This window comes from Haliotis rufescens, unplaced genomic scaffold (assembly GCF_023055435.1).
Source record: "Haliotis rufescens isolate VD_foot unplaced genomic scaffold, xgHalRufe1.0.p SCAF_21, whole genome shotgun sequence".
NCBI lineage: Eukaryota > Metazoa > Mollusca > Gastropoda > Lepetellida > Haliotidae > Haliotis > Haliotis rufescens.
In genome coordinates this window covers 7,184,893-7,256,981 of record NW_025963902.1, presented here as the reverse complement: position 1 = coordinate 7,256,981, position 72,089 = coordinate 7,184,893, and the positions used below count along the sequence as shown (strand labels likewise).

At 41.2% G+C, this 72,089-nt stretch overlaps 5 protein-coding genes across 9 annotated transcripts; all 5 read right to left on the bottom strand.

Annotated features, from left to right (window-relative positions):
• Positions 1-4,389: 4,389 nt before the first annotated feature.
• LOC124111509 (zinc finger protein 501-like) lies at positions 4,390-8,068 on the bottom strand. The gene is made up of 2 exons (XM_048401192.1): positions 8,012-8,068; positions 4,390-6,631 (listed from the first exon to the last, which is right to left on the bottom strand). The coding sequence occupies exon 2, from the start codon at positions 6,601-6,603 to the stop codon at positions 5,197-5,199; it is 1,407 nt and encodes a 468-aa protein (XP_048257149.1). The 5' UTR covers positions 6,604-6,631; positions 8,012-8,068; the 3' UTR covers positions 4,390-5,196.
• A 7,090-nt stretch (positions 8,069-15,158) lies between these two features.
• Positions 15,159-18,305, bottom strand: LOC124111510 (zinc finger protein 883-like). 2 transcript variants are annotated; one of them, XM_046471244.2, is made up of 2 exons: positions 18,200-18,305; positions 15,159-16,984 (listed from the first exon to the last, which is right to left on the bottom strand). In XM_046471244.2, exons 1-2 carry the CDS (start codon positions 18,280-18,282, stop codon positions 15,328-15,330), a joined length of 1,740 nt encoding a protein of 579 aa, XP_046327200.2. In that variant the 5' UTR covers positions 18,283-18,305; the 3' UTR covers positions 15,159-15,327. The 2 variants fall into 2 exon arrangements, with proteins under 2 accessions (XP_046327200.2, XP_048257147.1); XM_048401190.1 differs by having other exon boundaries at positions 18,241-18,302.
• Positions 18,306-26,020: 7,715 nt separating this feature from the next.
• On the bottom strand, positions 26,021-41,283 carry LOC124111511 (zinc finger protein 658B-like). 3 transcript variants are annotated; one of them, XM_048401188.1, is made up of 2 exons: positions 41,115-41,283; positions 26,021-28,490 (listed from the first exon to the last, which is right to left on the bottom strand). In XM_048401188.1, exons 1-2 carry the CDS (start codon positions 41,185-41,187, stop codon positions 26,680-26,682), a joined length of 1,884 nt encoding a protein of 627 aa, XP_048257145.1. In that variant the 5' UTR covers positions 41,188-41,283; the 3' UTR covers positions 26,021-26,679. The 3 variants fall into 3 exon arrangements, with proteins under 3 accessions (XP_048257145.1, XP_048257144.1, XP_048257146.1); XM_048401187.1 differs by lacking the exon at positions 41,115-41,283 and adding an exon at positions 35,217-35,274 and having other exon boundaries at positions 26,021-28,786; XM_048401189.1 differs by lacking the exon at positions 26,021-28,490 and adding an exon at positions 37,331-39,965 and having other exon boundaries at positions 41,115-41,280.
• An 8,097-nt stretch (positions 41,284-49,380) lies between these two features.
• Positions 49,381-63,734, bottom strand: LOC124111520 (gastrula zinc finger protein XlCGF57.1-like). 2 transcript variants are annotated; one of them, XM_048401191.1, is made up of 3 exons: positions 63,460-63,733; positions 50,843-51,138; positions 49,381-50,674 (listed from the first exon to the last, which is right to left on the bottom strand). In XM_048401191.1, exons 2-3 carry the CDS (start codon positions 51,108-51,110, stop codon positions 49,620-49,622), a joined length of 1,323 nt encoding a protein of 440 aa, XP_048257148.1. In that variant the 5' UTR covers positions 51,111-51,138; positions 63,460-63,733; the 3' UTR covers positions 49,381-49,619. The 2 variants fall into 2 exon arrangements, with proteins under 2 accessions (XP_048257148.1, XP_046327212.2); XM_046471256.2 differs by having other exon boundaries at positions 49,381-51,138; positions 63,460-63,734.
• Positions 63,735-66,604: 2,870 nt separating this feature from the next.
• LOC125382915 (zinc finger protein ZFP2-like) lies at positions 66,605-67,782 on the bottom strand. The gene has a single exon (XM_048401194.1). The coding sequence runs from the start codon at positions 67,723-67,725 to the stop codon at positions 66,844-66,846; it is 882 nt and encodes a 293-aa protein (XP_048257151.1). The 5' UTR covers positions 67,726-67,782; the 3' UTR covers positions 66,605-66,843.
• Positions 67,783-72,089: the final 4,307 nt, after the last annotated feature.

Below are 72,089 nucleotides of genomic sequence, written 5' to 3'. Positions count from 1 at the left end.
TGGGAAGGATCTAAGGGAGTGTTGTGTTGTTTTAAGTTTTTATAGTTTTAAGAGGGTTTTTAAAAATTTTAATTGTTTTGTGTGTGTTTTTAGATGCGTCCGAGTACGACTGTTTTGATTAGAGTGCCTAGTGCTTTATAGGTTTGTAGGTCGTTTAGGGGTTTAGTATTGTTGCTCGTGTCATTGATTGTTACAGTTTAGAGTGGATTTGAGTGTTGGTCTGTTGTTGGTAATGCGTGCAGTGTAGTGTTACAGTTTAGAGTGGATTTGAGTGTTGGTCTGTTGTTGGTTATGCGTGCAGTGTAGTGTTACAGTTTAGAGTGGATTTGAGTGTTGGTCTGTTGTCGGTAATGCGTGCAGTGTAGTGTTATGTGTTCAGGAGTTTCTATCTGGTTGCAGTGTGGACATTTACCAGTTTGATGGGTTTTTTTTAAAATGTTGTGTAAGTAGGAGTTAACATGTAGTTTAGTGTGGCCAGTTTGTAATTTGATAATAGCCCTGTCGATTTCTTTTTATTTGTGATAGATTGTTTTTAGTGGCTTTTGTGACAATTGTTTTAGTTTACCGTTTAACTTTTGATTTGCCACTTTGGGATTTTTTTAAACTCGGTTTTTGATATTGGTAGTTTGATGCGTACTTCTTCTAATTGTAGTGCTGATTTGGCTGCTTTGTCGGCGTGTTCGTTACCAAACACTCCGACGCGGGCAGGGATCCAAACTATTCCCATGTGTTTACCTAGTGTACGGAGTTTGATGGAGCTTTTAATTATCTGTTGTATTAGTTTTGGTCGTTTTTTAAAAATATTTTTGTTTTTGATTGCCTGAGGCTCACTTAATGAGTCTGTTAGGATCAGTATTTTTGTGTTGTCCTGTCTGGGCGCTGGGCGGGGCCCTAGCAATTAATTCGACCGTAAATAGATTGGCTATATGGGAGTCTGTAGGATTTGGTTTCTTTTGTGGGTTGGTGGGTATGGATGCCGAATCCTGCGTTTTGAGCCCGGGTCACAGGACCTGTCTGTGTAAATGTAGCACCAATTTGGCAATTTTTCGTGTGTGGTGTGGTGGTTTTCGCGGTGTTTGGATCCGTTTCCTGATTTAGTTTGGTGGAGAGAGATACATCGATATTGGGGTTTTGTAGTTTGGGTATGAACATCTTGTTTGGTGCTGTGTTAGTTTAAGATGATTTAAGTTGTGTATGTTTAGGTTGTTTAGTATGTGTTGAGTGGTCGGGGATAATTGAGGATTTTACGCGAGAGAGAGAATTGGGGATTTTACATGCGCTTTCCGACTTTACGGGCTCACCAGGCCATTTCGTGGCTTTGCCGAGAGGGATGTGTCCGAAAAGGAAGTGCAATGTGGGTTGCTTTAGGGTTGCCTTTTTAATTTTGGGAAATTTGGAATTTTGAAAATTACCGTGAATGAGTACGGTTTTTACGCCGCTTTTATGTCAATATACAAAAATAGAAATCAAATCAATACAAAAACAGAAATTCTGTGAAAACCAAACTCGCAATAGATATGTGTACCCTACTCACACACTAAAGTCCAAAAGAGGGACAGGTCAGCCAAAATTGCTAGGGCAGAAGGGGGCCTCTTGAACACTTAATGCAACTACAACAACCATCGCCTCAACCAGATACCACATACCGTATAAGACCTCTTCCACCACAGTATGAGTTAGTATTGTTTTACGCCGGTTTTAGCAAAATCCCAGCAATATCACGGCGGAGGGTTGGGTGTTTTTTCTCTGTTGTTGGTGGTGTGTGCAGTGTTATAATGCGTGTTCAGGTGTTTCTATTACAGTGGGAACATTTACCTGTTTAATGTTTTCCGCTTTTTTGTAAGTGAGAGTTAAGTTTAGTGTGTCCTGTCTGTAATTTGAATATTGTCCTGTCAATTTTCTTTTGATTTATGAAGGATTTTTAGTTTTTTTGAGTGGCTTTTGAGCACCTGTTTTAGTTTAGAGTTTGATTTCTGACATAGGTTTTGCCACTTTTGGAAGATTTTCAACTTCGTGATACTTTTTATCTCGTTTTTAAATATTGGTAGATTAATGGTTATTTTTTCTACTTTTAGTGATGCTTTGGCTGTTTTGTCGGCGTGTTCGTTACCGAACACTCCGACGTGATCAGGGATCCATTCGAATTCTATTTCTCAACCTTGATTGCGGAGTGTGTTGGAGTTTTTGAGTATCTGCTGAATTAATTAAGGTCGATTCAAAAAAATATTTTTTTAATAGCTTGGGTGAGTGAGTGAGTTGGGTTAAACCCCGCTTTTAACAGTATTCCAGTTACATCACGGCGTCTCAGCTTAATGTGGGAGGACAGCCCGAAGTGATGCAGGTCTCAGACGTTTACCACATCGGTGAAACCCACGAGCACGGGTATGGTGCTGACAAACCTGGAAAAATAATTGGGGCGAACCGGGATTCGAACCCACAATTATAGGTTTCTGACGTGTCCAAGGGACGCAATTCTGCACAGCGAATCGCGGCGCCTTAGACGACTGGGCCACCCGTGCCCCCCTTTAATAGCTTGGAGTCCACTTTGTGAATCAGTTAGGATTAGTTTGGTTTTTGTTTTTTTGTTTTTTCATTTTGGGGTTATTTTAGCACTGTAGCCATCCCCTTGAAGTTACGTGGAATCCATACGAGTATTATATACACAACACCCGTCTTCCCACAACTTATGAAACGATCGCGTGTATTCAGTACCAGGTGGCAATACCCATTCAGCGTGCAGTCCGTGCTAATTAAGCCACGCCTCCTCGTCAGGGCTTTTAAGATTCGTGTTGGTTGTTACAAGTAACCACCTCAAAATACGTAGTTTCAATTTACCACTTTGCGCTAAGTTTACGTTTTCACACTTTTTCTCGGCCACCGAATTGTACATCATATGTTCTGTAAAGCTGTAAGAAAAATCTGTTACTACTTTTCATGATACTTGCACTTTTAGATTTGGTGACAAACTAGCTTTTGTAATGTCAAACACAAATATTATTAGAATCAGTGCCCAAACATGCATGAACATAATCAAGGAACGGAATTTATATTTGTGGGACAATTAATTGTTTCATTTTTATTTTTTGCCTGTATTTGTGGGACAATTAATTGTTTCATGTTTATATTTTGCCTGTACACATGCATTATATATTTATTAAACATCAGAGTTTTTATATCTGTATGACAAATAATTGTTTGAATGATTTTGAGGGATGACCCAATATGTATATGTTCAATATATACTTTATTTTTGAGGCGAGACTATGATAAACAAACAGTCTGTCAACGTTCACTTTATTACAGGTAAAATTGCCAAGTCTTCACAGTGGTCTGTGTTCTGCACATTCCTTCAACGTAATGTACACCCATGGGTATTGAAGTTCCCAAGAACCTTCACTTCAGCATGTTCAGAGCTTGACTATAACTAGGACCGCCTCCGTGGTCTAATGGTTGAGCGTCCGCCCGGAGAGCGGAAGGTCCGGGGTTCGATCCCCGACCGCGTCATACCAAAAGACGTTAAAAGATGGTACTTGTTGTTACCCTGCCTGGCGCTTGGCATAAAGGGGCTAAAACAAGGACTGGTCGGCTCGGAGTCAGTATACTGTGTCTGAGTGGGATATTCATGTTAAACTGCGGCATGGTATCTCAGTGAGCTAGCACTATAAATCGGCGTCAGTCCGGACTAGTACAAGCAGCCACACACAAAAACACGTGCATGCACGTCGCTATATAAGTGCAATAATCTTGGACGCGACGTTAAACCCCATTTAACCTCACCTTGAATATAACCATTTATCACAAAAGACTGGCAAATGTAAAGCCTGTTTTGAAGACTTGATGACGGATTAGCATACATTCTGAATTTGTATATTTATGCAGTGAATCGTATCTGGACTCTCCGATATATATACAGTTAACTACGGTTATAACGAACTCAAAGGGGCCACTAATTTTAGTTCGTTGTAGCCGTGGTTCGTTATACGCATATATACAGCATAACTACAGCAAATAGTCGAGACAAAAAAGTAAGTTCGTTATATCCGTCAGTTCGTTATAAGCGTGTTCGTTATAACAGTAGTTTACTGTAGTTTTACAGAGCAGAGTGTCTGAGTGTCAAAAGCCCATGCACGAATGAGAGAGTTGTATTTAACGCTGGTTTTAACTGTATTCAGTCATATCACGGCGTGTCAGCTTTATGTGGGAGGAAAGTGATGCGGGTCCAGATGCATAGGTATGGTGCTGACAAACCTAGAAACATAATCAGGGCGAACCGGGATTCGAACCCACAATCATAGGTTTCTGGCGGGCTCAAGGGACGCAACTCTGTACAGCGAATCGCGGCGCCTTAGACGACTGGGACACCCGTGCATGAATGAAATGACAAACCGATAAAATGTTGATTGATTTATTATGTATCAGTTCCAATATATATATGAGAAAGTTCTACCATACCCATTACCCAAAAACATATTTCAGTCCACTCAGTTCAAAAAATTCATTTCACTGTAAATGTAACCTCATATTCAACAAACGAATAAGGCTCGATTCCACTGTGAGCCCTCATGTGTGTCTGCAGGCGACATGACTTTGTGAATGTTTTCCCACATTCAACACACGGATAAGGCTCGATTCCACTGTGAATCCTCATGTGTGTCTGCAGGCGACATGACTTTGTGAATGTTTTCCCACATTCAACACACGGATAAGGCTCGATTCCACTGTGAATCCTCATGTATGTCTGCAGGCGACATGACTTTGTGAATGTTTTCCCACATTCAACACACGGATAAGGCTCGATTCCACTGTGAATCTTCATGTGTGTCTGCGGGCGACATGACTTTGTGAATGTTTTCCCACATTCAACACACGGATAAGGCTCGATTCCACTGTGAATCCTCATGTGTGTCTGCAGGCGACATGACTTTGTGAATGTTTTCCCACATTCAACACACGGATAAGGCTCGATTCCACTGTGAATCCTCATGTATGTCTGCAGGCGACATGACTTTGTGAATGTTTTCCCACATTCAACACACGGATAAGGCTCGATTCCACTGTGAATCCTCATGTATGTCTGCAGGCGACATGACTTTGTGAATGTTTTCCCACATTCAACACACGGATAAGGCTCGATTCAACTGTGAATCCTCATGTATGTCTGTAAGGTGAGATTATTGTATGAATATTTTTCAATATTCAACACACTGATAAGGTTTGACTCCACTGTGAACCGCTCATGTGTTTCTGCATTTCATATGATTGTGTAATTCCACTGTGGATGCTCATGTGTGACTGCAGATAACTTGATCGCGCAAACCTTTTCCCACATTCATCGCACTGATAAGGCTTAATTCCGCAATGAATCCTCATGTGTTTCTGTAGATTACCTGATTCTGTGAATGCTTTCTCACACACAATGCACGGATAAGGCTTGACTCCACTGTGAATCCTCATGTGTCTCTGCAGGTGAGATGATTGTGTGAATGTTTTCCCACATTCAACACAGTGAAACGGCTTGATTCCACTGTGAATCCTCATGTGTGACTTCAGATGACCTGATCGTGCAAATGTTTTCCCACAATCATCACACTGATAAGGCTTGATTCCACTATGAATTCCCATGTGTGTCTGCAGATTACGTGATTGTGTAAATGTTTTCTCACACACAGTGCACTGATAGGCCTTGATTTCACCATGACTCTTCATGTGTCGTTGTAGATTACCCGATATTGTAAATGCTTTGCCACATTGAACACACTTGTAAGGTTTGATTCCAGTGTGAGTCCTCATGTGTGTCTGCAGATTACCTGACAGTGTAAATGTTTTCCCACATTCAACACACTGATAAGGCTTGATTCCACTATGAATCTTCATGTGATTCTGTACATGACCTAATTCTGTAAATGTTTTCTCACACACAATGCACTGATAAGGCTTGATTCCACTGTGAATCCTCGTGTGTATCTGCAGGTTATATGATTGTGTAAATGTTTTCTCACACACAATGCACTGATAAGGCTTGATCCCACTGTGAATCCTCATGTGTGACTTGAGGCTACTTGCTTTTGTAAACGTTTTCCCACACTCGTCACACTGAGAAGACTTGACTTCACAGTGACCCAGCAAGTGTCTGTTCGTGTCACCTGATATATTAAATGTTTTCCCGCATGCACCAAACTGTTTGCCGCTCTTGTCAGTTACAAATTCTTTCCTGAAATCACCTGTTTCCAGCGTATCAGTATCGCATTGTTTCTTGAGATCACCTGTTTCCAGCGAATCAGTAACACATTGTTTCCTGAGCTCACCTGTTTCCAGCGTATCAGTATCGCATTGTTTCTTGAGATCACCTGTTTCCAGCGAATCAGTAACACATTGTTTCTCTAGATCACCTGTTTCCAGCGAATCAGTAACACATTGTTTCTTGAGATCATCTGTTTCCTGCGTATCAGTAACACATTGTTTCTTGAGATCATCTGTTTCCTGCGTATCAGTATCGCATTCTTTCTTGAGATCATCTGCTTCCATCAATTCTCTATCACAGTCTGTGATTGCACATGTTTCAGAATCAGAACAACATTTCCGTGGCTGGCTTTGTAATTCCATTATCAACTTGTTGATATTATGGTGTTCACTGTAAACATAAAAGAGTTGCTGCTACATTACTAATGTTGAAACATTTCATAAAGATGTTATCACAAGAAAAACACCAATATGATATGTATCATGAAACAAATACCCGATATTGTAAATATCTTTCCCATGATTGTTGTAATGTGACTGTTTTCTTTTAAGGGTAATTGCTATCGCATCATCCTGTGAAAAAAGAATACACATGGATCTGTTGCAAAGTTATGTCGTATGATATATGCCATTGTACAAAATTAATTTAAAATAATTCATATATTCTTCTTTATCAACATCCCCGACATTTCTTCAAAGACGTACATCATTAAAAAAGGCATAATTGAAATTAATCAATTATGTCTTTCAAATGATACAGTGTATTAATGATTAATTTCGTAATTCAATAATAAAGCAAATGCATAATCAATTACTTTTTATTTAAGGACAATCCAGAGGCAACAGTATATTAGAGCCAAAGATGGATCCTGTTATGCCCCTGTTATTGCGGATCAAATATAGGTATTTTGTTACTGGGTGCTTGATATTTTCATTGAACCCAGCATATAACAATGGATGAAAATGAGGCATAATCTGAGAAATTTGAGTTATAAAATTTGCTAACTGTAGATGCTAGCGATATTTTATTAATGCGGTTTATTTATTCTATAATGTATACGATTTCATGATAATAGTGAGCTGATAACAAAGATTAACGCACGTGACGCTGTAGAAAATGGGTTTAGTCTGTCTTACAGACCCTGATACATTTATATCAACTACAGCCCATGCAAGTCTATAATGTTTGGCAAGTCTAGATTACTGCAGTATCTGAAAATGAAGAGAATCACTGGGCTCCCTTTTTATTAGATTTTTATTAACATAACTGAACAACTGTTTTTTCTGTATGATATGTTCATTTCAGAGACTATATGTTAGTCTAAAAATGGGTTGTGTGTCACTGTTTACTGTTCGCCTGTGTGATGACGACCTTCGTGTTTACGACTTTAAAACATGCTTTCCTTCACTAAAGGAAACAATGGGTGTAAGACGTCGTATGCAGGGCAACAATGCCACGAAATGTTTTCAACCCCCCTTTCTAGCGTCTTTCTATAGTAAATACATAAACAGTTCATGAAGTGTCCGCCATGTTTCTTTGTATCGCGAGGGCCGCCATTGTAGAATCATTGCCTGGGTCAGTACAGCATAAGCGCAGCTCACCCCCACAACAAGACTCGTAGCAAGGAGGGAAAATGGGGAATTGGGTCAGTGCGCTAGAGCGGATAAACAACTACGATCTCTAACAAACGAGACACAACTCCATAAGCAGTCGTTATGAAATGATTTACCTTCGAAGCCATTCGCGATGTAATCTGTTGCAGTCACTTACATTCGATTTCTGCCTTTGTGTGCGACCTCCTGACTCAGCGCGCTACATATGTTACGGCGACCGCTGGGGGCGCTTGTGTTACTATTTTAAGAATAGGCCCTAACGCGCTATCTATCATAGATCTCCTAAAGCCAAGAGATGCAATAGCGAAGGCCAAACTAACTCTATTTCTGAGAGATGGATAGCTACTCGAACGTATATAAACAATGAAATTATATCAATATACGAAAATAGATATCATATCAATACAAAAAACAGAAATTCTGTGAATACCAAACTCGCAACAGATATGTGTACCCCTACTCACACACAGGAGTCCCAAAGAGGGACAGGTCGGCCGAAATTGCTGAGGCAGAAGGAGGCCTCTAAACACTTAATGCAATAACTACAACAACAACAACAACAACAACAACAACAACAACAACAACCTTCGCCTCAAGCAGAGGCCACATACCGTATAAGACCTCTTCCACCACAGTATGAGTGAGTATGGTTTTACGCCGCTTTTAGCAATATCCCAGCAATATCACGGCGGAGGACACCAGAAATAGGCTTCACACATTGTACACATGAAGGGAATCGAACCCGGGTCTTTGGCGTGACGAGCGAACACTTTCATCAGTAGATTGCCTCACCGACCACCTCAACAGAGACAGGGGACCAGTCTGTTTTTCTATAACTTGGTTCATGGAACACCTATTTCTATGACTTCTTTTGCGCAGGTTTTGTGTTTTTATGAGAAATTCTGAAAAATGAACATAGCAATTAATTTGTTAATGGTATTAATGTTCCTATTCATTTTTTTGCTACATTCAATATTGTACTCATGTCTGCTGTCTTAATGAAAATGTGTAAAGAGCTTATTTCTTTTTCATCAAGGTGCACAAGTTGATAAACATACAGTAAACTACGGTTATAACGAACACGCTTATAACGAACTGACGGATATAACGAACTAACCTTTTAGTCCCGACTATTTGCTGTAGCTCGCATTACGTTGACACACTGTGATATAACTAACCTAGTGTTCAAAGTAGCTTAAAACAACCCTCACTCACTCTGAGATCCAAGATAATGTCCGAAAAGGTAATGTAGGAATTATAGAGTTTTTTTCGTTATTATGAATGTTAGGCCCTTTTTAATTAGTTATTTTACGGAAGTCGTTGGTGAAATAAAAGTAAACAAAAAAAGCACTTTCATTTTTTTCGCTCTTGTGAAATATAGTGGGTCGGTATTGAAAGACTTTATCGTCAGTTTGATCAGTCAATGAGATTTCTGTAGCAGCTAGAATAGGTAATACTATACATACGGACGACAGTCACTAATCATTCTGTTGTTGTATAATAAACTGATTGTTTATTCACTCAGGTAAGAAACGTGACTATATCTTGTACTTTGTTAATTCTTAACTACAGTAAACTACGGTTATAACGAACACGCTTATAACGAAGCAACTTTTTAGTCCCGACTATTTGCCGTAGTTATGCTGTATATATGCTTATAACGAATTACGGTTATAACGAACTAGAATTAGTAGTCCCTTTGAGTTCGTTATAACCGTAGTTTACTCTATATGTTATTACCCTTGGCAATACCTGCAAGTCTGTTTGGTAACTCTAACAGTCATACCTGTGTATCCCATTGTTCTACTTCTGTGTATAGATAATGCCAATTCTGTACCTGTGTATCCCATTGTACTACTTCTGTGTATAGATAATGCCAATTCTGTACCTGTGTATCCAATTGTTCTACTTCTGTGTATAGATAATGCCAATTCTGTACCTGTGTATCCAATTGTTCTACTTCTGTGTATAGATAATGCCAATTCCGTACCTGTGTATCCCATTGTACTACTTCTGTGTATAGATAATGCCAATTCTGTACCTGTGTATCCCATTGTACTACTTCTGTGTATAGATAATGCCAATTCTGTACCTGTGTATCCCATTGTTCTACTTCTGTGTATAGATAATGCCAATTCTGTACCTGTGTATCCCATTGTACTACTTCTGTGTATAGATAATGCCAATTCTGTACCTGTGTATCCCATTGTACTACTTCTGTGTATAGATAATGCCAATTCTGTACCTGTGTATCCCATTGTTCTACTTCTGTGTATAGATAATGCCAATTCTGTACCTGTGTATCCCATTGTTCTACTTCTGTGTATAGATAATGCCAATTCTGTACCTGTGTATCCCATTGTACTACTTCTGTGTATAGATAATGCCAATTCTGTAACTGTGTATCCCATTGTACTACTTCTGTGTATAGATAATGCCAATTCTGTACCTGTGTATCCCATTGTACTACTTCTGTGTATAGATAACGCCAATTCTGTACCTGTGTATCCCATTGTTCTACTTCTGTGTATAGATAATGCCAATTCTGTACCTGTGTATCCCATTGTACTACTTCTGTGTATAGATAATGCCAATTCTGTACCTGTGTATCCCATTGTACTACTTCTGTGTATAGATAATGCCAATTCTGTACCTGTGTATCCCATTGTTCTACTTCTGTGTATAGATAATGCCATAGACTAACATCTAGTCTCTGAAATGAACACATCTTACATAAAAAAAACAGTTGTTCAGTTCTCTTAATAACAATATAACAAAATGAGCCCAGTGACTCTCTCCTACTACTGCAGTGATCTAGACTTGCCAAACATTATAGACTTGCATGGGCTGTATTTGATATATATTTGTATCAGGGTCTGTAAGACAGACTAATAATACCAATTCTGTTAACTGTATTAAATCGTTTACCGTTTGGAATATGTATTGTGACTGAACTGAATGTATCTTGTGTGAATGTCCACTCGGGTAGTGTATTAGTTAGAGTGTGTCGGGTATACCAGATTCAATCATATGAAAACTGTTTTATCACGTCGTGTACCTTGGAATATGTATCGCAACTGATGTAGTGTGTAGCTTGTAATGATTATACATCATGTTCATCTAATGTTCTTCCCATACATGTTCTTCTACAACTGAAAATCAACATGCTCTAATAATTGCCGATAATAATTGTTTGTAAATATTTCTATTGTTGACTGATTATGTATATGATTCTGTGGCTGTCTAATAAACTGACTGTTTATTCACTCATGCCTTGCGTTGTTGTGTGGGTTGGTCGCTTACATTGGTACCTCTGCTAAGACAGTGATGACTCATTTGCTTTTTAATAGAAGCATAACACACGCTAACAATGAGTTTTGGTGCCCAACTCAAAGACGTTACCGTGAGGACGAACAAACCGGAAATACCACGTCAACAAATCCGCACTTTGGGATGACGGAGGTTGAGTTATCTGGGATAAGTTAAGAATATACAGGCAGTTAAAAACTACTCGCTCTGTAGATCTCTCTGTGGATCTTTGTCATTAGAGTGAGTATGGTTTTACGCCGCCTTTAGCAATATTCCAGCAATATCACGGCGGGGGACACCAGAAATGGGCTTCACACATTGTACCCATGTTGGCGTGACGAGCGAACGCTTTAACCACTAGGCTACCCGACCGGTGTCGTGACGGGTTAGCGAAAATCCAATTTTCCCTAGTATCAAAAACCCAAGTTGGGGTATTTGTCCTACGAAGGCGAGATATGAGTAATTGCTGTAAAAACACCGGATAACCGTAGTTTAGATTAGCGCCGGTGCTGTTCAAACAGAGGAGAGGAGAGGAGAGGAGAGGAGAGGAGAGGAGAGGAGAGGAGAGGAGAGGAGAAGAGATTTACTAGAGAGTCGTTTCGTAAAAAAATAATACAGTTGGATGTTTAAACACAGGAGAAGAGATGATCAGTTTCTTAATTGAACAAACAGTTAGTTTCTTAGGTGATATGGGTTATGATACCGATGGGTTTAGAGGAGAGTCGTTTCTTAAGAATACATACAGACGGAAACAACACCGACGTAGTTCCAGACGACCTGCTTAAAGAAATTCCTTCCTTTGCACCCCTGAAGACCATTCTGTACCGACAACGCCACAAGACCCTTCCTAAACTTCCTGCCACCCGACCTGAGATTCATCTTGAAGGACAGTGGACATTGACCGAAGCAGGAGAACACTTCCTTCATCGCATCGACAACGACATTCTCATCTTCACCACAAGCAAGAATATTGAGCACCTGTGTGCAGCAGATGAAGTGTTTGGTGACGGCACCTTCTCCTCGGCTCCATGACTGTTTGCGCAGATCTACACACTGCATGCTGAATTCCAAGGCCACATGTTCCCGCTTGTGTACTGTCTGCTCCAGAACAAGTCCGAAGATACGTACACCAGGACAGTTGAACATTTACGTCTAATTGCTCAACAGCAGAATTGTTACTTCAATCCAAGAACTTTCCAGTTAGACTTTGAAATCGCTGCCCACAATGCTGTACGGAGTACCTTTCCCAACACTTTGATCAGGGGCTGTTATTTTCACTTCACCCATTGCATTTGGCGTCGAGTACAGAAGGAATGTCTGGCTACGGACTACAAGAACGATGATGAAGTGCGACGACTGGTGAGAAGAGCCGCAGCCTTGCCTCTGCTTCCCTTGGACAAGGTCGACGACGTCTGGCTCCTAGCCATCGCTGACAGTCCCGCGGGTCCCAAGGTCGCAGACTTCATGGACTACGTCACGACAACGTGGGTGGAAGGACGCCATTCGGACCTGAGATCTGGAACCATTTTGGTAACCAAGGGCATCGCACTAACAATAACGTCGAGGGGTGGAATCACAAACTCAACAAACTTGCCAGGAAGAGCCATCCGAACATTTTTGAAGTTGTTACGCTATTTCAAAGAGAACAATCCAACGTAGAAGTCGCCATTCAACGATTTGGAGCCCACTGGTGAGCACCACCCAGAAAGAGAAGATACCGGCTGATTGACAACCGTCTTCAGGCTCTGAAAGACAATCTCGTCAACAACGTCATCGGCGACGTTGAGTACACAGATCACGTTGGTGACCTGATCCACTTGGAGTGAATGACAAAGTTATTATAGAATGTATTGATGTATTTACCATTATATTTTAAGATATGAGTTATTGTTGTTTTTGTAGAAATTTGATGTACATCTATGAAATATTAAAGTATTAGAGTTATTAAATTTGTTAAATGTAAAGTACTTTTGTGCAACTATACTATACTTCAGCATCTAATAAATTACTACTGTAATTACGGTATACGCATTACTGTGTTTTTCTTGTAATTTGAGAGTCCCGGTAAAGCAATATCCCGTGTTTACTGTAGCGTGACCAGTCTTACTGTAGCTTCACGAAAGCGAAGAGATTTTAGAGTTGATTATGGCTAGGTTTCGCTCTTCCGACCCGACCGCCCCTTTAAATTGGTAGATTAATGTTTATTTCTTCTACTTTTAGTGATGCTTTGGCTGTTTTGTCGGTGTGTTCGTTACCAAACACTCAGACGTGGTCAGGGATCTATACGAACTCTATTTCTTAACCTTGATTGCTGAGTGTGTTGGAGCTTACGTAGTTTCAATTTACCACTATGCGCTAAGTTTACGTTTTCACACTTTTTCTCGGCCACCGAATTGTACATCATATGGCTACATAAAGCTGTAAGAAAAATCTGTTACTACTTAAAGTAACTTTTCATGATACTTGCACTTTTAGATTAGGTGACAAACTAGCTTTTGTATTGTCAAACACAAATATTATTAGAATCAGTGCCCAAACCTGCATAAACATAATCAAGGAACGGAATTTATATTTGTGGGACAATTAATTGTTTCATGTTTATATTTTGCCTGTACACATGTATATATATTTATTTCTTTAACATCAGCGTTTTTATATCTGTATGACATATAATTGTTTGAATGATTTTGAGAGATGACCCAATATGTATATGTTCAGTATATACTTTATTTTTGAGGCGAGACTATAATAGACAAACAGTCTGTCAACGTTCACTTAATAACAGGTATAATTGCCAAGTCTTTACAGTGGTCTGTGTTCTGCACATTCCTTCAACGTTATATACACAAACCCATGGTTATTGAAGTTCACCAGAACTTTCACTTCAGCATGTTCAGAGCTTGACTATAACTAGGACCGCCTCCGTGGTCTAACGGTTGAGCGTCCGCCCGGAGAGTGGAAGGTCCGGGGTTCGATCCCCGACCGCGTCATACCAAAATACGTTAAAAGATGGTACTTGTTGTTACCCTGTCTGGCGCTAGGCATTAAGGGTCTAAAACAAGGACTGGTCGGCTCGGAGTCAGTATACTGTGTCTGAGTGGGGTATTCATGTTAAACTGCGGCATGGTATCTCAGTGAGCTAGCACTAAAAATCGGCATCAGTCCGGACTAGTACAAGCAGCCACACACAAACACACGTGCATGCACGTCGCTATATAAGTGCAATAATCTTGGACGCGACGTTAAACCCCATTTAACCTCAACTTGAATATAACCATTTATCACAAAAGACTGGCAAATGTAAAGCCTGTTTTGAAGACTTGATGACGGATTAGCATACATTCTGAATTTGTATATATATGCAGTGAATCGTATATGGACTCTCCGATATATATAGTTCTACAGAGCAAAATGTCTGGGTGTCAAAAGCCCATGCATGAATGAGATAGTTGTATTTAACGCTGGTTTTAACTGTATTCAGTCATATCACGGCGTGTCAGCTTAATGTGATGCAGATGTTTACCTCTTGGGTGAAACCAACGAGCACGGGTATGGTGCTGACAAACTCAGAAACATAATCAGGGCGAACTGGGATTCGAACCCACTAACATAGGTTCCTGGTTTGCTCAAGGGACGCAACTCTGTACAGCGAATCGCGGCGCCTTAGACGACTGGGCCACCCGTGCATGAATGAAATGACAAACCGATAAAATGTTGATTGATTTATTATGTATCAGTTCCAATATATATATGAGAAAGTTCTACCACACTCATTACCCTAAAACATATTTCAATCCCATAGTTCAAACAATTCATTTCACTGTAAATGTTACCCCATATTCAACAAACGGATAAGGCTCGATTCAACTGTGAATCCTCATGTATGTCTGTAGGTGAGATTATTGTATGCATATTTTTCAATATTCAACACACTAATAAGGTTTGACTCCACTGTGAACCGCTCATGTGTTTTTGCATTTCATATGATTGTGTAATTCCACTGTGGATGCTCATGTGTGACTGCAGATAACTTGATCGCGCAAACCTTTTCCCACATTCATCGCACTGATAAGGCTTGATTCCACAATGAATCCTCATGTGTTTCTGCAGGTGAGATGATAGTGTGAATGTTTTCCCACATTCAACACAGTGAAAAGGCTTGATTCAACTGTGAATCCTCATGTGTGACTGCAGATAACCTGATTCTGTGAATGCTTTCTCACACACAATGCACGGATAAGGCTTGATTCCACTGTGATACCTCATGTGTATCTGCAGGTGAGATGATTGTGTGAATGTTTTCCCACATTCAACACAGTGAAAAAGCTTGATTCCACTGTGAATCCTCATGTGTGACTGCAGACAACCTGATCGCGCAAACCTTTTTCCACATTCATCGCACTGATAAGGCTTGATTCCGCAATGAATCCTCATGTGTTTCTGCAGGTGAGATGATCGCGCAAACCTTTTCCCACATTCATCGCACTGATAAGGCTTGATTCCGCAATGAATCCTCATGTGTCCCTGTAGACTACCTGATTCTGTGAATGCTTTCTCACACACAATGCACTGATAAGGCTTGATTCCACTGTGAATCCTCATGTGTGACTTCAGATGACCTGATCGTGCAAATGTTTTCCCACAATCATCACACTGATAAGGCTTGATTCCACTATGAATTCCCATGTGTGTCTGCAGCTTACGTGATTGTGTAAATGTTTTCTCACACACAGTGCACTGATGGGCCTTGATTTCACCATGACTCTTCATGTGTCGTTGTAGATTACCCGATATTGTAAATGCTTTGCCACATTGAACACACTTGTAAGGTTTGATTCCAGTGTGAGTCATCATGTGTGTCTGCAGATTACCTGAACGTGAAAATGTTTTCCCACATTCAACACACTGATAAGGCTTGATTCCACTATGAATCTTCATGTGATTCTGTACATGGCCTAATTCTGTAAATGTTTTCTCACACACGATGCACTGATAAGGCTTGATTCCAGTGTGAATCCTCGTGTGTATCTGCAGGTTATATGATTGTGTAAATGTTTTCTCACACACGATGCACTGATAAGGCTTGATCCCACTGTGAATCCTCATGTGTATTTGCAGTTTATATGATTGTGTAAATGTTTTCTCACACACGATGCACTGATAAGGCTTGATCCCACTGTGAATCTTCATGTGTGACTTGAGGCTACTTGCTTTTGTAAACGTTTTCCCACACTCATCACACTGAGAAGACTTGACTTCACAGTGACCGAGCAAGTGTCTGTTCATGTCACTTGATTTATTAAATGTTTTCCCGCATGCACCAAACTGTTTGTGGTTCTTGACAGTTACAAATTCTTTCCTGAAATCACCTGTTTCCAGCGTATCAGTAACGCATTTTTTCTTGAGATCATCTGTTTCCATCGTATCAGTAACACATTTTTTCTTGAGATCATCTGTTTCCTGCGCATCAGTAACACATTGTTTCTTGAGATCATCTGTTTCCAGCGTATCAGTAACACATTGTTTCTTGAGATCATCTGTTTCCTGCGTATCAGTAACACATTGTTTCTTGAGGTCATCTGTTTCCTGCGTATCAGTAACACATTGTTTCTTGAGATCATCTGTTTCCAGCGAATCAGTAACACATTTTTTCTTGAGATCATCTGTTTCCTGCGTATCAGTAACACATTGTTTCTTGAGATCATCTGTTTCCATCAATTCTCTATCACAGTCTGTGATTGCACATGTTTCAGAATCAGAACAACATTTCTGTGGTTGGCTTTGTAATTCCATTATCAACTTGTTGATGTTATGGTGTTCGCTGTAAACATAAAACAGTTGCTGCTACATTACTAATGTTGAAACATTTCATAAAGATGTTTCCACAAGAAAAACACCAATATGATATGTATCATGAAACAAATACCCGATATTGTAAATGTCTTTCCCACATTCAACACACTGATAATAATACAGTGATTGATTCATATCCAGATTTGTTATAATCTTTCTACTACCTCACACTGATGTAAGTGTCTTCAGTTGATTTATTTTCTGCAAAATGATTCTTTTCTTTTTAGGGTAATTGCTATCGCATCATCCTGTGAAAAAAGAATACACATGGATCTGTTGCAAAGTTGAATCGTATGATATATGCCATTGTACAAAATTAATTTAAAATAATTCATATATTCTTCTTTATCAACATCCCCGACATTTCTTCAAAGGCGTACATCATTAAAAAGGCATAATTGAAATTAATCAATTATGTCTTCCAAATGATGCAATGTATTAATGATTAATTTCATAAATCAATAATAAAACAAATACAAATTCAATGACTTTTTAATTGCGGACAACCCAGGGGCAACAGTATACTAGAGCCAAAGACGGATCCTGCTATACCCCTGTTATTACGGATCAAATATAGGTATTTTGCTACTGGGTGCCTGATATTTTCACTGAACCCAGCAGATAGCAACTGATGAAAATGAGGCATAATCTGAGAAATTTGAGTTATCAAATTTGCTACTGTAGATGCTAGCGATATTTTATTAATGTGGTCTATTTATTCTATAATGTATACGATTTCATGACGACAACAAAGATTAACGCACGTGTCGCTGTAGAAAATGGGTTGTGTGTCACTGTTTACTTTTCGCCTGTGTTATGACGACTTTCGTGTTTACGACTTTAAAACATGTTTTCCTTCACTAAAGGAAACAATGGGTGTAAGACGTCGTATGCATGGCAACAATACTCATGTGAATGTCACGAAATGTTTTCAACCCCCCTTTCTAGCGTCTTTCTATAGTAAATACATAAACAGTTCATGAAGTGTCCGCCATGTTTCTTTGTATCGCGAGGGCCGCCATTGTAGAATCATTGCCTGGGTCAGCGCAGCTCACCCCCACAACAAGGCTGGTAGCAAGGAGGGAAAATGGGGAATTGGGTCAGTGCGCTAGAACGGATAAACAACTACGATCTCTAACAAACGAGACACAACTCCATAAGCAGTCGTTATGAAATGATTTACCTTAGAAGCCATTTGCGATGTAATCTGTTGCAGTCACTTACATTCGATTTCTGTACGACCTCCTGGCTTTGCGCGCTACACATGTTATGGCGACCGCTGGGGGCGCTTGTGTTACTATTTTAAGAATAGACCCTAACCCGCTATCTGTCATAGATCTCCTAAAGCCAATAGATGCAATAGCGAAGGCCAAACTAACTCTATTTCTGAAAGATGAACAGCTACTCGAACGTATATAAACAAAGCAGCCAAAAATAAAAAATGAAATTATATCAATATACGAAAATAGAAAATTTTAATCATATCAATACAAAAAACAGAAATTCTGTGAATACCAAACTCGCAATAGATATGTGTACCCTACTCACACACATAAGTCCCAAAGAGGGACAGGTCAGCCAAAATTGCTAGGGCAGAAGGAGGCCTCTTGAACACTTAATGCAACTACAACAACCTTCGCCTCAACCAGAGGCCACATACCGCATAAGACCTCTTCCACCACAGTATGAGTGAGTATGGCTGTACGCCGCTTTTAGCAATATCCCAGCAATATCACGGCGGAGAACACCAGAAATGGGCTTCACACATTGTACACATGAAGGGAATCGAACCCAGGTCTTGGGCGTGACGAGCGAACACTTTCATCAGTAGGTTGCCTCACCGACCACCTCTGGAGAGACAGGGGACCAGTCTGTTTTTCTATAACTTGGTTCATGGACCACCTATTTCTATGACTTCTTTTGCGCGGGTTTTGTGTTTTTATGAGAAATTCTGAAAAATGAACATAGAAATTAATTTGTTAATGGTATTAATGTCCCTTCAGTTTTTTGTTACATTCAATATTGTACTCATGTCTGCTGTTTTTATGAAAATGTGTAAAGAGCTTATTTCTTTTTCATTAAGGTGCATAAGTTGATAAACATACATGTAAATATATCATTCATATCTTCCTTCACCCTAATGATTCTTTCGTTTCGACGTTACCATGTGTGCTGATCACTGAACATCAACAGGGATACTTTAATGACATGCTGGGCTTGTTTAATACACGTCAATCCAGTTCGTTTCTGGGGGGCACGGGTGGCCCAGTCGTCTGAGACGCCGCGATTCGATGTGCAGAGTTGCGTCCCTTGGACACGCCAGAAACTTATGATTGTGGGTTCGAATCCCAGTTCGCCTCGATAATGTTTCTAGGTTTGTCAGCACCATACCCGTGCTCGTGGGTTTCACCAAAGTGGTAAACATCTGAGACCTGCATTACTTCGGGCTTTCCTCCCACATTAAGCTGACACGCCGTGATATAACTGGAATACTGTTAAAAGCGGCGTAAAACCTAACTCACTCACTCACTCAGTTTGTTTCTGTGATTCCAGCAGTCGTTCAGGTCGCATTACGTTGACACACTGTGATATAACTAACCTACTGTTCAAAGTAGCTTAAAAAAACCCTCACTCACTCTGAGATCGAAGATAATGTCCGAAAAGGTAATGTAGGAATTATAGAGGTTTTTTCGTTATTATGAATGTTAGGCCCTTTTTAATTAGTTATTTTACGGAAGTCGTTGGTGAAATAAAAGTAAACATAAAAAAGCTCTTTCATTTTTTTTGCTCTTGTGAAATATAGTGGGTCGGTATTGAAAGACTTTATCGTCAGTTTGATCAGTCAATGAGATGATCTGTAGCAGCTAGAATAGGTATACATACGGACGACAGTCACTAATCATTCTGTGGCTGTATAATAAACTGATTGTTTATTCACTCAGGTAAGAAACGTGACTATCTTCTACTTTGTTAATTCTTAACTACAGTAAACTACGGTTATAACGAACACGCTTATAACGAACTGACGGTATATCCTAACTTTTTAGTCCCGACTATTTGCCGTAGTTATGATGTATATATGCTTATAACGAATTACGGTTATAACGAACTAAAATTAGTAGTCCATTTGAGTTCGTTATAACCGTACTTTACTGTATATGCTATTACCCTTGGCAATACCTGCAAGTCTGTTTGGTAACTCTAACAGTCATACCTGTGTATCCCATTGTTCTACTTCTGTGTATAGATAATGCCAATTCTGTACCTGTGTATCCCATTGTACTACTTCTGTGTATAGATACTGCCAATTCTGTACCTGTGTATCCCATTGTACTACTTCTGTGTATAGATACTGCCAATTCTGTACCTGTGTATCCCATTGTACTACTTCTGTGTATAGATACTGCCAATTCTGTACCTGTGTATCCCATTGTACTACTTCTGTGTATAGATAATGCCAATTCTGTACCTGTGTATCCCATTGTTCTACTTCTGTGTATAGATAATGCCAATTCTGTACCTGTGTATCCCATTGTTCTACTTCTGTGTATAGATAATGCCAATTCTGTACCTGTGTATCCCATTGTACTACTTCTGTGTATAGATAATGCCAATTCTGTACCTGTGTATCCCATTGTACTACTTCTATGTATAGATAATGCCAATTCTGTACCTGTGTATCCCATTGTACTACTTCTGTGTATAGATAATGCCAATTCTGTACCTGTGTATCCCATTGTACTACTTCTGTGTATAGATAATGCCAATTCTGTACCTGTGTATCCCATTGTACTACTTCTGTGTATAGATAATGCCAATTCTGCTAACTTTTTTAAATCGTTTACCATTTGGAATTATTTTTATGTATTGTGGCTGAACTGAATGTATCTTGTGTGAATGTCCACTCGGGTAGTGTATTAGTTAGAGTGTGTCGGGTATACCAGATTCAATCACATGAAAACTGTTGTATTACGTTGTGTACCTTGGAATATGTATCGTAATCTAGTGTGTAGCTTGTGTACTGATTATACATCATGTTCATCTAATGTTCTTCTACAACTGAAAGTCAACATGCTCCAACAATTGCCGATAATAAATACATGTATATGAATCTGAGGCTGTCAAATAAACTGACTGTTTATTCACTCAGGTCTTGGTTTTGTTGTGTGGTTTGGACGTGTACAGTGGTACCTCTGCTAAGCCAGACTCATTTGCTTTTTAATAGAAGCATAATATACGCTAACAATGAGTTTTGGTACCCAACGCAAAGACATTTCCGTGAGGACGAACAAACCGGAAATACCACGTCAACAAATCCGTACTTTGGGATGACGGAGGTTGAGTTATCTTGGATAAGTTAAGAATATACAGGCAGTTAAAAACTACTCGCTCTGTAGATCTTTCTGTAGAGTGGGAGTGGGGGCTGGAGGCTGGGGGAAAGCATGAGCACGGATAGATGATGGCTGATGCAGATATAGTGAGATTGATGTGGAGGTATGGTGAGAGGGGGGTGGAGGTATGTTAGGATGAGTACCGATACACGAGGGCGGATGTAGTCATATAGTGTGATGACTGTAGAGGAATGGTGGGGGTGGGGTTGGGGGTGGTGGGGGTGGTGGGGGTTGGGGGTGAGGTAAGTAAGAGCACGGATAGATGATGGCTGATGCAGATATAGTGAGATGGATGTGGAGGTGTGGCGAGACGGGTGTGTATACGAATACGTGTGCAGATGTAGTTATTGTGCGACGAATGCATGGGTATGTTGGAGTGGCGGGAGTGGCATAGGTCCTTGTGTAGTTGCTTAAATATTTATAGTTCAACTAATATCACGAGGGTCAGAAATACAATATCCTTTTGATTATCTAGGATAGTGCATTTCTGACACTCGTGACATTAATTAATGTAGAAATATTAAGCAACGACACAAGGGCTTGTGAGGTGTGGTGGGAAGAGGGAGTATGTAAGTAAGTATGCGCATGGATCCATGTGTTGGGTGAGGTGGGAGGAGGGGGTTTGTATGTAAGCATGCGCATGGATCCATGTGTGGGGTGTGGTGGGAGGAGGGAGTATGTATGTAAGCATGCGCATGGATCCATGTGTGGGGTGTGGTGGGAAGAGGGAGTATGTATGTAAGCATGCGCATGGATCCATGTGTGGGGTGTGGTGGGAGGAGTATGTATGTAAGCATGTGCATGGATCCATGTGTGGGGTGTGGTGGGAAGAGGGAGTATGTATGTAAGCATGCGCATGGATCCATGTGTGGGGTGTGGCGGGAGGAGTATGTATGTAAGCATGTGCATGGATCCATGTGTGGGGTGTGGTGGAAAGAGGGAGTATGTATGTAAGCATGCGCATGGATCCATGTGTGGGGTGTGGTGGGAGGAGGGAGTATGTATGTAAGCATGCGCATGGATCCATGTGTGGGGTGTGGTGGGAAGAGGGAGTATGTATGTAAGCATGCGCATGGATCCATGTGTGGGGTGTGGTGGGATGAGGGAGTATGTATGTAAGCATGCGCATGGATCCATGTGTGGGGTGTGGTGGGATGAGGGAGTATGTATGTAAGCATGCGCATGGATCAATGTGTGGGGTGTGGTGGGAAGAGGGAGTATGTATGTAAGCAAGCGCATGGATCAATGTGTGGGGTGTGGTGGGAAGAGGGAGTATGTATGTAAGCATGCGCATGGATCCATGTGTGGGGTGTGGTGGGAGGAGTATGTATGTAAGCATGCGCATGGATCCATGTGTGGGGTGTGGTGGGAAGAGGGAGTATGTATGTAAGCATGCGCATGGTTCCATGTGTGGGGTGTGGCGGGAGGAGTATGTATGTAAGCATGCGCATGGATCCATGTGTTGGGTGTGGTGTGAGGAGGGAGTATGTATGTAAGCATGCGCATGGATCCATGTGTTGGGTGTGGTGTGAGGAGGGAGTATGTATGTAAGCATGCGCATGGATCCACGTGGGATGGTTGTAGGGATATGGTTGGGAATGAATACTGTGTTTGCGTGCGTGTGTGCGTGCGTGCGTGCGTGCGTGCGTGAGGATACAAGGGCTGGCGAAGATATGGTGAGATGATTGTGTAAGTAAGTTTGGCGGTTGAGGACGCATGTTTGCAGGTATGTGTATGGATACACGGGAAGACATGCAGACTTGGGGTTGGGGAGTGATGCTAAAATTTGATGTGTTTTTTTTTCCTTTCAATTTATGTTTTACGCATTTCAGAGACGTTAGTGTCTCATAGGTCATACTGGCCGGGCATTGTGCATATCTACCCGAACAACGAAGTAATTTCTTTGCTGTACAATGCGTGACACTTAAACAAAAAAAAAGCGAGAGCTGATCAATAAAGGCCGCGAAACAGAAATACCGGAATGCGCTGTCGTTGTTGTTGCTTTGTTGTTTAATTAACGCCGCTCTCAGCAATATTCCAGCTATACGACGGCGGTCTTTGAATAATGTCAGCACCATACCCGTGCTCGTGGGTTTCACCGAAGTGGTAAATGTCTGAGACCTGCATCACTTCGGGCTTTTCTCCCACATTAAGCTGACACGCCGTGATATAACCGGAATAATGTTAAAAGCGGCGTTAAACCCAACTCACTCACTCACTCACTCACTGTAAATAATGAAATCTGGAACAGACAATCAAATGATTGACATCATGAGCATCTATGGGATACGATGGCATGCAACAACCAAGTCCACATTCTCAAGTTATTTCATATTGATTTATACAATATTTTATTCAGGAAGAATTAGTTACACGAAATTCAAAACGTCAGCGTCACAGAATAAAGTTCCGCTCATACACTGGGGAACTGTTCCCGTGAAGATTCCGGGGTAGAATAGGTCTTCAGCAACCTATGTTTGCCGTAAAAGGTGACTATGCTTGTCGTAAAAGGATACTAACGGGATCGGGTGGTCAGGTTCGCTGACTTGGTTGATGCATGTCATCGATCCCAAATGCGTGGATCGATGCTCATAATATTAATGACTGGATTGTCTGGTCCAGACTCGATTATTTACAGACCGCCGTCATATAGCCGGAATTTTGCTGAGTGCGGCGTAAAACAACAAAACCAAAACCAAACCAGTGGGGAACCAGAAATGTCCCTTGTTTTTCAGGCAACTAAATTGCATATGGTAAATGTTAATAACAATCACAACGCCCTTGATGTATAACCATACACCTGCGTATAGGTCATCTAAGGTTCAAGTCTGCACAGGTGTGTAGGTACTGCCACTTTCTCCATTGTAGTGTTTAGAGTGAGTGAGCTGGGTTTAACGCCGCTTTTAACAGTATTCCAGTTATATCGCGACGTGTCAGCTTAATGTGGGAGGAAAGCCCGGAGTGATGCAGCTTCAGAACACGATTGATAACTTTAAATACTGCCGTGATATTTGAAAACTTAAGGTTAATAATAGATAGTATTTCCCAATCTTTACTTCTTCCGGATAATATTTCTAAACCTTTATTGTGTCATAGTAGGTACCAGCAGTCAAAATGTCAGTGTGATTTTATAGTGGATATGATGCATGATGCGGAAACTAGATAGTAATTCAAGCACGGCACAAGAAGAATTTTGTGAATATCTGTTTTCTTCAATATGACCACTTAAAGGTTTGTGTCTTGTTGGAGGGAAAACCAATTAACAACATGGCAACTTTGAGTTAAAAAGGTGTTGGTGGGAGGCCGAGGGAGTGCCGAATTGTTCCATCCGACGGTAACAAAAAGGGTATGTTACTTAGACGTCCGAACATGACAAGACTTGGGAAGCCACATCAGTGTAAACTGTGTGTGCGATGTGGTTCTCCTGTGTGTAAAGAACAACCATAAGGGACGTAAAGTGGTGGAAATAGTTCTCCTGTGTGTAGTGAAAAATTGTAAGGAACTTTCACTCAAAATAATGGTGGAAATAGTTCTCCTGTGTGTACAGAACAATTGTAAGGAACTTTCACTCAAAATAATGGTGGAAATAGTTCTCCTGTGTGTACAGAACAATTGTAAGGAACTTTCACTCAAAATAATGGTGGAAATAGTTCTCCTGTGTGTACAGAACAATTGTAAGGAACTTTCACTCAAAATAATGGTGGAAATACTTCTCCTGTGTGTACAGAAAAATTGAAAGAGACTTTCACTCAAAATAATGGTGGAAATAGTTCTCCTGTGTGTACAGAACAATTGTAAGGAACTTTAACTCAAAATAATGGTGGAAATAGTTCCCCATGGGGACAGAACAGTTGTAATAGCCTGACACAATCATTGGGAAATGTTTGACTCTGGGTGGTCAACACAGATGCTCATTGTTAACTGTTCGATTTGGGTAAATATATCAAACCATGTCCTTATGCATGGTCTACAGCACGGGGATGGTGCTGATAAATCTAGGAACATAATCGGGGCGAACCGGGATTCGAACCCACAATCATAGGTGTCTGGCGTGCCCAAGGGACGCAACTCTGTACAGAGAATTGCGGCGCCTAAGACGACTGGGCCACCCGTGCCCCCTGCAGGATCTACAAGTGTATTAAGAGAACCATAACTAATAACGATAAATTGGCTTGAATGTGTTAATTGGCTCGAAGAAATCTTCAAGGGATACTTCTTATTGGGTTGCGTCCCTTGGGCACGCCGGAAACCTATGGTTGTGGGTTCGAATCCCGGTTCGTCCCAATTATGTTTCTAGGTTTGTCAGCACCATACCCGTGCTCATCGGTCTCACCGAAGTGGTAAACGACTTAGACCTGCATCACTTCGGGCTTTCCTCCCACATTAAGCTGACACGCCGAGATATAACTGGAATAATGTTAAAAGCGACGTTAAACCCAACTCACTCACTCACTCACTTCTTATTGGCAGGGGCGACTGTGATATAGTGTTAGCCACATACACCTAATGAGGTTGCAGGTCACAGCAAATATGTTAATTGCCTTGTTTTGACCAAGAGTCTAGTGGTGTATAAGAACGATCAGCACACTAATTAAACAGGCTAACTACCTTGTTTGTCAAAGCAGGGTTGTAGACGATGACAGTTAGTTTATTGTCTTGTTCTGGACAGGCTAATTACTGGTCAACTCTGCAACATACAGAGTTGCTGTATGACTACATGTAAGGAAGATAAGATAGCCTTTGATTTATCCCTGTCCAAGAGCACGTGGTGTAAACATGTGGTCACTACATGGCCAGAGGATTATTAACGACCGAGATAGATAGCATTGGATTTAAATATCCCCTACGCAGTAACATGAACTTGCTTACGTCCTCCACGAGGCAAACTCTAGGCCTCAAGGTCAACGGGCAAAGCCCTGCCACCCCTTAAATACGGAGGTGGTTTCAGAGACGGTAGACAGACGACAGACCGAGACAGGCAAACATGACCAGCATCACACTGTGAAAAGGTCCCGAGCGTCAGAGCCATTTTGTACACTTTGTAAACCTTTATTCCTGAACTATGAAACGTGTGATGTTACATCCCTCGCTACATTCAACACACTGATAAGTTGGATTCCACGGTGAATCCTTGTGTTTCTGCAGATTACCTGAGTGTGTCAATCCTTTCCCACAAACAATGCACCCGTAAAGGTTTGATTCCATTGTGAATCATCCCTTGTGTATGCAGAGTACCTGAGTGTCAAAATATTTTCCCACATCGAACACACTGCTAAGGCTTGTTTCCACTATGAATGGTCAGGTGTCGCTTCAGGCTATTTGAGTATGTAAACGCTTTACCACACACATCACACTGATACGGCTTTCTAGCACTATGAATGGTCATGTGTTTCTGCAGGCTACTTGAGTGTGTGAACCACTTATCACACACAACACACTGATAAGGCTTGATTCCAATGTGCATCCTCATGTGTTTCTGCAGGTCACCTAATAGTGTAAATGTTTTCTCACACACAATGCATTGGTAAGGCTTGATTCCGCTGTGAATCCTCATGTGTTTCTTCAAGCTAAATAGTTGTGTAAACCATTTCCCACATTCAGGACACTGATAAGGCTTGATTCCAGTGTGAACCGACATGTGTCCCTGCAGGAGACCTGACCTTGAAAATTCTTTACCACATTCAAAACACTGATAAGGCTTGATTCCACTGTGAATCATCATGTGTGTCTTCAGGTTACCTGATTGTGCAAATGCTTTCCCGCATTCAACACACTGATGAGGTCTCATTCCAGTGTGAATCGCCATGTGCTTCTTCAGAGTACCTGATACTGTAAATGTTTTCTCACATATATTACACTGATAAGGCTTGACTTCACTGTGAATTCTGATGTGTTTCTGCAGATTACTTGATTGTGCAAATGTTTTCCCGCATTCAACACACTGATGAGGCTTGATTCCACTGTGAATCATCATGTGTGACTTCAGGTGATATGAATGTCTAAATGCTTTCCCACATTCAACACACTGATACGGTCTGAGTCCACTGTGAATCGCCATGTGCCTCTCCAAAGTACCTGATCGTGTAAATGATTTCTGACATATTTTACACGGATAGGGCTTGACTCCACTGTGAATCCTCATGTGTTTCTTCATGTTACTTGATACTGTAAATTCTTTTCCACATTCAACACACTGATGAGGTTTGATTCCAGTGTGAATCGCCATGTGATTCTTCAGAGTACCTGATCGTGTAAATGTTTTCTCACATACATTACACTGATAAGGTCTGAGTCCACTGTGAATCATCATGTGTTCCTGCAGAGTACGTGATCGTGTAAATGTTTTCTCACATACATTACACTGATAAGGCTTGTCTCCACTGTGAATCCTCATGTGTTTCTGCAGGGTATTTGATCGTGTCAATCCCTTCCCACATTCAACACACTGATAAGGTTTGATTCCAGTGTGAATCCTGATGTGATTCTTCAGAGTACTTAATCGTGTAAATGTTTTCTCACATATATTACACTGATTAGGCTTGACTCCACTGTGAATCCTCAAGTGTATCTGCAGGTAATTTGATCGTGTAAATTCCTTCCCACATTCAACACACTGATAAGGTTTGATTCCAGTGTGAATCCTCATGTGTGACTGCAGCTGACCCGATTGTGTAAATGTTTTCTCACACACAATGCACGGATAAGGCTTAATTCCACTGTGAATCCTCATGTGTGCCTGCAGATGTCCTGAACCTCTAAACCTTTTACCACATTCAACACATTGATAAGGGTTGCTTCTACTGTGTACGTTCATGTGTTTCTGCAGGCTGCCTGACTGTGTGAACCCTTTCCCACATTCTACACACTGATAAGGTTTGATTCCAGTGTGAATCAGCATATGTTTCTGCAGATGACATGATAATGTAAATGTTTTCTCACACACGATGCACTGATGAGACTTGATTCCACTATGAATCATCATGTGTTTCTGCAGGCTACCTGACTGTGTGAACCCTTTCCCACATTCTACACACTGATAAGGTTTGACTCCAGTGTGAATCAGCATATGTTTCTGCAGATGACCTGATAATGTTTTCTTACAAACAGTGCACTGGTGAGGCTTGATTCCACAGTGAATCGCCATGTGCCTTTTCATGTCTTCTGATTTAATAAATGTTTTCCCGCATGCACTACACGTTGATTGATCTTCTGGACCACCACAATCTTTGTGTTCCTTGAGATCACCTATTTCCTGAGTGTCAGTAATTTCCAGCAATTCTCTCTCACAGTCACTGACTACACATGTTTCAGAAACAGAGCCAGGATTCTGTGGTTGGCTTTGTACTTCCATTGTTAACTTGTGGATGTTATGGTGTTCACTGAAAACAAAAGAGTTGTCTTTTATCATGATAATGCATTTTCAAAAGATGTTTCCACAAGAACACCAACAATAACGAGGGCTGAGACCCGTGAAGATCCGGGGTATAATAGGTCTTCAGCAACCCATGTTTGCCGTAAAAGGCGACTAACGGGTTCGGGTGGTAAGGTTCGCTGACTTGGTTGATGCATGTCATGGATCCCAATTGCGTGGATCGATCGATGCCCATGATATTAATCACTGGATTGTCTGGTCCATACTCGATTATTTACAGACCGCCGTCATATAGCTGGAATATTGCTGAGTGCGGCGTTAAACAACAAACAAACTATACACAAGTTGGTGATGTGTTATGGATCATGATGTAAGACCTGATTTTGTTCATGTTTTTCCCACATTTAACACACTGATAATAGCTGTTTGTGGTAATTTCATACCCCAAACGAATTAGTACTGCGGGAAAACACCAGACATTTCGTACCAGTGGAATATTCGTACCCAGAAAAATGACACATTTCGTACACTATTTAGTATTTCTAAGTATACCATTATAAGGTTATATTAGCGCCCTCAAACGGCCATGTGTGACGTCACAGTCCAGTCAATTTATAAACACTATGAATCATCATGTGTTTCTGCAGGCTACCTGACTGTGTGAACCCTTTCCTACATTCTACACACTGATAAGGGTTGCTTCTACTGTGTACATTCATGTGTTTCTGCAGGCTGCCTGACCATGTGAACCCTTTCCCACATTCTACACACTGATAAGGTTTGACTCCAGTGTGAATCAGCATAAAAAAAAAAAATTATGTTTCTGCAGATGACCTGATAATGTTTTCTTACAAACAGTGCACTAGTGAGCCTTGATCTCACAGTGAATCGCCATGTGCCTTTTCATGTCTTCTGATTTCTAAGTACACCATTATAAGGTTAGATTAGCGCCCTCAAACGACGTCACAGTCCAGTCCATTTATAAACAGTGAGTCAGTATGGTTCTACGCCGCTTTTTGGAATATTCCAGCAACATCACGGCGGAGGACACAAGAAATGGGCTTCACACATTGTACCCATGTCGGGAATCGAACCCAGGTCTTCGGCGTGACGAGCGAACGCTTCAACCATTAGGCTATTAGGCTAGGCCATTTTTCTTTGTCTCATGGAGGCCGCCGTTATGGAATTGCCTGTATCAGTGCTTCGCAAGCGCAGCCAAAGGCTGGTCTCCAGGAGAGAAAACTAGGGATTGGGTCAGTGCGGTTAAATGGATAAATGGATCACTGTCAAACGAGACACCACTCCATAAGTATGAAATGATCTACCATGGATATCATTCGCGACGTCATTTTGTAATCTTTGCCGTACTGTCACTTAAATTTGAGTGTTGCCTTTGTGTATGACTTCCCGGCTTTGCGAGCTACATACAGGTTCAAACATACCAAATCACAAGCAGTTTTCGCAGCCTTCAGTGCAGAATGAATCACATGGCAGCTGTAATTTTGTATGTTTTGTTTTAAATGTACATCAATCCATTAATTAAAACTGACCATGTACTTTTATATATTTAGAGCTGTCTTTTTTTACATGATAACTTACAATGTTAGCTGAATTCGACCGCGGATAGGGGGCACGGGTGGCCGAGTCGTCTAAGGCGCCGCGATTCGCTGTGCAGAGTTGCGTCCCTTGGGCACGCCAGAAACCTATGATTGTGGGTTCGAATCCCGGTTCGCCCTGATTATGTTTCTAGGTTTGTCAGCACCATACCCGTGCTCGTGGGTTTCACCAAAGTGGTAAACGTCTGAGACCTGCATCACTTCGGGCTTTCCTCCCACATTAAGCTGACACGCCGTGATATGACTGGAATAATGTTAAAAGCGGCGTTGAACCCAACTCACTCACTCTAAGCATTTGGAATAAAAACGTTGAATGGGTTAAAATGAAGGCGCATTGGTAGCTCCTGAATTGGAACCGAATGCATTAATTATGCGAATGAAAAAGAACAATATCGGATTTGACAGCGGTCATTAGCGAAATATGTGCACAGCTTCTATGGGAAACTAGGTCAAATGCAGCGGAATAACTTCGGCTGTATCCGTCAGAAGCCGATCTCACTTACATAAGAACACTTTCTTCCGGAAACAGACAGCGTGAGGGACATTGCGGAGATACACCAATAAGCGATAAGCTAAGTAGTTTCTTTTGGTTTGTCTGACTCGAATTCTTGACTTTAACATTTTTAAGCATAAAATTCATGGCATTGAGCATCAGAATCTGTTATCTAAAAGTAGAAGACGTGTTTTCTTAAATCAGTTATAGCAAATATATGGGTAGACTAACATCTAGTCAAACAGTTGTTAAGTTCTGTTCATAGAAAATATAATAAAAAGGAGCAAAGATACTCTCGTCATTTCCTGATACTGCAGTAATCTAGACTTGCCTACTAATATAGACTTGCTTGGGCTTTTTTTGGATATATTTGTTTCAGGGTCAGTATCACAGACTATTAAATGGGCAGTAGTCAGGCATGGTCTCCGACCACGCTGAAGATGCCTGACATCTCGCCCATCCCCCAACAGATCCCAGCAATCTTGGCAACTGTTTGGTAGCCAAAACAAACGCATCGGGATCTCGTAATGGTATGTTAATAAAATACAGTAAAGTACGGTTATAACGAACTCAAAGGGACTACTAATTTTAGTTCGTTATAACCGTAGTTCGTTATAAGCATATATACAGCATAACTACAGCAAATAGTCGGGACCAAAAAAGTAAGTTCGTTATATCCGTCAGTTCGTTATAAGCGTGTTCATTATAACCGTAGTTTACTGTACTTATAAATTAATATTATTGCTTAAGTGCCAATCAGCCACAGAAGAATTCCTTACTGCTGGCGTTGACTGACATAATTTTGTTATAAGCCGTATAGTATCACCAATTATTGGGCAAATACAAGATATTGAGTTCTTAGACGTAAACAATGAATAAAATTATGGGCGAAGTAATTTATCTAGCTCTATGACTGATACGTTTTCCAATCGACTCCCATCAAAATACATAGATAATGCATACAAAATACATTACTGAACTATATTATTGCTGATCATGGATTATCTGTATGGAAGGGGCATTTTTCATTCATATTCATAGGAGGGCCTGATATACGACTTCTAAGAGAAACATCATCTTATGCACAGTGAAAAACTACATCAAGTCCCTTCAGCGAATTCAGCGTAAACAGGTGATAAATTTTTTTTGATCAATGAAACTTGAGATAAATTACTTACAGACTTGACGATGTACCATTTAAATTGTCTTTTCTCTTCTGCTGGACATTTTTTTATTTGCAGAAATTAGGTTTGCCGTGTGTTTTTCCCATTAACTAAACCGGAAATAACACCTAGCTGTACATTTTCTACCAATCTACCCGTGATTCGGTTAATAATACCCCCCAAAACGTATAACTTGAAAGGATTTTGATGCAATGTTCGGAATACTTGTATTCTGAAATTTTTATTTTATCAGAAATGATATTTTCAAAAATACCGTATTTTTAGTTGCAAGTTTTACTAAATAAGATAATATTAACCATAATCACTTTTGTACAGCTGGACGTTATTGGCGGGTAAGTTTTACGTATGAATAAGAAATGACCAGTCACCGCTGAGGCCTCTCGGTTTCTGCTGCAGTTAATGGATAAAAACAAAATGCAAAAATCGTAATTACAACCGACAAAAGTTATATGTATAATATCAGGCAGTTATACATATCCTATATCCACAAAGTAGGTTGGTTTGTTGTTTAACGCCGCATTCAGCAATATTCCAGCTATATGACGGCAGTCTGTAAATAATCGAGTCTGGACCAGACAATCCAGTGATTAATATCACGCGCATCGATCCACGCAATTGGGATCCATGACATGCATCAACTAAGTCAGCGGGCCAGACCACCCGATCCCGTTAGTCACCTTTTACGGCAAGCATGGGTTGCTGAAGACCTATTCTACCCCGGAATCTTTACGGGTCTATATCCAGAGAGAGGAATAATATCCCTAGTCTGTCTTACAAATCAAATATAGCCCATGCAAGTCTATAATGTTTGGCAAGTCTAGATTACTGCAGTATCAAATGAAGAGAGTCTCTGGGCTCCCTTTTATTATCTTTTTGTTAAGATAATTGAACAACTATTTTTTTTCCCTGTACGATATGATCATTTCAGAGACTAGATGATGGTCTATAACATCCCATACATATCAAGCTGTACAAAGAAACTTGATCGATGTCACGTGTCTTTGTGACAATCTAATATTTTGATACATATCGATATATAGATTCGTGTTCGTTTCTCAAATGACCACGTAAGTTTGTTTCAGGTGTTTCACATAGGTGTCAAGTCTCATTGGTCAGCTGAGATAGCACACGTGACAACTATGTTCATGATGTCCATGGTTCTTTAAAAAATCCAAATGATCAATCAATCAACGTACTATCGGCTAATCCTTTGACCAAAGTATGTTGTTTTGACATAAGCACTTCACGCCCAGATATGGGTGTATTTCGTCTGCTTTAGTAAACCTACGTACATGAACACTAACTTTTGACAAATCTACTCCGCAAGATAACATTGATTTATCAATCAAATTATCGGTTAATCCTTTGATCGATGTTTTTTCAGGAACTCAACTGATCATTCTTCTCTTACTGTGTTGCCATGGTTATTACTTAACATGTAGTCCATTCACCGCATCAGACTGGATTTATAACCCAGTCTTCTATTGACTAATTACCCCAGACACAAGAAATGCCAAAAGGGAACCGCTGATTGCTATATATCACACGAAAGCAGCTTCACACATTGTACCCATGTCGGGAATCGAACCCGGATCTTCGGCGTGACGTGCGAAAAATTCCTCTGCTGGATATTAATGGAAGATATGAAGTTTATAAAATCCATAATTTACCTGTTCCAAGGTGTGGAGATAAACTACAATCAAATGGGTTAAGTGATATAGCTGCGCAATGCCAGCTCAAACCCAGTACACTTACATTGAAAACTGAGCGAACAAAATTTGTTTTACTGACCTCGGAAGATCTAGAGGTGTGTAATAAACCGCTAAAGGGTTACTGTTCCATTCAAAGCCCAGTTTATCCTATAAACCTCAGTAAAGTGTGTATAACCCGGGGTATTTGAAAATAAAGAAAATGACTTTAAACAGCAGTGCGAAGCTATTATCAGGTTGAGGGGCGTTCGGGTAGCCTCGTGGTTAAAGCGTTCGCTCGTCACGCTGAAGACCCGGGTTCGTTTCTCGACATGGGTACAATGTGTGAAGCCCATTCCTGGTGTCCCCCGCCGTGATATTGCGGGAAAATTGCTAAAAGCGGCGTAAAACCGTACTCACTCACTCACTGTATATCCTCTACACCCCTAGAGGCAGGGATGAACGTTATTGAGTAATTTGGCAGTCTTTGTCAGACAATCTGAGTGGCTCTACCACTAATTCTATCTGATTATATTGATGACTTTATCTTCTTGTTCCTTCAGCATCCGACAGTCGATAGTATACAAAACCCATGGAATGGGAAAATGGGGTTTTAATTGCGGCTTCAAATAAATCAAATTGTTCTTTTTAATAGTATGGGTCTGTTGACATGATATTATAACGTGATATTATTAAAGATCAACCTATAAAATACAGAAATGGTATCCAAATCAATATGTCACCAATATGTAAAATGCGACTAAGCTTGTCGTAAGAGCCGACTAACGGGATCGGGTGGTCAGGCTCGCTGACTTGGTTGATGCATGTCATCGTATTCCAGTTGCGCGGATCGATGCTCATGATGTCAATCACTGGATTATCTGGCCCAGCCTCGATTATTTACAGACCGCCGTCGTATAGCTGGAATTTTACTGCGTGCAGCGGTAAACAAAAAAACAAACAATCTGTCATCTTATAATCCACGCATTCAGAAATCCGAACATGTTTTCACTGCGGGTAAAAATATGAGTCATTGCTGGTGGTGTGAGGCAGTCGGATAGAAGCCAGAGTGTAGTTTCCCTTTATTTATAATATAAGTAAAAATGGACGTTATTCTCCTGACATACACGTTGCAACAGTATTCATGATGCCACGGACATTTTCTAAGCTCCCGTTCTAGCGTCTTTCCGTAGTAAATACATAAACAGCTGATAAAGCGTGCGCCACGTGTCCATATCGAATGGAAGCCGCCATTGTTGAGTCGTGGCTGTATCACTGAAGCGCACGCGCTGCCTACCTAGACAACCAGGTCTCCAGGAGAGAAACACAGGGGATAGTGAGTTAAAATGGATAAATAGCCACGATCACAAAGAAAGGAGACGCATTTCTCTAAGCAGACGCTGTCAAATCATCTAACTTCGAAGCCATGTAATATTGTAATCTTGTAATTACTTACATTCGGTTGTTGCCTGTGCACGACCTCCCGGCTGTGCTTCCTGCACGTTATGACGAGCGCTGGTGGGGTTGTGTTACTATTTTAAGAATACATCCTGTCTTTCGCTTCAACCAGAGTCGATATACATATGTACCTAATATGGGCTCTGCCTCAACAGCGAGTGAGTGAGTATAGTTTTACGCCGCTTTTAGCACTATTCCTGCAATATCACGTCGGAGGACACCAGAAATGTACTTCACACATTGTACCCATGTATGGAATAGAACCTTGGTATTGGGCGTGACGAGCGAACCCCTTCACCACCAGGCTACCCCACCGACCACCTCGGTAGAGGCAGGGGACCGGTCTGTTTTTCTATAACTTAGTTAATCGAACACCTATTTCTATGCGGATTTGTGTTTTTATGACAAATACTGAAAACAAAGAGTAGAAATGGTAATGGTATTAATATTCCTATTTATTTTATTTTTTTGTGGTAACATTCATTGTACTCGCATCTCTTGCTTTAATGAAGTTTGTAAAGAACTTATTTAGTTTTCATTAAGGTGCATTGATGTTTCAAATTGATAAACCCATCAATATATGATTCATATTTTCTTAGCTAGGCTACGCAGATAAACTCAGGGGTCGAACGATCGCATCAAAAAGTGGAAGAGATATGACAATCGGTATTAGACAACTGACGTTAGGAATGTGAGAATATGCGGGAAATACCAAACTTATCCCACCTGTTCGCAAAATGGACTTGTCCGACATTGCCGAGGTCGGATTCCCTTCATCATTATGTAAATACGGGTAAATATATTTCAAGTTTGTACGGTTTAGTAACATCCTTAAAGAGGCTGAACATAATATTGATATCTCATGTAAGAAATAATCGACTGGCGGTTTATTCTCCCTGCAGTGTTTTATTGTAAAACTGCTAATCGTCGTTTATTTTTAGATTAACTTTATTTCATTTGCTTGAGTTTTAGTTGAGATACCTATTGCCAACAATATCAAAAAGGGGCGGTAGGGTAGCCTGGTGGTGAAAGGGTTCGCTCGTCAAGCCGAAGACCCGGGTTCGATTCCGTTCATGTGTACAATGTATAAAGTCCCCCCCCCCCCCCTTCCTGGGGTATTGCAAAAAGCGGCGTAAACATACTCGTGCTCTTCAACGTCATAAATATCTTATGTATGAATTTATCTATCAGTTAGCTTTATTTGATGTGCTTTATGTTTGTTTTAGTTCCGATAACTCTTGCCTCCAAATTCATAAATGCTACATATATCGTATTGATAAATATTGTATAATTGGTTTTTTTTAAATATTAAGTTTCGTTTGTTTGTTTGTTTGGTGTTTAACGCCGCACTCAATATTCCAGCTATATGACGGCGGTCTGTAAATAATCTAGTCTTTACCAGACAATCCAGTGATTGATATCATGAGCATCGATCCACGCAATTGGGGCACGATGACATGCATCTACCAAATCAGCGCGCCTTACCATCCGATCCCGTTTGTCTCCTCTTACGACAAGCATCGTATTGTATACAGAAGTGAGTGATAAGTATTATATATAAATTAATAACGTGTTTTATATTGAAATAACTGTTTTGTATAAATGCCATTGTATTGTGTAACGACGTAGGGGACGTAGAGTCAAGAACGTGTAGTGCATGTTGACAGACACAATATATTAATGTATGTATGTATGTAGGTCGCTGGAGTCCCTGGGTGACCTGTGGGTGACCGCCCGGTGACCGGATGAGGTTAGCGGTCAGGGATATCTATCTGCATCCGGCCACTAGACCACAGCATAAAGTGGCATCCCCGTGTTGTCGTACTTTGCAGCCGTACGATACACTTTTGAAGTGTAACATTAATCCATACAAAGAATTTATGGTTCCATGAAAACTTATTCACACTCTATGGAAAATGTCTCACTGAAAATTTGGTTATTTTTTGTTTATTTGTTTGTTGTTTAACGCCGCACTCAGCAATAGTCAAGCTATATGACGGCGGTCTGTAAATAATCGAGGCTGGAACAGACAATCCAGAGATTGACATCATGAGCATCGATCCACGCAATTGGGACACGATGACATGCGTCAACCAAATCCTGACCACCCGATCCCGTTTGTCGCCTCTTACGACAAGCATAGTCGCCTTTTACGGCAAGCACGGGTTGCTGGAGACCTATTCTACCCCGGATCTTCACGGGTTAATGTTACGTGAACTTGTCACAATGGTTCAGTAATAATTTAAGTGGGCACGGGTTGCAGGTCACAGCAAATATGTTAATTGCCTTGTTTTGACCAAGAGTCTAGTGGTGTATAAGAACAATCAGCACACTAATTAAACAGGCTAACTACCTTGTTTGTCAAAGCAGGGTTGTAGACGATGGCAGTTAGTTTATTGTCTTGTTCTGGACAGGCTAATTACTGGTCAACTCTGCAACATACAGAGTTGCTGTATGACTACATGTAAGGAAGATAAGATAGCCTTTGATTTATCCCTGTCCAAGAGCACGTGGTGTAAACATGTGGTCACTACATGGCCAGAGGATTATTAACGACCGAGATAGATAGCATTGGATTTAAATATCCCCTACGCAGCAAGAATATGAACTTGCTTACGTCCTCCACGAGGCAAACTCTGGGCCTCAAGGTCAACGGGCAAAGCCCTGCCACCCCTTAAATACGGAGGTGGTTTCAGAGGCGGTAGACAGACGACAGACCGAGACAGGCAAACATGACCAGCATCACACTGTGAAAAGGTCCCGAGCGTCAGAGCCATTTTGTACACTTTGTAAATCTTTATTCCTCAACTATGTAACGTGTTATGTTACATCCCTCGCTACATTCAACACACTGATAAGTTGGATTCCACGGTGAATCGTTGTGTTTCTGCAGATTACCTGGGTGTGTCAATCCTTACCCACAAATAATGCACTCGTAAAGGTTTGATTCCATTGTGAATCATCACTTGTGTATGCAGAGTACCTGAGTGTCAAAATATTTTCCCACATCGAACACACTGCTAAGGCTTGCTTCCACTATGAATGGTCAGGTGTCGCTTCAGGCTATTTGAGTATGTAAACGCTTTACCACACACATCACACTGATACGGCTTGCTAGCACTATGAATGGTCATGTGTTTCTGCAGGCTACTTGAGTGTGTGAACCACTTATCACACACAACACACTGATAAGGCTTGACTCCACTGTGCATCATCATGTGTGTCTTCAGGTTACCTGATTGTGCAAATGCTTTCCCGCATTCAACACACTGATGAGGTCTCATTCCAGTGTGAATCGCCATGTGATTCTTCAGAGTACCTGATACTGTAAATGTTTTCTCACATATATTACACGGATAAGGCTTGACTTCACTGTGAATTCTGATGTGTTTCTGCAGATTACTTGATTGTGCAAATGTTTTCCCGCATTCAACACACTGATGAGGCTTGATTCCACTGTGAATCATCATGTGTGTCTTCAGGTGATATGAATGTCTAAATGCTTTCCCGCATTCAACACACTGATACGGTCTGAGTCCACTGTGAATCGCCATGTGCCTCTCCAAGGTACCTGATCGTGTAAATGATTTCTGACATATATTACACTGATAAGGCTTGACTTCACTGTGAATTCTGATGTGTTTCTGCAGATTACTTGATTGTGCAAATGTTTTCCCGCATTCAACACACTGATGAGGCTTGATTCCACTGTGAATCATCATGTGTGTCTTCAGGTGATATGAATGTCTAAATGCTTTCCCACATTCAACACACTGATACGGTCTGAGTCCACTGTGAATCGCCATGTGCCTCTCCAGAGTACCTGATCGTGTAAATGATTTCTGACATATATTACACGGATAGGGCTTGACTCCACTGTGAATCCTCATGTGTTTCTTCATGTTACTTGATACTGTAAATTCTTTTCCACATTCAACACACTGATAAGGTCTGATTCCAGTGTGAATCGCCATGTGATTCTTCAGAGTACCTGATCGTGTAAATGTTTTCTCACATACATTACACTGATAAGGTCTGACTCCACTGTGAATCCTCATGTGTTTCTTCATGTTACTTGATACTGTAAATTCTTTTCCACATTCAACACACTGATAAGGTCTGATTCCAGTGTGAATCGCCATGTGATTCTTCAGAGTACCTGATCGTGTAAATGTTTTCTCACATACATTACACTGATAAGGCTTGTCTCCACTGTGAATCCTCATGTGTTTCTGCAGGGTATTTGATCGTGTAAATCCCTTCCCACATTCAACACACTGATAAGGTTTGATTCCAGTGTGAATCCTCATGTGTGACTGCAGCTGACCCGATTGTGTAAATGTTTTCTCACACACAATGCACGGATAAGGCTTAATTCCACTGTGAATCCTCATGTGTGCCTGCAGATGTCCTGAACCTCTAAACCTTTTACCACATTCAACACATTGATAAGGGTTGCTTCTACTGTGTACGTTCATGTGTTTCTGCAGGCTGCCTGACTGTGTGAACCCTTTCCCACATTCTACACACTGATAAGGTTTGATTCCAGTGTGAATCAGCATATGTTTCTGCAGATGACATGATAATGTAAATGTTTTCTCACACACGATGCACTGATGAGACTTGATTCCACTATGAATCATCATGTGTTTCTGCAGGCTACCTGACTGTGTGAACCCTTTCCTACATTCTACACACTGATAAGGTTTGACTCCAGTGTGAATCAGCATATGTTTCTGCAGATGAACTGATAATGTTTTCTTACAAACAGTGCACTGGTGAGGCTTGATTCCACAGTGAATCGCCATGTGCCTTTTCATGTCTTCTGATTTAATAAATGTTTTCCCGCATGCACTACACGTTGACTGATCTTCTGGACCACCACAATCTTTGTGTTCCTTGAGATCACCTGTTTCCTGAGTGTCAGTAATTTCCAGCAATTCTCTCTCACAGTCACTGACTACACATGTTTCAGAAACAGAGCCAGAATTCTGTGGTTGGCTTTGTACTTCCATTGTTAACTTGTGGATGTTATGGTGTTCACTGAAAACAAAAGAGTTGTCTTTTAGCATGATAATGCATTTTCAAAAGATGTTTCCACAAGAACACCAACAATAACGAGGGCTGAGACCCGTGAAGATCCGGGGTATAATAGGTCTTCAGCAACCCATGTTTGCCGTAAAAGGCGACTAACGGGTTCGGGTGGTCAGGTTCGCTGACTTGGTTGATGCATGTCATGGATCCCAATTGCGTGGATCGATCGATGCCCATGATATTAATCACTGGATTGTCTGGTCCATACTCGATTATTTACAGATCGCCGTCATATAGCTGGAATATTGCTGAGTGCGGCGTTAAACAACAAACAAAGTATACACAAGTTGGTGATGTGTTATGGATCATGATGTAAGACCTGATTTTGTTAATGTTTTTCCCACATTTAACACACTGATAATAGCTGTTTGTGGTAATTTCATACTCCAAAGGAATTAGCACTGCGGGAAAACACCAGACATTTCGTACCAGTGGAATATTCGTACCCAGAAAAATGACACATTTCGTACACTATTTAGTATTTCTAAGTATACCATTATAAGGTTATATTAGCGCCCTCAAACGGCCATATTCAACGCGATTTTTCGCGAATTGTGTGACGTCACAGTCCAGTCAATTTATAAACACTATAAATCATCATGTGTTTCTGCAGGCTACCTGACTGTGTGAACCCTTTCCCACATTCTACACACTGATAAGGGTTGCTTCTGCTGTGTACATTCATGTGTTTCTGCAGGCTGCCTGACTGTGTGAACCCTTTCCCACATTCTACACATTGATAAGGTTTGACTCCTGTGTGAATCAGCATAAAAAATTAAAAAATTATGTTTCTGCAAATGACCTGATAATGTTTTCTTACAAACAGTGCACTGGTGAGGCTTGATTCCACAGTGAATCGCCATGTGCCTTTTCATGTCTTCTGATTTCTAAGTACACCATTATAAGGTTATATTAGCGCCCTCAAACGACGTCACAGTCCAGTCCATTTATAAACAGTGAGTCAGTATGGTTTTACGCCGCTTTTTGGAATATTCCAGCAACATCACGGCGGGGGACACAAGAAATGGGCTTCACACATTGTACCCATGTCGGGAATCGAACCCAGGTCTTCGGCGTGACGAGCGAACGCTTTAACCATTAGGCTATTAGGCTAGGCCATTTTTCTTTGTCTCATGGAGGCCGCCGTTATGGAATTGCCTGTATCAGTGCTTCGCAAGCGCAGCCAAAGGCTGGTCTCCAGGAGAGAAAACTAGGGATTGGGTCAGTGCGGTTAAATGGATAAATGGATCACTGTCAAACGAGACACCATAAGAAGCCGTTATGAAATGATCTACCATGGATATCATTCGCGACGTCATTTAGAAATCTTTGCCGTACTGTCACTTAAATTTGAGTGTTGCCTTTGTGTATGACTTCCCGGCTTTGCGAGCTACACACAGGTTCAAACATACCAAATCACAAGCAGTTTTCGCAGCCTTCAGTGCAGAATGAATCACATGGCAGCTGTAATTTTGTATGTTTTCGTTTAAATGTACATCAATCCATTAATTAAAACTGACCATGTATTTTTATATATTTAGAGCTGTCTTTTTTACATGATAACTTACAATGTTAGCTGAATTCGACCGCGGATAGGGGGCACGGGTGGCCGAGTCGTCTAAGGCGCCGCGATTCGCTGTGCAGAGTTGCGTCCCTTGGGCACACAAGAAACCTATGATTGTTGGTTCGAATCCCGGTTCGCCCCGATTATGTTTCTAGGTTTGTCAGCACCATACCCGTGCTCGTGTGTTTCACCAAAGCGGTAAACGTCTGAGACCTGCATCACTTCTGGCTTTCCTCCCACATTAAGCTGACACGCCTTGATATGACTGGAATAATGTTATAAGCGGCGTTAAACCCAACTCACTCACTCACTCACTCTAAGCATTTGGAATAAAAACGTTGAATGGGTTAAAATGAAGGCGCATTGGTAGCTCCTGAATTGGAACAGAATTCATTAATTATGCGAATGAAAAAGAACAATATCGGATTTGACAGCGGTCATTAGCGAAATATGTGCACAGCTTCTATGGGAAACTAGGTCAAATGCAGCGGAATAACTTCGGCTGTATCCGTCAGAAGCCGATCTCACTTACATAAGAACACTTTCTTCCGGAAACAGACAGCGTGAGGGACATTGCGGAGATACACCAATAAGCGATAAGCTAAGTAGTTTCTTTTGGTTTGTCTGACTCGAATTCTTGACTTTAACATTTTTAAGCATAAAATTCATGGCATTGAGCATCAGAATTTGTTATCTAAAAGTAGAAGACGTGTTTTCTTAAATCAGTTATAGCAAATATATGGGTAGACTAACATCTAGTCAAACAGTTGTTAAGTTCTGTTCATAGAAAATATAATAAAAAGGAGCAAAGATACTCTCGTCATTTCCTGATACTGCAGTAATCTAGACTTGCCTACTAATATAGACTTGCTTGGGCTTTTTTTGGATATATTTGTTTCAGGGTCAGTATCACAGATTATTAAATGGGCAGTAGTCAGGCATGGTCTCCGACCACGCTGAAGATGCCTGACATCTCGCCCATCCCCAAACAGATCACAGCAATCTTGGCAACTGTGTGGTAGCCAAAACAAACGCATCGGGATCTCTTAATGGTATGTTAATAAAATACATATAAATTAATATTATTGCTTAAGTGCCAATCAGCCACAGAAGAATTCCTTACTGTTTGCGTTGACTGACATAATTTTGTTATAAGCCGTATAGTATCACCAATTATTGGGCAATTACAAGATATTGAGTTCTTAGACGTAAACAATGAATGAAATTATGGGTGAAGTAATTTATCTAGCTCTATGACTGATACGTTTTCCAATCGACTCCCATCAAAATACATCGATAATGCATACAAAATACATTACTGAACTATATTATTGCTGATCATGGATAATCTGTATGGAAGGGGCATTATTCATTCATATTCATAGGAGGGCCTGATATACGACTTAATAGGGAAACATCCTCTTTTGCACAGTTAAAAACTACAGCAAGTCCCTTCAGCGAATTCAGCGTAAATAGGTGATAAAAAAATTTGGTTGGTCAAGGAAACTTGAGATAAATTACTTCCAGACTTGACGATTTACCATTTAAATTGTCTTTTCTCTTCTGCTTGGACATTTTTTTATTTGCAGAAATTAGGTTTGCCGTGTGTTTTTCCCATTAACTAAACCGGAAATAACACCCAGCTGTACATTTTCTACCAATCTACCCGTGATTCGGTTAATAATACCCCCCAAAACGTATAACTTGAAAGGATTTTGATGCAATGATCGGAATACTTGTACTCTGAAATTTTTATTTTATCAGAAATGATATTTTTCCAAAATACCGTATTTTTAGTTGCAAGTTTTACTAATTAAGATAATAATAACCATAATCACTTTTGTACAGCTGGACGTTATTGGCGGGTAAGTTTTACGCATGAAAAAAAACAAAAACAGTCACCGTTGAGGCCTCCTCGGTTTCTGCTACAGTTAATGGATAAAAACAAAAGGCAAAAATCGTAATTACAACCGACAAAAGTTATATGTATAATATCAGGCAGTTATACATATCCTATATCCACAAAGTTGGTTGGTTTGTTGTTTAACGCCGCACTCGGCAATATTCCAGCTACATGACGGCGGCCTATAAATAATCGAGTCTGGACCAGACAATCCAGTGATTAATATCATGAGCATCGATCCACGCAATTGGGATCCATGACATGCATCAACTAAGTCAGCGGTTGCTGAAGACCTATTCTACCCCGGAATCTTCACGGGTCTATATCCAGAGAGAGGAATAATATCCCTAGTCTGTCTTACATATCAAATATAGCCCATGCAAGTCTATAATGTTTGGCAAGTCTAGATTACTGCAGTATCAAATGAAGAGAGTCTCTGGGCTCCCTTTTATTATCTTTTTGTTAAGATAATTGAACAACTATTTTTTTTCCCTGTACGATATGATCATTTCAGAGACTAGATAATGGTCTATAACATCCCATACATATCAAGCTGTACAAAGAAACTTGTTCGATGTCACGTGTCTTTGTGACAATCTAATATTTTGATACATATCGATATATAGAGCCTTTTGGGGTATCTTAATTCGTGTTCGTTTCTCAAATGACCACGTAAGTTTGTTTCAGGTGTTTCACATATGTGCCAAGTCTCATTGGTCAGCTGAGATAGCACACGTGACAACTATGTTCATGATGTCCATGGTTCATTAAAAAATCCAAATGATCAATCTATCAACGTACTATCGGTTAATCCTTTGACCAAAGTATGTTGTTTTGACATAAGCACTTCACGCCCAGATATGGGTGTATTTCGTCTGCTTTAGTAAACCTACGTACATGAACACTAACTTTTGACAAATCTACTCCGCAAGATAACATTGATTTATCAATCAAATTATCGGTTAATCCTTTGATCGATGTTTTTTTAGCAACTCAACAGATCATTCTTCTCTTACTGTGTTGCCATGGTTATTACTTAACATGTAGTCCATTCACCGCATCAGACTGGATTTATAACCCAGTCTTCTATTGAGTAATTACCCCAGACACAAGAAATGCCAAAAGGGAACCGCTGAATGCTACATATCCTCTGGGGCGGTCAGGGTAGCCTTGTGGTTAAAGCGTTCGCTCGTCACGCTGAAGACCCGGGTTCGATTCTCGACATGGGTACAATGTGTGAAGCCCATTTCTGGTGTCCCCCTGCCGTGATAATGCTGAAATATTGCTAAAAGCGGCGTAAAACAATACTCACTCACTCACTCACTCACTGTATATCCTCTACACCTCCAGAGGCAGGGATGAACGTTATTGAGTAATTTGGCAGTCTTTGTCAGACAATCTGAGTGGTTCTACCACTAATTCTATCTGATTATATTGATGACTTTATCTTCTTGTTCATTCAACATCCGACAGTCGATAGTATACAAAACCAATGGAATGGGAAAAGGGGGTTTTAATTGCGGCTTCAAATAAATCAAATTGTTCTTTTAAATATTATAGGTCAGTTGACATGATATTATAACGTGATATTATTAAATATCAACCTATAAAATACAGCAATAGCATCCACATCAATCTGTCACCTTGCCCGTGAAGATCCGGGGTAGAATAGTTTTGCTTGCTGTAAAATGCGACTAAGCTTGTCGTAAGAGCCAACTAACGGGATCGGGTGGTCAGGCTTGCTGACTTGGTTGATGCATGTCATCGTATTCCAATTGCGTGGATCGATGCTCATGATGTCAATCACTGGATTATCTGGCCCAGCCTCGATTATTTACAGACCGCCGTCATATAGCTGGAATTTTGCTGCGTGAGGCGGTAAACAAAACAAACAAACAATCTGTCATCTTATAATCCACGCATTCAGAAATCCGAACATGTTTTCACTGCGGGGAGACATATTTTTTATCAAACTATAACCATCAGGGGAATTTCCAAATAACGGCATCCGATGAGGTTGTCGCGCTCTGTTGCGTTAGCCAGCTGATCGACTCACGGCAGCTACTGAATAAAAATATGAGCCTTAGCTGGTGGTGTGAGGCAGTCGGAAAGAAGCCAGAGTGTAGTTTCCCTTTATTTATAATATAAGTAAAATTGGACGTTATTCTCCTGACATACACGTTGCAACAGTATTCATGATGCCACGGACATTTTCTAAGCTCCCGTTCTAGCGTCTTTCCGTAGTAAATACATAAACAGCTGATAAAGCGTGCGCCACGTGTCCATATCGAATGGAAGCCGCCATTGTTGAGTCGTGGCTGTATCACTGAAGCGCACGCGCTGCCTACCTAGACAACCAGGTCTCCAGGAGAGAAACACAGGGGATAGTGAGTTAAAATGGATAAATAGCCACGATCACAAAGAAAGGAGACGCATTTCTCTAAGCAGACGCTGTCAAATGATCTAACTTCGAAGCCATGTAATATTGTAATCTTGTAATTACTTACATTCGGTTGCTGTGCCTGTGCACGACCTCCCGGCTGTGCTTCCTGCACGTTATGACGAGCGCTGGTGGGGTTGTGTTACTATTTTAAGAATACATCCTGTCTTTCGCTTCAACCAGAGTCGATATACATATGTACCTAATATGGGCTCTGCCTCAACAGCGAGTGAGTGAGTATAGTTTTACGCCGCTTTTAGCACTATTCCTGCAATATCACGTCGGTGGACACCAGAAATGAACTTCACACATTGTACCCATGTGGGGAATAGAACCTTGGTATTGGGCGTGACGAGCGAACCCCTTCACCACCAGGCTACCCCACCGACCACCTCGGTAGAGGCAGGGGACCGGTCTGTTTTTCTATAACTTAGTTCATCGAACACCTATTTCTATGCGGATTTGTGTTTTTATGACAAATACTGAAAAAAAAGAGTAGAAATGGTAATGGTATTAATATTCCTATTTATTTTATTTTTTTGTGGTAACATTCATTGTACTCGCATCTCTTGCTCTAATGAAGTTTGTAAAGAACTTATTTAGTTTTCATTAAGGTGCATTGATGTTTCAAATTGATAAACCCATCAATATATGATTCATATTTTCTTAGCTAGGCTACGCAGATAAACTCAGGGGTCGAACGATCGCATCAAAAAGTGGAAGAGATATGACAATCGGTATTAGACAACTGACGTTAGGAATGTGAGAATATGCGGGAAATACCAAACTTATCCCACCTGTTCGCAAAATGGACTTGTCCGACATTGCCGAGGTCGGATTCCATTCAGGGAGTCATCATTATGTAAATACGGGTAAATATATTTCAAGTTTGTACGGTTTAGTAACATCCTTAAAGAGGCTGAACATAATATTGATATCTCATGTAAGAAATAATCGACTGGCGGTTTATTCTCCCTGCAGTGTTTTATTGTAAAACTGCTAATCGTCATTTATTTTTAGATTAACTTTATTTCATTTGCTTGAGTTTTAGTTGAGATACCTATTGTCACCAATATCAAAAAGGGGCGGTAGGGTAGCCTGGTGGTGAAAGGGTTCGCTCGTCAAGCCGAAGACCCGGGTTCGATTCCGTTCATGTGTACAATGTATAAAGTCCCCCCCCCCCCTCCTGGGGTATTGCAAAAAGCGGCGTAAAACATACTCATGCTCTTCAACATCATAAATATCTTATGTATGAATTTATCTATCAGTTAGCTTTATTTGATGTGGTTTATGTTTGTTTTAGTTCCGATAACTTTTGCCTCCAAATTCATAAATGCTACATATATCGTATTGATAAATATTGTATTGTTTTTTTTAAATATTAAGTTTCGTTTGTTTGTTTGTTTGGTGTTTAACGCCGCACTCAATATTCCAGCTATATGACGGCGGTCTGTAAATAATCTAGTCTTTACCAGACAATCCAGTGATTGATATCATGAGCATCGATCCACGCAATTGGGACACGATGACATGCATCTACCAAATCAGCGCGCCTTACCATCCGATCTCGTTTGTCTCCTCTTACGACAAGCATCGTATTGTATACAGAAGTGAGTGATAAGTATTATATATAAATTAAGAACGTGTTTTATATTGAAATAACTGTTTTGTATAAATGCCATTGTATTGTGTAACGACGTAGGGGACATAGAGTCAAGAACGTGTAGTGCATGTTGACAGACACAATATATTAATGTATGTATGTATGTAGGTCGCTGGAGTCCCTGGGTGACCTGTGGGTGACCGCCCGGTGACCGGATGAGGTTAGCGGTCAGGGATATCTATCTGCATCCGGCCACTAGACCACAGCATAAAGTGGCATCCCCGTGTTGTCGTACTTTGCAGCCGTACGATACACTTTTGAAGTGTAACATTAATCCATACAAAGAATTTATGGTTCCATGAAAACTTATTCACACTCTATGGAAAATGTCTCACTGAAAATTTGGTTATTTTTTGTTTATTTGTTTGTTGTTTAACGCCGCACTCAGCAATAGTCAAGCTATATGACGGCGGTCTGTAAATAATCGAGGCTGGAACAGACAATCCAGAGATTGACATCATGAGCATCGATCCACGCAATTGGGACACGATGACATGCGTCAACCAAATCCTGACCACCCGATCCCGTTTGTCGCCTCTTACGACAAGCATAGTCGCCTTTTACGGCAAGCACGGGTTGCTGGAGACCTATTCTACCCCGGATCTTCACGGGTTAATGTTACGTGAACTTGTCACAATGGTTCAGTAATAATTTAAGTGGGCACGGGTTGCAGGTCACAGCAAATATGTTAATTGCCTTGTTTTGACCAAGAGTCTAGTGGTGTATAAGAACAATCAGCACACTAATTAAACAGGCTAACTACCTTGTTTGTCAAAGCAGGGTTGTAGACGATGACAGTTAGTTTATTGTCTTGTTCTGGACAGGCTAATTACTGGTCAACTCTGAAACATACAGAGTTGCTGTATGACTACATGTAAGGAAGATAAGATAGCCTTTGATTTATCCCTGTCCAAGAACACGTGGTGTAAACATGTGGTCACTACATGGCCAGAGGATTATTAACGACCGAGATAGATGGCATTGGATTTAAATATCCCCTACGCAGCAAGAATATGAACTTGCTTACGTCCTCCACGAGGCAAACTCTGGGCCTCAAGGTCAACGGGCAAAGCCCTGCCACCCCTTAAATACGGAGGTGGTTTCAGAGTGAGTGAGTGAGTTGGGTTTAACGCCGCATTTAACAATATTCCAGTTATATCGCGGCGTGTCAGCTTAATGTGGGAGGAAAGCCCGAAGTGATGCAGGTCTCAGACGTTTACCACTTCGGTGAAACCCACGAGCACGGGTATGGTGCTGACAAACCTAGAAACATAATTGGGGCGAACCGGGATTCGAACCCACAGTCATAGGTTTCTGGCAAGCTCAAGGGACGCAACTCTGCACAGTGAATCGCGGCGCCTTAGACCACTGGGCCACCCGTGCCCCCTCCCTGTCCAAGAGCACGTGGTGTAAACATGTGGTCACTACATGGCCAGAGGATTATTAACGGCCGAGATAGATAGCATTGGATTTAAATATCCCCTACGCAGCAAGAATATGAACTTTGTAAACCTTTATTCCTGAACTATGAAACGTGTGATGTTACATCCCTCGCTACATTCAACACACTGATAAGATTGATTCCACGGCGAATCCTTGTGTTTCTGCAGATTACCTGAGTGTGTCAATCCTTTCTCACAAACAATGCACTCGTAAAGGTTTGATTCCATTGTGAATCATCACTTGTGTATGCAGAGTACCTGAGTGTCAAAATATTTTCCCACATCGAACAAACTGCTAAGGCTTGCTTCCACTATGAATGGTCAGGTGTCGCTTCAGGCTATTTGAGTATGTAAACGCTTTACCACACACATCACACTGATACGGCTTGCTAGCACTATGAATGGTCATGTGTTTCTGCAGGCTACTTGAGTGTGTGAACCACTTATCACACACAACACACTGATAAGGCTTGACTCCACAGTGCATCCTCATGTGTTTCTGCAGGCCTCCTGATGCTGAAAATGTTTTCTCACACACAATGCATTGATGAGTCTTGATTCCACAGTGCATCCTTATGTGATTCTGCAGGCTACTTGACTCTGAAAACCGTTTACCACAGACAACACACTGATAAGGCTTGATTCCAATGTGCATCCTCATGTGTTTCTGCAGGTCACCTAAGAGTGTAAATGTTTTCTCACACACAATGCATTGGTAAGGCTTGATTCCGCTGTGAATCCTCATGTGTTTCTTCAAGCTAAATGGTTGTGTAAACCATTTCCCACATTCAGGACACTGATTTGGCTTGATTCCAGTGTGAACCGACATGTGTCTCTGCAGGAGACCTGACCTTGAAAATTCTTTACCACATTCAAAACACTGATAAGGCTTGATTCCACTGTGAATCATCATGTGTGTCTTCAGGTTACCTGATTGTGCAAATGCTTTCCCGCATTCAACACACTGATGAGGTCTCATTCCAGTGTGAATCGGCATGTGATTCTTCAGAGTACTTAATCGTGTAAATGTTTTCTCACATATATTACACTGATTAGGCTTGACTCCACTGTGAATCCTCATGTGTATCTGCAGGTAATTTGATCGTGTAAATTCCTTCCCACATTCAACACACTGATAAGTTTTGATTGCAGTGTGAATGCTCATGTGTGTCTGCAGCTGACCCGATTGTGTAAATGTTTTCTCACACACAATGCACGGATAAGGCTTAATTCCACTGTGAATCCTCATGTGTGCCTGCAGATGTCCTGAACCTCTAAACCTTTTACCACATTCTACACACTGATAAGGTTTGATTCCAGTGTGAATCAGCATATGTTTCTGCAGATGACCTGCTAATGTAAATGTTTTCTCACACACGATGCACTGATGAGACTTGATTCCACTATGAATCATCATGTGTTTCTGCAGGCTACCTGATTGTGTGAACCCTTTCCCACATTCTACACACTGATAAGGTTTGACTCCAGTGTGAATCAGCATATGTTTCTGCAGATGACCTGATAATGTTTTCTTACAAACAGTGCACTGATGAGGCTTGATTCCACAGTGAATCGCCATGTGCCTTTTCATGTCTTCTGATTTAATAAATGTTTTCCCGCATGCACTACACGTTGATTGATCTTCTGGACCACCACAATCTTTGTGTTCCTTGAGATCACCTGTTTCCTGAGTGTCAGTAATTTCCAGCAATTCTCTCTCACAGTCACTGACTACACATGTTTCAGAAACAGAGCCAGGATTCTGTGGTTGGCTTTGTACTTCCATTGTTAACTTGTGGATGTTATGGTGTTCACTGAAAACAAAAGAGTTGTCTTTTATCATGATAATGCATTTTCAAAAGATGTTTCCACAAGAACACCAACAATAACGAGGGCTGAGACCCGTGAAGATCCGGCGTATAATAGGTCTTCAGCAACCCATGTTTGCCGTAAAAGGCGACTAACGGGTTCGGGTGGTCAGGTTCGCTGACTTGGTTGATGCATGTCACGGATCCCAATTGCGTGGATCGATCGATGCGCATGATATTAATCACTGGATTGTCTGGTCCATACTCGATTATTTACAGACCGCCGTCATATAGCTTGAATATTGCTGAGTGCGGCGTTAAACAACAAACAAACTATACACAAGTTGGTGATGTGTTATGGATCATGATGTAAGACCTGATTTTGTTAATGTTTTTCCCACATTTAACACACTGGTAATAGCTGTTTGTGGTAATTTCATACCCACAACGAATTAGTACTGCGGGAAAACACCAGACATTTCGTACCAGTGGAATATTCGTACCCAGAAGAATGACAAATTTCGTACACTATTTAGTATTTCTAAGTACACCATTATAAGGTTATATTAGCGATTTTTCGCGAATTGTGTGACGTCACAGTCCATTCCATTTATAAGCACTATGAATCATCATGTGTTTCTGCAGGCTACCTGACTGGGTGAACCCTTTCCTACATTCTACATACTGATAAGGGTTGCTTCTACAGTGTAACGTCATGTGTTTCTGCAGGCTACCTGACTGTGTGAACCCTTTCCCACATTCTACACCCTGATAAGGGTTGCTTCTACTAAGGACATTCATGTGTTTCTGCAGGCTACCTGACTGTGTGAACCCTTTCCCACATTCTACACACTGATAAGGGTTGCTTCTACTGTGTACATTCATGTGTTTCTGCAGGCTACCTGACTGTGTGAACCCTTTCCTACATTCTACACACTGATAAGGGTTGCTTCTACTGTGTACATTCATGTGTTTCTGCAGGCTACCTGACTGTGTGAACCCTTCCCCACATTCTACACACTGATAAGGGTTGCTTCTACTGTGTACATTCATGTGTTTCTGCAGGCTGCCTGACTGTGTGAACCCTTTCCCACATTCTACACACTGATAAGGGTTGCTTCTACTGTGTACATTCATGTGTTTCTGCAGGCTACCTGACTGTGTGAACCCTTTCCCACATTCTACACACTGATAAGGGTTGCTTCTACTGTGTACATTCATGTGTTTCTGAAGGCTGCCTGACTGTGTGAACCCTTTCCTACATTCTACACACTGATAAGGGTTGCTTCTACTGTGTACATTCATGTGTTTCTGCAGGCTACCTGACTGTGTGAACCCTTTCCCACATTCTACACACTGATAAGGGTTGCTTCTACTGTGTACATTCATGTGTTTCTGCAGGCTACCTTACTGTGTGAACCCTTTCCCACATTCTACACACTGATAAGGGTTGCTTCTACTGTGTACATTCGTGTGTTTCTGCAGGCTACCTGGCTGTGTGAACCCTTTCCGACATTCTACACACTGATAAGGGTTCCTTCTACTGTGTACATTCATGTGTTTCTGCAGGCTACCTGACAGTGTGAACCCTTTCACATATTCTACACACTGATAAGGGTTGCTTCTACTGTGTACATTCATGTGTTTCTGCAGGCTGCCTGACTGTGTGGACCCTTTCCTACATTCTACATACTGATAAGGGTTGCTTCTACTGTGTACATTCATGTGTTTCTGCAGGCTGCCTGACTGTGTGAACCCTTTCCTACATTCTACACACTGATAAGGGTTGCTTCTACTGTGTACATTCATGTGTTTCTGCAGGCTACCTGACTGTGTGAACCCTTTCCCACATTCTACACACTGATAAGGGTTGCTTCTACTGTGTACATTCATGTGTTTCTGCAGGCTACCTGACTGTGTGAACCCTTTCCTACATTCTACACACTGATAAGGGTTGCTTCTACTGTGTACATTCATGTGTTTCTGCAGGCTACCTGACTGTGTGAACCCTTTCCTACATTCTACACACTGATAAGGGTTGCTTCTACTGTGTACATTCATGTGTTTCTGCAGGCTACCTGACTGTGTGAACCCTTTCCTACATTCTACACACTGATAAGGGTTGCTTCTACTGTGTACATTCATGTGTTTCTGCAGGCTACCTGACTGAGTGAACCCTTTCCCACATTCTACACACTGATAAGGGTTGCTTCTACAGTGTACATTCATGTGTTTCTGCAGGCTACCTGACTGTGTGAACCCTTTCCCACATTCTACACACTGATAAGGGTTGCTTCTACTGTGTACATTCATATGTTTCTGCAGGCTACCTGACTGAGTGAACCCGTTCCTACATTCTACACACTGATAAGGGTTGCTTCTACTAAGGACATTCATGTGTTTCTGCAGGCTACCTGACTGAGTGAACCCTTTCCCACATTCTACACACTGATAAGGGTTGCTTCTACTGTGTACATTTATGTGTTTCTGCAGGCTACCTGACTGTGCGAACAATTTCCTACATTCTACACACTGATAAGGGTTGCTTCTACTGTGTACATTCATGTGTTTCTGCAGGCTACCTGACTGTGTGAACCCTTTCCTACATTCTACACACTGATAAGGGTTGCTTCTACTGTGTACATTCATGTGTTTCTGCAGGCTACCTGACTGTGTGAACCCTTTCCCACATTCTACACACTGATAAGGGTTGCTTCTACAGTGTACATTCATGTGTTTCTGCAGGCTACCTGACTGTGTGAACCCTTTCCCACATTCTACACACTGATAAGGGTTGCTTCTACTGTGTATATTCGTGTGTTTCTGCAGGCTACCTGACTGAGTGAACCCGTTCCTACATTCTACACACTGATAAGGGTTGCTTCTACTGTGTACATTCGTGTGTTTCTGCAGGCTACCTGACTGTGTGAACCCTTTCCCACATTCTACACACTGATAAGGGTTGCTTCTACTGTGTACATTTATTTGTTTCTACAGGCTACCTGACTGTGTGAACCCTTTCCTACATTCTACACACTGATAAGGGTTGCTTCTACTGTGTACATTCATGTGTTTCTGCAGGCTACCTGACTGTGTGAACCCTTTCCTACATTCTACACACTGATAAGGTTTGCTTCTACTGTGTACATTCATGTGTTTCTGCAGGCTACCTGACTGTGTGAACCCTTTCCTACATTCTACACACTGATAAGGGTTGCTTCTACTGTGTACATTCATGTGTTTCTGCAGGCTACCTGACTGTGTGAACCCTTTCCTACATTCTACACACTGATAAGGGTTGCTTCTACTGTGTACATTCATGTGTTTCTGCAGGCTACCTGACTGAGTGAACCCTTTCCCACATTCTACACACTGATAAGGGTTGCTTCTACAGTGTACATTCATGTGTTTCTGCAGGCTACCTGACTGTGTGAACCCTTTCCCACATTCTACACACTGATAAGGGTTGCTTCTACTGTGTACATTCATATGTTTCTGCAGGCTACCTGACTGAGTGAACCCGTTCCTACATTCTACACACTGATAAGGGTTGCTTCTACTGTGTACATTCATGTGTTTCTGCAGGCTACCTGACTGAGTGAACCCTTTCCCACATTCTACACACTGATAAGGGTTGCTTCTACTGTGTACATTTATGTGTTTCTGCAGGCTACCTGACTGTGCGAACAATTTCCTACATTCTACACACTGATAAGGGTTGCTTCTACTGTGTACATTCATGTGTTTCTGCAGGCTACCTGACTGTGTGAACCCTTTCCTACATTCTACACACTGATAAGGGTTGCTTCTACTGTGTACATTCATGTGTTTCTACAGGCTACCTGACTGTGTGAACCCTTTCCCACATTCTACACACTGATAAGGGTTGCTTCTACAGTGTACATTCATGTGTTTCTGCAGGCTACCTGACTGTGTGAACCCTTTCCCACATTCTACACACTGATAAGGGTTGCTTCTACTGTGTACATTCGTGTGTTTCTGCAGGCTACCTGACTGAGTGAACCCGTTCCTACATTCTACACACTGATAAGGGTTGCTTCTACTGTGTACATTCGTGTGTTTCTGCAGGCTACCTGACTGTGTGAACCCTTTCCCACATTCTACACACTGATAAGGGTTGCTTCTACTGTGTACATTTATTTGTTTCTACAGGCTACCTGACTGTGTGAACCCTTTCCTACATTCTACACACTGATAAGGGTTGCTTCTACTGTGTACATTCATGTGTTTCTGTAGGCTACCTGACTGTGTGAACCATTTCCTACATTCTACACACTGATAAGGGTTGCTTCTACTGTGTACATTCATGTGTTTCTGCAGGCTACCTGACTGTGTGAACCCTTTCCTACATTCTACACACTGATAAGGGTTGCTTCTACTGTGTACATTCATGTGTTTCTGCAGGCTACCTGACTGTGTGAACCCTTTCCCACATTCTACACACTGATGAGGGTTGCTTCTACTGTGTACATTCATGTGTTTCTGCAGGCTACCTGACTGTGTGAACCCTTTCCTACATTCTACACACTGATAAGGGTTGCTTCTACTGTGTACATTCATGTGTTTCTGCAGGCTGCCTGACTGTGTGAACCCTTTCCTACATTCTACACACTGATAAGGGTTGCTTCTACAGTGTACATTCATGTGTTTCTGCAGGCTACCTGACTGTGTGAACCCTTTCCCACATTCTACACACTGATAAGGGTTGCTTCTACTGTGTACATTTATTTGTTTCTACAGGCTACCTGACTGTGTGAACCCTTTCCTACATTCTACACACTGATAAGGGTTGCTTCTACTGTGTACATTCATGTGTTTCTGCAGGCTACCTGACTGTGTGAACCCTTTCCTACATTCTACACACTGATAAGGGTTGCTTCTACTGTGTACATTCATGTGTTTCTGCAGGCTACCTGACTGAGTGAACCCTTTCCTACATTCTACACACTGATAAGGGTTGCTTCTACTGTGTACATTCATGTGTTTCTGCAGGCTACCTGACTGTGTGAACCCTTTCCTACATTCTACACACTGATAAGGGTTGCTTCTACTGTGTACATTCATGTGTTTCTGCAGGCTACCTGACTGAGTGAACCCTTTCCCACATTCTACACACTGATAAGGGTTGCTTCTACAGTGTACATTCATGTGTTTCTGCAGGCTACCTGACTGTGTGAACCCTTTCCCACATTCTACACACTGATAAGGGTTGCTTCTACTGTGTACATTCATATGTTTCTGCAGGCTACCTGACTGAGTGAACCCGTTCCTACATTCTACACACTGATAAGGGTTGCTTCTACTGTGTACATTCATGTGTTTCTGCAGGCTACCTGACTGAGTGAACCCTTTCCCACATTCTACACACTGATAAGGGTTGCTTCTACTGTGTACATTTATGTGTTTCTGCAGGCTACCTGACTGTGCGAACAATTTCCTACATTCTACACACTGATAAGGGTTGCTTCTACTGTGTACATTCATGTGTTTCTGCAGGCTACCTGACTGTGTGAACCCTTTCCTACATTCTACACACTGATAAGGGTTGCTTCTACTGTGTACATTCATGTGTTTCTGCAGGCTACCTGACTGTGTGAACCCTTTCCCACATTCTACACACTGATAAGGGTTGCTTCTACAGTGTACATTCATGTGTTTCTGCAGGCTACCTGACTGTGTGAACCCTTTCCCACATTCTACACACTGATAAGGGTTGCTTCTACTGTGTACATTCGTGTGTTTCTGCAGGCTACCTGACTGAGTGAACCCGTTCCTACATTCTACACACTGATAAGGGTTGCTTCTACTGTGTACATTCGTGTGTTTCTGCAGGCTACCTGACTGTGTGAACCCTTTCCCACATTCTACACACTGATAAGGGTTGCTTCTACTGTGTACATTTATTTGTTTCTACAGGCTACCTGACTGTGTGAACCCTTTCCTACATTCTACACACTGATAAGGGTTGCTTCTACTGTGTACATTCATGTGTTTCTGCAGGCTACCTGACTGTGTGAACCCTTTCCTACATTCTACACACTGATAAGGGTTGCTTCTACTGTGTACATTCATGTGTTTCTGCAGGCTACCTGACTGTGTGAACCCTTTCCTACATTCTACACACTGATAAGGGTTGCTTCTACTGTGTACATTCATGTGTTTCTGCAGGCTACCTGACTGTGTGAACCCTTTCCCACATTCTACACACTGATGAGGGTTGCTTCTACTGTGTACATTCATGTGTTTCTGCAGGCTACCTGACTGTGTGAACCCTTTCCTACATTCTACACACTGATAAGGGTTGCTTCTACTGTGTACATTCATGTGTTTCTGCAGGCTGCCTGACTGTGTGAACCCTTTCCTACATTCTACACACTGATAAGGGTTGCTTCTACTGTGTACATTCATGTGTTTCTGCAGGCTACCTGACTGTGTGAACCCTTTCCTACATTCTACACACTGATAAGGGTTGCTTCTACTGTGTACATTCATGTGTTTCTGCAGGCTACCTGACTGTGTGAACCCTTTCCCACATTCTACACACTGATAAGGGTTGCTTCTACTGTGTACATTCATGAGTTTCTGCAGGCTACCTGACTGTGTGAACCCTTTCCTACATTCTACACACTGATAAGGGTTGCTTCTACTGTGTACATTCGTGTGTTTCTGCAGGCTACCTGACTGTGTGAACCCTTTCCCACATTCTACACACTGATAAGGGTTGCTTCTACTGTGTACATTCATGAGTTTCTGCAGGCTACCTGACTGTGTGAACCCTTTCCTACATTCTACACACTGATAATGGTTGCTTCTACTGTGTACATTCATGTGTTTCTGCAGGCTGCCTGACTGTGTGAACCCTTTCCTACATTCTACACACTGATAAGGGTTGCTTCTACTGTGTACATTCATGTGCTTCTGCAGGCTACCTGACTGTGTGAACCCTTTCCCACATTCTACACACTGATAAGGGTTGCTTCTACTGTGTACATTCATGTGTTTCTGCAGGCTACCTGATTGTGTGAACCCTTTCCCACATTCTACACACTGATAAGGGTTGCTTCTACTGTGTACATTCATGTGTTTCTGCAGGCTACCTGATTGTGTGAACCCTTTCCCACATTCTACACACTGATAAGGGTTGCTTCTACTGTGTACATTCATGTGTTTCTGCAGGCTACCTGATTGTGTGAACCCTTTCCCACATTCTACACACTGATAAGGGTTGCTTCTACTGTGTACATTCATGTGTTTCTGCAGGCTACCTGACTGTGTGAACCCTTTCCCACATTCTACACACTGATAAGGGTTGCTTCTACTGTGTACATTCATGTGTTTCTGCAGGCTACCTGACTGTGTGAACCCTTTCCCACATTCTACACACTGATAAGGGTTGCTTCTACTGTGTACATTCATGTGTTTCTGCAGGCTGCCTGACTGTGTGAACCCTTTCCCACATTCTACACACTGATAAGGGTTGCTTCTACTGTGTACATTCATGTGTTTCTGCAGGCTGCCTGACTGTGTGAACCCTTTCCCACATTCTACACACTGATAAGGTTTGACTCCTGTGTGAATCAGCATAAAAAAAAAAATTATGTTTCTGCAGATGACTGTCACTTAAATTTGAGTGTTGCCTTTGTGTATGACTTCCCGGCTTTGCGAGCTACATACAGGTTCAAACATACCAAATCACAAGCAGTTTTCGCAGCCTTCAGTGCAGAATGAATCACATGGCAGCTGTAATTTTGTATGTTTTGTTTTAAATGTACATCAATCCATTAATTAAAACTGACCATGTATTTTTATATATTTAGAGCTGGTTTTTTTACATGATAACTTACAATGTTAGCTGAATTCGACCGCGGATAGGGGGCACGGGTGGCCCAGTCGTCTAAGGCGCCGCGATTCGCTGTGCAGAGTTGCGTCCCTTGGGCACGCCAGAAACCTATGATTGTTGGTTCGAATCCCGGTTCGCCCCGATTATGTTTCTAGGTTTGTCAGCACCATACCCGTGCTCGTGGGTTTCACCAAAGTGGTAAACGTCTGAGACCTGCATCACTTCGGGCTTTCCTCCCACATTAAGCTGACACGCCGTGATATGACTGGAATAATGTTATAAGCGGCGTTAAACCCAACTCACTCACTCACTCACTCTAAGCATTTGGAATAAAAACGTTGAATGGGTTAAAATGAAGGCGCATTGGTAGCTCCTGAATTGGAACAGAATGCATTAATTATGCGAATGAAAAAGAACACTATCGGATTTGACAGCGGTCATTAGCGAAATATGTGCACAGCTTCTATGGGAAACTAGGTCAAATGCAGCGGAATAACTTCGGCTGTATCCGTCAGAAGCCGATCTCACTTACATAAGAACACTTTCTTCCGGAAACAGACAGCGTGAGGGACATTGCGGAGATACACCAATAAGCGATAAGCTAAGTAGTTTCTTTTGGTTTGTCTGACTCGAATTCTTGACTTTAACATTTTTAAGCATAAAATTCATGGCATTGAGCATCAGAATCTGTTATCTAAAAGTAGAAGACGTTTTTTCTTAAATCAGTTATAGCAAATATATGGGTAGACTAACATCTAGTCAAACAGTTGTTAAGTTCTGTTCATAGAAAATATAATAAAAAGGAGCAAAGATACTCTCGTCATTTCCTGATACTGCAGTAATCTAGACTTGCCTACTAATATAGACTTGCTTGGGCTTTTTTTGGATATATTTGTTTCAGGGTCAGTATCACAGATTATTAAATGGGCAGTAGTCAGGCATGGTCTCCGACCACGCTGAAGATGCCTGACATCTCGCCCATCCCCAAACAGATCCCAGCAGTCTTGTCAACTGTGTGGTAGCCAAAACAAACGCATCGGGATCTCGTAATGGTATGTTAATAAAATACAGTAAAGTACGGTTATAACGAACTCAAAGGGACTACTAATTTTAGTTCGTTATAACCGTAGTTCGTTATAAGCATATATACAGCATAACTACAGCAAATAGTCGGGACCAAAAAAGTAAGTTCGTTATATCCGTCAGTTCGTTATAAGCGTGTTCATTATAACCGTAGTTTACTGTACTTATAAATTAATATTATTGCTTAAGTGCCAATCAGCCACAGAAGAATTCCTTACGATTGGCGTTGACTGACATAATTTTGTTATAAGCCGTATAGTATCACCAATTATTAGGCAAATACAACATATTGAGTTCTTAGACGTAAACAATGAATGAAATTATGGGCGAAGTAATTTATCTAGCTCTATGACTGATACGTTTTCCAATCGACTCCCATCAAAATACATCGATAATGCATACAAAATACATTACTGAACTATATTATTGCTGATCATGGATAATCTGTATGGAAGGGGCATTATTCATTCATATTCATAGGAGGGCCTGATATACGACTTCTAAGGGAAACATCATTTTTTGCACAGTGAAAAACTACATCAAGTCCCTTCAGCGAATTCAGCGTAAACAGGTGATAAATTTTTTTTGATCAATGAAACTTGAGATAAATTACTTCCAGACTTGACGATTTACCATTTAAATTGTCTTTTCTCTTCTGCTGGACATTTTTTTATTTGCAGAAATTAGGTTTGCCGTGTGTTTTTCCCATTAACTAAACCGGAAATAACACCTTGCTGTACATTTTCTACCAATCTACCCGTGATTCGGTTAATAATACCCCCTAAAACGTATAACTTGAAAGGATTTTGATGCAATGTTCGGAATACTTGTACTCTGAAATTTTTATTTTATCAGAAATGATATTTTCCAAAATACCGTATTTTTAGTTGCAAGTTTTACTAATTAAGATAATAATAACCATAATCACTTTTGTACAGCTGGACGTTATTGGCGGGTAAGTTTTACGTATGAAAAAAAAATGACCAGTCACCGCTGAGGCCTCCTCGGTTTCTGCTGCAGTTAATGGATAAAAACAAAATGCAGAAATCGTAAATACAACCAACAAAAGCTATATGTATAATATCAGGCAGTTATACATATCCTATATCCACAAAGTAGGTTGGTTTGTTGTTTAACGCCGCATTCAGCAATATTCCAGCTACATGACGGCAGTCTGTAAATAATCGAGTCTGGACCAGACAATCCAGTGATTAATATCATGAGCATCGATCCACGCAATTGGGATCCATGACATGCATCAACTAAGTCAGCGGGCCAGACCACCCGATCCCGTTAGTCACCTTTTACGGCAAGCATGGGTTGCTGAAGACCTATTCTACCCCGGAACCTTCACGGGTCTATATCCAGAGAGAGGAAAAATATCCCTAGTCTGTCTTACATATCAAATATAGCCCATGCAAGTCTATAATGTTTGGCAAGTCTAGATTACTGCAGTATCAAATGAAGAGAGTCTCTGGGCTCCCTTTTATTATCTTTTTGTTAAGATAATTGAACAACTATTTTTTTTCCTGTACGATATGATCATTTCAGAGACTAGATGATGGTCTATAACATCCCATACATATCAAGCTGTACAAAGAAACTTGTTCGATGTCACGTGTCTTTGTGACAATCTAATATTTTGATACATATCGATATATAGAGCCTTTTGGGGTATCTCAATTTGTTTTCGTTTCTCAAATGACCACGTAAGTTTGTTTCAGGTGTTTCACATAGGCGTCAAGTCTCATTGGTCAGCTGAGATAGCACACGTGACAACTATGTTTTTGATGTCCATGGTTCTTTAAAAAATCCAAATGATCAATCAATCAACGTACTATCGGCTAATCCTTTGACCAAAGTATGTTGTTTTGACATAAGCACTTCACGCCCAGATATGGGTGTATTTCGTCTGCTTTAGTAAACCTACGTACATGAACACTAACTTTTGACAAATCTACTCCGCAAGATAACATTGATTTATCAATCAAATTATCGGTTAATCCTTTGATCGATGTTTTTTTAGCAACTCAACTGATCATTCTTCTCTTACTGTGTTGCCATGGTTATTACTTAACATGTAGTCCATTCACCGTATCAGACTGGATTTATAACCCAGTCTTCTATTGAGTAATTACCCCAGACACAAGAAATGCCAAAAGGGAACCGCTGATTGCTATATATCCTCTGGGGCGGTCGGGTAGCCTCGTGGTTAAAGCGTTCGCTCGTCACGCTGAAGACCCGGGTTCGTTTCTCGACATGGGTACAATGTGTGAAGCCCATTCCTGGTGTCCCCCGCCGTGATATTGCTGGAATATTGCTAAAAGCGGCGTAAAACCATACTCACTCACTCACTGTATATCCTCTACACCCCCAGAGGCAGGGATGAACGTTATTGAGTAATTTGGCAGTCTTTGCCAGACAATCTGAGTGGCTCTACCACTAATTCTATCTGATTATATTGATGACTTTATCTTCTTGTTCCTTCAGCATCCGACAGTCGATAGTATACAAAACCCATGGAATGGGAAAATGGGGTTTTAATTGCGGCTTCCAATAAATCAAATTGTTCTTTTTAATAGTATGGGTCTGTTGACATGATATTATAACGTGATATTATTAAAGATCAACCTATAAAATACAGAAATGGTATCCAAATCAATATGTCACCTATATGTAAAATGCGACTAAGCTTGTCGTAGGAGCCGACTAACGGGATCGGGTGGTCAGGCTCGCTGACTTGGTTGATGCATGTCATCGTATTACAGTTGCGTGGATCGATGCTCATGATGTCAATCACTGGATTATCTGGCCCAGCCACGATTATTTACAGACCGCCGTCGTATAGCTGGAATTTTGCTGCGTGCAGCGGTAAACAAAAAAACAAACAATCTCTCATCTTATAATCCACGCATTCAGAAATCCGAACATGTTTTCACTGCGGGTAAAAATATGAGCCTTAGCTGGTGGTGTGAGGCAGTCGGATAGAAGCCAGAGTGTAGTTTCCCTTTATTTATAATATAAGTAAAAATGGACGTTATTCTCCTGACATACACGTTGCAACAGTATTCATGATGCCACGGACATTTTCTAAGCTCCCGTTCTAGCGTCTTTCCGTAGTAAATACATAAACAGCTGATAAAGCGTGCGCCACGTGTCCATATCGAATGGAAGCCGCCATTGTTGAGTCGTGGCTGTATCACTGAAGCGAACGCGCTGCCTACCTAGACAACCAGGTCTCCAGGAGAGAAACACAGGGGATAGTGAGTTAAAATGGATAAATAGCCACGATCACAAAGAAAGGAGACGCATTTCTCTAAGCAGACGCTGTCAAATGATGTAACTTCGAAGCCATGTAATATTGTAATCTTGTCAATACTTACATTCGATTGCTGCCTGTGTACGACCTCCCGGCTTTGCTTGCTGCACGTTATGACGAGCGCTGGTGGGATTGTGTTGCTATTTTAAGAAAACATCCTGTCCTTCGTTCAACCAGAGACGATATACATATGTACCTAATATGGGCTCTGCCTCAACAGCGAGTGAGTGAGTATAGTTTTACGCCGCTTTTAGCACTATTCCTGCAATATCACGTCGGAGGACACCAGAAATGAACTTCACACATTGTACCCATGTGGGGAATAGAACCTTGGTATTGGGCGTGACGAGCGAACCCCTTCACCACCAGGCTACCCCACCGACCACCTCGGTAGAGGCAGGGGACCGGTCTGTTTTTCTATAACTTAGTTAATCGAACACCTATTTCTATGCGGATTTGTGTTTTTATGACAAATACTGAAAAAAAGAGTAGAAATGGTAATGGTATTAATATTCCTATTTATTTTTATTTTTTTTGTGGTAACATTCATTGTACTCGCATCTCTTGCTTTAATGAAGTTTGTAAAGAACTTATTTAGTTTTCATTAAGGTGCATTGATGTTTCAAATTGATAAACCCATCAATATATGATTCATATTTTCTTAGCTAGGTTACGCAGATAAACTCAGGGGTCGAACGATCGCATCAAAAAGTGGAAGAGATATGACAATCGGTATTAGACAACTGACGTTAGGAATGTGAGAATATGCGGGAAATACCAAACTTATCCCACCTGTTCGCAAAATGGACTTGTCCGACATTGCCGAGGTCGGATTCCATTCAGGGAGTCATCATTATGTAAATACGGGTAAATATATTTCAAGTTTGTACGGTTTAGTAACATCCTTAAAGAGGCTGAACATAATATTGATATCTCATGTAAGAAATAATCGACTGGCGGTTTATTCTCCCTGCAGTGTTTTATTGTACAACTGCTAATCGTCGTTTATTTTTAAATTAACTTTATTTCATTTGCTTGAGTTTTAGTTGAGATACATATTGCCACCAATATCATAAAGGGGCGGTAGGGTAGCCTGGTGGTGAAAGGGTTCGCTCGTCAAGCCGAAGACCCGGGTTCGATTCCGTTCATGTGAACAATGTATAAAGCCCCCCCCCCCCCCCCCCCCCCCCCCCACCCAACCCCCCCCCCACCCCGGGGTATTGCAAAAAGCGGCGTAAACCATACTCTTCAACATCATAAATATCTTATGTATGAATTTATCTACCAGTTAGCTTTATTTGATGTGCTTTATGTTTGTTTTAGTTCCGATAACTCTTGCCTCCAAATTCATAAATGCTACATATATCGTATTGATAAATATTGTATTGTTTTTTTAAAATATTAAGTTTCGTTTGTTTGTTAGTTTGTTTGTTTGTTTGTTTGTTTGTTTGTTTGTTGTTTAACGCTGCACTCAATATTCCAGCTATATGACGGCGGTCTGTAAATAATCTAGTCTTTACCAGACAATCCAGTGATTGATATCATGAGCATCGATCCACGCAATTGGGACACGATGACATGCATCTACCAAATCAGCGCGCCTTACCATCCGATCCCGTTTGTCTCCTCTTACGACAAGCATCGTATTGTATACAGAAGTGAGTGATAAGTATTATATATAAATTAATTACGTGTTTTATATTGAAATAACTGTTTTGTATAAATGCCATTGTATTGTGTAACGACGTAGGGGACGTAGAGTCAAGAACGTGTAGTGCATGTTGATAGACACAATATATTAATGTATGTATGTATGTAGGTCGCTGGAGTCCCTGGGTGATCTGTGGGTGACCGCCCGGTGACCGGATGAGGTTAGCGGTCAGGGATATCTATCTGCATCCGGCCACTAGACCACAGCATACAGTGGCATCCCCGTGTTGTCGTACTTTGCAGCCGTACGATACACTTTTGAAGTGTAACATTAATCCATACAAAGAATTTATGGTTCCATGAAAACTTATTCACACTCAATGGAAAATGTCTCACTGAAAATGTGGTTATTTTTTGTTTATTTGTTTGTTGTTTAACGCCTCACTCAGCAATAGTCCAGCTATATGACGGCGGTCTGTAAATTATTGAGGCTGGAACAGACAATCCAGAGATTGACATCATGAGCATCGATCCACGCAATTGGGACACGATGACATGCGTCAACCAAATCCTGACCACCCGATCCCGTTTGTCGCCTCTTACGACAAGCATAGTCGCCTTTTACGGCAAGCACGGGTTGCTGGAGACCTATTCTACCCCGGATCTTCACGGGTTAATGTTACGTGAACTTGTCACAATGGTTCAGTAATAATTTAAGTGGGCACGGGTTGCAGGTCACAGCAAATATGTTAATTGCCTTTTTTTGACCAAGAGTCTAGTGGTGTATAAGAACAATCAGCACACTAATTAAACAGGCTAACTACCTTGTTTGTCAAAGCAGGGTTGTAGACGATGACAGTTAGTTTATTGTCTTGTTCTGGACAGGCTAATTACTGGTCAACTCTGAAACATACAGAGTTGCTGTATGACTACATGTAAGGAAGATAAGATAGCCTTTGATTTATCCCTGTCCAAGAACACGTGGTGTAAACATGTGGTCACTACATGGCCAGAGGATTATTAACGACCGAGATAGATAGCATTGGATTTAAATATCCCCTTCGCAGCAAGAATATGAACTTGCTTACGTCCTCCACGAGGCAAACTCTGGGCCTCAAGGTCAACGGGCAAAGCCCTGCCACCCCTTAAATACGGAGGTGGTTTCAGAGTGAGTGAGTGAGTTGGGTTTAACGCCGCATTTAACAATATTCCAGTTATATCGCGGCGTGTCAGCTTAATGTGGGAGGAAAGCCCGAAGTGATGCAGGTCTCAGGCGTTTACCACTTCGGTGAAACCCACGAGCACGGGTATGGTGCTGACAAACCTAGAAACATAATTGGGGCGAACCGGGATTCGAACCCACAGTCATAGGTTTCTGGCAAGCTCAAGGGGCGCAACTCTGCACAGTGAATCGCGGCGCCTTAGACCACTGGGCCACCCGTGCCCCCTCCCTGTCCAAGAGCACGTGGTGTAAACATGTGGTCACTACATGGCCAGAGGATTATTAACGGCCGAGATAGATAGCATTGGATTTAAATATCCCCTACGCAGCAAGAATATGAACTTTGTAAACCTTTATTCCAGAACTATGAAACGTGTGATGTTACATCCCTCGCTTCATTGAACACACTGATAAGTTGGATTCCACGGCGAATCCTTGTGTTTCTGCAGATTACCTGAGTGTGTCAATCCTTTCTCACAAACAATGCACTCGTAAAGGTTTGATTCCATTGTGAATCATCACTTGTGTATGCAGAGTACCTGAGTGTCAAAATATTTTCCCACATCGAACACACTGCTAAGGCTTGCTTCCACTATGAATGGTCAGGTGTCGCTTCAGGCTATTTGAGTATGTAAACGCTTTACCACACACATCACACTGATACGGCTTGCTAGCACTATGAATGGTCATGTGTTTCTGCAGGCTACTTGAGTGTGTGAACCACTTATCACACACAACACACTGATAAGGCTTGATTCCACTGTGAATCATCATGTGTGTCTTCAGGTTACCTGATTGTGCAAATGCTTTCCCGCATTCAACACACTGATGAGGTCTCATTCCAGTGTGAATCGCCATGTGATTCTTCAGAGTACCTGATACTGTAAATGTTTTCTCACATATATTACACTGATAAGGCTTGACTTCACTGTGAATTCTGATGTGTTTCTGAAGATTACTTGATTGTGCAAATGTTTTCCCGCATTCAACACACTGATGAGGCTTGATTCCACTGTGAATCATCATGTGTGTCTTCAGGTGATATGAATGTCTAAATGCTTTCCTACATTCAACACACTGATACGGTCTGAGTCCACTGTGAATCGCCATGTGCCTCTCCAAGGTACCTGATCGTGTAAATGATTTCTGACATATATTACACGGATAAGGCTTGACTTCACTGTGAATTCTGATGTGTTTCTGCAGATTACTTGATTGTGCAAATGTTTTCCCGCATTCAACACACTGATGAGGCTTGATTCCACTGTGAATCATCATGTGTGTCTTCAGGTGATATGAATGTCTAAATGCTTTCCCACATTCAACACACTGATACGGTCTGAGTCCACTGTGAATCGCCATGTGCCTCTCCAGAGTACCACATCGTGTAAATGATTTCTGACATATATTACACGGATAGGGCTTGACTCCACTGTGAATCCTCATGTGTTTCTTCATGTTACTTGATACTGTAAATTCTTTTCCACATTCAACACACTGATAAGGTCTGATTCCAGTGTGTATCGCCATGTGATTCTTCAGAGTACTTAATCGTGTAAATGTTTTCTCACATACATTACACTGATAAGGTCTGAGTCCACTGTGAATCCTCAATTGTTTCTGCAGGGTATTTGATCGTGTAAATCCCTTCCCACATTCAACACACTGATAAGGTTTGATTCCAGTGTGAATCCTGATGTGATTCTTCAGAGTACTTAATCGTGTAAATGTTTTCTCACATATATTACACTGATTAGGCTTGACTCCACTGTGAATCCTCAAGTGTATCTGCAGGTAATTTGATCATGTAAATTCCTTCCCACATTCAACACACTGATAAGGTTTGATTCCAGTGTGAATCCTCATGTGTGACTGCAGCTGACCCGATTGTGTAAATGTTTTCTCACACACAATGCACGGATAAGGCTTAATTCCAGTGTGAATCCTCATGTGTGCCCGCAGATGTCCTGAACCTCTTAACCTTTTACCACATTCAACACATTGATAAGGGTTGCTTCTACTGTGTACGTTCATGTGTTTCTGCAGGCTGCCTGACTGTGTGAACCCTTTCCCACATTCTACACACTGATAAGGTTTGATTCCAGTGTGAATCAGCATATGTTTCTGCAGATGAAATGATAATGTAAATGTTTTCTCACACACGATGCACTGATGAGACTTGATTCCACTATGAATCATCATGTGTTTCTGCAGGCTACCTGACTGTGTGAACCCTTTCCCACATTCTACACACTGATAAGGTTTGACTCCAGTGTGAATCAGCATATGTTTCTGCAGATGACCTGATAATGTTTTCTTACAAACAGTGCACTGGTGAGGCTTGATTCCACAGTGAATCGCCATGTGCCTTTTCATGTCTTCTGATTTAATAAATGTTTTCCCGCATCCACTACACGTTGACTGATCTTCTGGACCACCACAATCTTTGTGTTCCTTGAGATCACCTATTTCCTGAGTGTCAGTAATTTCCAGCAATTCTCTCTCACAGTCACTGACTACACATGTTTCAGAAACAGAACCAGAATTCTGTGGTTGGCTTTGTACTTCCATTGTTAACTTGTGGATGTTATGGTGTTCACTGAAAACAAAAGAGTTGTCTTTTATCATGATAATGCATTTTCAAAAGATGTTTCCACAAGAACACCAACAATAACGAGGGCTGAGACCCGTGAAGATCCGGGGTATAATAGGTCTTCAGCAACCCATGTTTGCCGTAAAAGGCGACTAACGGGTTCGGGTGGTCAGGTTCGCTGACTTGGTTGATGCATGTCATGGATCCCAATAGCGTGGATCGATCGATGCCCATGATATTAATCACTGGATTGTCTGGTCCATACTCGATTATTTACAGACCGCCGTCATATAGCTGGAATATTGCTGAGTGCGGCGTTAAACAACAAACAAACTATACACAAGTTGGTGATGTGTTATGGATCATGATGTAAGACCTGATTTTGTTCATGTTTTTCCCACATTTAACACACTGATAATAGCTGTTTGTGGTAAATTCATACCCCAAACGAATTAGTACTGCGGGAAAACACCAGACATTTCGTACCAGTGGAATATTCATACCCAGAAAAATGACACATTTCGTACACTATTTAGTATTTCTAAGTATACCATTATAAGGTTATATTAGCGCCCTCAAACGGCCATATTCAACGCGATTTTTCGCGAATTGTGTGACGTCACAGTCCAGTCAATTTATAAACACTATAAATCATCATGTGTTTCTGCAGGCTACCTGACTGTGTGAGCCCTTTCCCACATTCTACACACTTATAAGGGTTGCTTCTACTGTGTACATTCATGTGTTTCTGCAGGCTGCCTGACTGTGTGAACCCTTTCCCACATTCTACACATTGATAAGGTTTGACTCCTGTGTGAATCAGCATAAAAAAATAAAAAAATTATGTTTCTGCAGATGACCTGATAATGTTTTCTTACAAACAGTGCACTGGTGAGGCTTGATTCCACAGTGAATCGCCATGTGCCTTTTCATGTCTTCTGATTTCTAAGTACACCATTATAAGGTTATATTAGCGCCCTCAAACGACGTCACAGTCCAGTCCATTTATAAACAGTGAGTCAGTATGGTTTTACGCCGCTTTTTGGAATATTCCAGCAACATCACGGCGGGGGACACAAGAAATGGGCTTCACACATTGTACCCATGTCGGGAATCGAACCCAGGTCTTCGGCGTGACGAGCGAACGCTTTAACCATTAGGCTATTAGGCTAGGCCATTTTTCTTTGTCTCATGGAGGCCGCCGTTATGGAATTGCCTGTATCAGTGCGGCGCAAGAGGAGCCAAAGGCTGGTCTCCAGGAGAGAAAACTAGGGATTGGGTCAGTGCGGTTAAATGGATAAATGGATCACTGTCAAACGAGACACCACTCCATAAGCAGCCGTTATGAAATGATCTACCATGGATATCATTCGCGAAGTCATTTTGTAATCTTTGCCGTACTGTCACTTAAATTTGAGTGTTGCCTTTGTGTATGACTTCCCGGCTTTGCGCGCTACATACAGGTTCAAACATACCAAATCACAAGCAGTTTTCGCAGCCTTCAGTGCAGAATGAATCACATGGCAGCTGTAATTTTGTATGTTTTCGTTTAAATGTACATCAATCCATTAATTAAAACTGACCATGTATTTTTATATATTTAGAGCTGTCTTTTTTACATGATTACTTACAATGTTAGCTGAATTCGACCGCGGATAGGGGGCACGGGTGGCCGAGTCGTCTAAGGCGCCGCGATTCGATGTGCAGAGTTGCGTCCCTTGGGCACACAAGAAACCTATGATTGTGGGTTCGAATCCCGGTTCGCCCCGATTATGTTTCTAGGTTTGTCAGCACCATACCCGTGCTTGTCGGTTTCACCAAAGTGGTAAACGTCTGAGACCTGCATGCATCACTTCGGGCTTTCCTCCCACATTTAAGCTGACACGCCGTGATATGACTGGAATAATGTTATAAGCGGCGTTAAACCCAACTCACTCACTCACTCACTCACTCTAAGCATTTGGAATAAAAACGTTGAATGGGTTAAAATGAAGGCGCATTGGTAGCTCCTGAATTGGAACCGAATGCATTAATTATGCGAATGAAAAAGAACACTATCGGATTTGACAGCGGTCATTAGCGAAATATGTGCACAGCTTCTATGGGAAACTAGGTCAAATGAAGCGGAATAACTTCGGCTGTATCCGTCAGAAGCCGATCTCACTTACATAAGAACACTTTCTTCCGGAAACAGACAGCGTGAGGGACATTGCGGAGATACACCAATAAGCGATAAGCTAAGTAGTTTCTTTTGGTTTGTCTGACTCGAATTCTTGACTTTAACATTTTTAAGCATAAAATTCATGGCATTGAGCATCAGAATCTGTTATCTAAAAGTAGAAGACGTGTTTTCTTAAATCAGTTATAGCAAATATATGGCTAGACTAACATCTAGTCGAACAGTTGTTAAGTTCTGTTCATAGAAAATATAATAAAAAGGAGCAAAGATACTCTCGTCATTTCCTGATACTGCAGTAATCTAGACTTGCCTACTAATATAGACTTGCTTGGGCTTTTTTTGGATATATTTGTTTCAGGGTCAGTATCACAGATTATTAAATGTGCAGTAGTCAGGCATGGTCTCCGACCACGCTGAAGATGCCTGACATCTCGCCCATCGCCAAACAGATCCCAGCAACTTGGCAACTGTGTGGTAGCCAAAACAAACGCATCGGGATCTCGTAATGGTATGTTAATAAAATACATATAAATTAAAATTATTGCTTAAGTGCCAATCAGCCACAGAAGAATTCCTTACTGTTGGCGTTGACTGACATAATTTTGTTATAAGCCGTATTGTATCACCAATTATTGGGCAATTACAAGATATTGAGTTCTTAGACGTAAACAATGAATGAAATTATGGGTGAAGTAATTTATCTAGCTCTATGACTGATACGTTTTCCAATCGACTCCCATTAAAATACATCGATAATGCATACAAAATACATTACTGAACTATATTATTGCTGATCATGGATAATCTGTATGGAAGGGGCATTATTCATTCATATTCATAGGAGGGCCTGATATACGACTTAATAGGGAAACATCCTCTTTTGCACAGTTAAAAACTACATCAAGTCCCTTCAGCGAATTCAGCGTAAATAGGTGATAAAAAATTTTGGTCAATGAAACTTGAGATAAATTACTTCCAGACTTGACGATTTACCATTTAAATTGTCTTTTCTCTTCTGCTGGACATTTTTTTATTTGCAGAAATTAGGTT

Excerpts from the sequence above, each read along its gene's own strand:
- LOC124111509 (XM_048401192.1), bottom strand. The coding sequence starts at position 6,603 with ATGGAATTACAAAGCCAGCCACGGAAATGTTGTTCTGATTCTGAAACA.
- LOC124111510 (XM_046471244.2), bottom strand. The coding sequence starts at position 18,282 with ATGTGTAGCGCGCAAAGCCAGGAGGTCGTACAGAAATCGAATGTAAGT. Across the intron at positions 16,985-18,199 it reads CATCGCAAATGGCTTCTAAG|CGAACACCATAACATCAACA; the intron begins GTAAATCATTTC and ends TTATGTTTACAG.
- LOC124111511 (XM_048401187.1), bottom strand. The coding sequence starts at position 28,758 with ATGGAAGTACAAAGCCAACCACAGAATCCTGGCTCTGTTTCTGAAACA.
- LOC124111520 (XM_046471256.2), bottom strand. The coding sequence starts at position 51,110 with ATGGAAGTACAAAGCCAACCACAGAATCCTGGCTCTGTTTCTGAAACA.
- LOC125382915 (XM_048401194.1), bottom strand. The coding sequence starts at position 67,725 with ATGAAGAAACACATGAGGATTCACAGTGGAGTCAAGCCCTATCCGTGT.